At 33.4% G+C, this 51,945-nt stretch overlaps 5 protein-coding genes across 5 annotated transcripts; all 5 read right to left on the reverse strand.

Annotated features, from left to right (window-relative positions):
• Positions 1–6,098: 6,098 nt before the first annotated feature.
• On the reverse strand, positions 6,099–9,655 carry LOC142643857 (receptor-like protein 7). Its single transcript, XM_075818584.1, has one exon. It carries the CDS (start codon positions 9,640–9,642, stop codon positions 6,322–6,324), a length of 3,321 nt encoding a protein of 1,106 aa, XP_075674699.1. The 5' UTR covers positions 9,643–9,655; the 3' UTR covers positions 6,099–6,321.
• A 16,595-nt stretch (positions 9,656–26,250) lies between these two features.
• LOC142622443 (L-type lectin-domain containing receptor kinase S.4-like) lies at positions 26,251–28,467 on the reverse strand. Its single transcript, XM_075795907.1, has one exon. The coding sequence runs from the start codon at positions 28,465–28,467 to the stop codon at positions 26,470–26,472; it is 1,998 nt and encodes a 665-aa protein (XP_075652022.1). The 3' UTR covers positions 26,251–26,469.
• A 5,293-nt stretch (positions 28,468–33,760) lies between these two features.
• LOC142637050 (uncharacterized) lies at positions 33,761–35,094 on the reverse strand. The gene is made up of 3 exons (XM_075811342.1): positions 34,793–35,094; positions 34,320–34,567; positions 33,761–34,170 (listed from the first exon to the last, which is right to left on the reverse strand). Exons 1-3 carry the CDS (start codon positions 35,092–35,094, stop codon positions 33,761–33,763), a joined length of 960 nt encoding a protein of 319 aa, XP_075667457.1.
• Positions 35,095–37,626: 2,532 nt separating this feature from the next.
• Positions 37,627–46,139, reverse strand: LOC142622284 (NADPH-dependent pterin aldehyde reductase). Its single transcript, XM_075795730.1, has 5 exons — positions 45,821–46,139; positions 45,161–45,230; positions 43,050–43,243; positions 40,575–40,747; positions 37,627–38,086 (listed from the first exon to the last, which is right to left on the reverse strand). The coding sequence occupies exons 1-5, from the start codon at positions 46,055–46,057 to the stop codon at positions 38,017–38,019; spliced, it is 744 nt and encodes a 247-aa protein (XP_075651845.1). The 5' UTR covers positions 46,058–46,139; the 3' UTR covers positions 37,627–38,016.
• Positions 46,140–47,452: 1,313 nt separating this feature from the next.
• On the reverse strand, positions 47,453–50,194 carry LOC142622637 (putative pentatricopeptide repeat-containing protein At1g69350, mitochondrial). The gene is made up of 2 exons (XM_075796155.1): positions 47,843–50,194; positions 47,453–47,698 (listed from the first exon to the last, which is right to left on the reverse strand). The coding sequence occupies exons 1-2, from the start codon at positions 49,152–49,154 to the stop codon at positions 47,694–47,696; spliced, it is 1,317 nt and encodes a 438-aa protein (XP_075652270.1). The 5' UTR covers positions 49,155–50,194; the 3' UTR covers positions 47,453–47,693.
• Positions 50,195–51,945: the final 1,751 nt, after the last annotated feature.

Raw genomic sequence — 51,945 nt, forward strand, 5'->3', positions numbered from 1 at the left:
CACTGGGCTGTAAGTCTGTAACCAACAAGTAGTTGCCACGACTTTCATTACCAATGTTCTATACACCAAATAATGACACTGGGATTTAATAAATGAGGGATACCCACCAATGTAACAAAACTATAGTTACAAGGAAGGATAAATTATACAGGCAAGAAGGACCGAGGGGGAGGGCAGAGGAAGCTTTTGAGTTGCAGCATTAGGAATGTGGTCTTCATCTGCCTTGTATAGGTGTCTTTTTTTTAGTGGTTATAAACTCATAATAATGTACTTTGGGCTTGCATGTTGTCTATAATACAATGCTCTTACTGTCAGAAGTTAATAATTTGCAATTATTATAATTTAGAAATATATATATATATATTTTTTTTAAACAAATAAAAGGTTAAACTTTATAGATAAGTCGTAACTGTAAATTTTTTTTTAATTTTTTTTTTTTATACAAGATAGAATTCTACTCTAGCCTAATTTAAGTATATATGTGCGTGAAACTCTCTCTTGGAGACTCGAACCCCGGCCCTTGTCCCCTACACCGCACAAGCATTTATACTTGTGGAGTGACCATCGTACCAAGGGCGTGCGGTGGTGTAAATTTTATTTTTTTGAACGTGTGTTTGAAGTGATGTAGTAATATACGCTCTGTTTGTTTTGCTGGAAAACTATCTTTTCAGAAAGTTTTTCACATTTTCTAGTGTATGGTAACACAAAAAAAACTGGTCAACGGAAAACTATCTTTAATCAATGGAAAATCCTAATAAAAATAAGGCTTGTTTTTTATAGGTTATTTTCCAAAAAAATTTTTTGGAAAACAATTTTTCTCTCACGGTACGCTCTCTCACTCTTTCTCTCTTCCATTTTCCTTTTCCTTCCTCACACCCTCACTATCACTAACTCTAGTCTCTCCTCTTCCATATATATATATATATATATATATATATATATCTCTCTCTCTCTCCATATTTCTTTTCCCCTTTATAACACAGTTCTTTGAGTAGATTTTTTTCTCTCATTGCTCAGTAATTATTTCTTTCATCTCTACCAACTTGCAAAAGAGAACATATTTGTAACAGTAATTATTTCATTCCTCTCTACCAAAATCCCAATTCTTTACTTTGAATTTCAAACTTTATTTTATTTTTTCTCTAAGAAATTTTTAGTTTGATAGATTCCAGGTAGAAGTTTTTTTTTTTGCACATAAAAGTAGTAAAAAAAAAAAAAGAATGAATGAATAAATGAAGTAAAAGACGAAAATTTTAAACATAGTACCTATATGGCTCTAAATTACTTTTACATAGGATAATCTTTTTTGTTGAGAGATACATTATGCAGATACTATGTAGTGTGATATATTATGTAGATGCATTATATAAATACATAATTTTGAGTAATATTACAGATTTTTGGTTGACCATAGCAGACAATTAGTGTACTAGACAATTAAAAGTTATTGTTATTTGTACTTATTAAAGATGTATTCTCCTGTCAATTTTATGTATATAGACAAATGGTTGATATATGTGTGTATGGGTGTGTGTGTGTGGACGTTCCTGTGCATATATATATATATATATATATATATATATATATATATATATATATATATATATATATAAGCAAAATGAGTGGTAGAGATCATGAAAATTTAACAACTAATTTTGATTATATCCATTGTCAAAATTTTAGCATGAAAACCAAATTCATTCTTGGTTTTTTGTTATTATTTATATTGATTATATTAGTTGGTTTAGATAATACACATGTTTTAAATTACACAAGAAATATAAAAAATAAAAATAAAAATTTGCATACCAAACACCAGAAAACATTCTCAAGCTCATTTTCAAAGTCGTTACTAAACACTAGAAAATGATATAGTTTTCTAGAAAATGCTATTTGGAAAATGAATCATTTTCCAAAAAACGTTGATGCTGAATTAAACAAAGTGATAGAGAAAAGTTTGAGTGTGAGAAATAAAATGAACATGAGGGGAAAAATGCTAAATTTTAGGAGTTTTCTTGATTTTTTTTATTTTTTAAATAGAGGGTGTTTTACTTTTATTCGGATGAAAAAGGAATTTAAAAAAAAGCTAAATTTTAGATAATAAAAAGATGAACGTGAAGGGAAAAAAATTCCTAAATTTTAAGAATTCTCTTTTTGAATTCAAAATGAAATTTGTTATTTAACATTTATGATCATAATTCTAAGAGAGGTTATCCTTCATTCATAAGGGTATTTTTGAACCATATAAAAGTCCAGTTCAAAAAAGGAAATCTTTAAAAAAAAATTATTTTTTAGATACTTTTTGCATGAATATCTGGATATTATATTGTAGTCCATAAGATGTATTTATGTAACTTAAGTATGAGAATGAAATTTGCATAAAAAAAAAAATTAATCACAAGCCCTTTGTAAATTGCTAAACTTTTGCTGTCCATGTATCCTAACTATATTCTTTAGTGGATTATTGACCGCTTGGAGGGTGGCGGAGAGGTTTTACGCTGAGGGCTTCGGTTTTCTTTTCGATAACACATCGTTGTGTTGTCCTTGTGTTTGCATCTCTCTTCCCTTAATCTTTGCCATTTAATTTCTGTTGTGGATGTAATTTTATTTGGTTTAGATTATGTTATTAATTCTGTTATAAGCTTATGTTCATTTTTCGCACATACTTTGTTTGATATTAAGCTTGAATTGGTAATTTGTAATTTGGGGGTCTAAGCGTTCAAAGGTTATTTACACGCTTTTTGAACTTTCACATATTTATATTAATGAAATGACATAATAGAAAGCAAATTAAAAGATATGCAGTGGTGAATTATAGTTGAGCATGTATCTCTTTTCACACTTCCAATACAAATCCAGTACATAATTCTAGCATAATATGGCTTGCTAGAAAATATATCAACTATTTTTCTCAAAGCTAGAGTACAGTAACAATCTCACAGTCGTGTTAATGAAGTCAAACACCCTTCTTCAGTCTACGCTCACCCTTGAGTCTGGGGGTATAATGTACTAAGGACACGGCTTGCAAACTGATATCTTAATTAAGAAATATATTATATTATTGATGTAGCATCAATCACATTAATTCATTGCTATTTTAAACACTTAAAACTATAAAGCTCTTGTAATAAAATTGTTCTGGATACTAAAATGGGGGAAAAATCGTATAGCATGAAGATGAAGAAACCCAAACAAACTTACGGGTTCACATACAACATTTTATGCTCTGTTTGGTGGCTGTGACATCTTAGGGAGGACCAAAAAAAAAAAAATCTTATAGAATCTTCAAATTTTAAGCTTGCTCAACAAGTAAAGGAAGTGTTGAAGGCCTACTAAATCAATCCATCCTTTTCTTCCAAGTGTGACGAGCCCGAGGTTTCTTTTCCACATTGGTACTTCACCAACAACTTATGTTCCAGTTCCTAGTCTCAGAACACGGATATCCATATGTATCATAGCTTTCATAATGAAAGGGGATGTTAATCAAAAGATAATTACCGTATAAACCTTATGGTGGCCTTCATGCAGGCAGAATCATGTGTTTATTTTCTCAGGCAGAATGAAAAAGGTATCTATTTTTAGTGAATCCGAATAATATTATTGATGATCAAAAGCATAATTCAGAGCAAAGAGCCTAAGAAGACTCAAGACACCAGCAGAAAGAGAGTACACTCATGTCTGCAAAGACACATGAAACCCATTACAAAACAGCTCACACCAACTCTAGCTAAATGTGAGCCTAATTATAAAATTCCTCATGATAAAATTTGAGAATTTTTTTTTTAAAATCATATATATATATATTTCTAAAATAGTCCAATGGGAAAAGAGCCATAGAGATGAACCCAATCAGTAATATTTATCATAATAAGTAAAAGTCACTAGGAATTGCATAAAACAAAAATGAAGACATTGGTTTGGACGTTTGGTACTTTGGCATCAAATTAAAATGAAAAGTTTAGGAATTTCATACCGTTTGTGGAGAGATTCCCTCGGAAATCTGTCAACGGAGAGAGAGAAGAAAGCTTTGATTCACTCTGCCCAGGTCTCGCTGGAGCTGCCTTTGCGTTGTGGTGAAGAGAGTTTTCACCGATAGAAAAAGCAATTTCGGGAGGAAGGTAGCATGGGGAAGAGAGATAAATTTGAATCCGTTTGGATAGAACTTATTGCTGAAAATTGAAAACTGAAAACTGAAAATACTGTACAAAAATAATTTTTAATGTGTAAAAATTACTGTTCATCCCAAAAAGTACTGTTCATTGGCCTAAAATCACTGTTCATGGCCAATGAACAGTAACATATGCGCGTGGAAAAAAAAAAAAAAAAAAAACGTGGACGCAGCTGGAAAACGCTGCATCCAAACGTATTCAAAGGGTGCAGAGCTCGGCCACAGAGAGTGAGGGTGAGAAAAGAATAAAAAATTTAACTTTGCCCATAGGGCATAGCTAAAACTTTATAAGATATAGCAATATAGTATATAGTGGTATTATATAATATTATTATATTTAAAGATTGTGTCAAAAACTCATAGCAGTTTTGAAAAAAAAAATCATAGCAATTTTAGAAAAAAATTTATAAAAAATTCTATGTTCTTTGCAGTTAGCGTTACTCCATTTTAAAGGACAAGGGCAAATTACAACTTATCCACTTGTGGTTTGGCTGAAATTTAAATTACCTACTTGTGGTTTAAAATTTGACATTTTACCTACTTAAAGTTAGATCAATTAGATTTCCATAACTCATCTTTATTAAAAACATGACTGAATATGTAATTTTGCTCAACTTTTATATCTTTCTTCTTCAAAAATACAAAAAACATAAAAATAAAAATAAAATATCAAATAAGATAAAAAAGAATCTAACGGAATACTTGTATCATGGGATTTCAAACCACAGGTAGGTAACTTACAGTCAAACTTCAGGTGAATAAAGTGTTAATTTTCAAACCACACATAGACAACTTAAATTTCAACAAAACCACAAAGTGTGTAAGTTGTAGTTTGCAAAGTGGAATGGCCACGTATATATGACACTAAACCAAGTTAAAGAAATTGTTGCTGTGTTATGGAGAGAAAAAAAATTTACAAAGAGTGTTTAACGAAAAATAAAATAAAAGAATGGCCAAGAGTGTATATCATTATCTGTCAATAATCTACATGAGCTTCATGGGAAATCCAGTTCAAGTCTTACGATGAATTTTGCGAGAACTTTAATTTAGTCTTCTTTCTCATCTTTCATGGGGTCCATCTTTCATGATTTCATCCCCAATCATGGTGAGAAATTCTGCTTCCAAAATTCTGTGACACTGCATTATTTTTTACTTGAGCACTGACAAATTCATTGGTTCTATATCATCTTTATGTGCATCTCAATGGAGGATAAGATTTGAGGACAATAACTTCTCTAGTTAAAATCACTAGTTCAATTCCCATGCAAGTTTTACTTTCCAAAATTCTGCTTTCAATTATTATTATTTTTTTTCACTAAGCAAGTTTTGCTTTGCATAATTCTGCTTTAAATTCACCAATTTAATTCACAAGTACATGATTAAATTTTAAGCAAAAGTATCAACTGGTGCCATTTGATGAGTTGAAACATCTTGTTGACAAAAAGGTTTCAAAATGTTTAAAATGAGTTTTATTGTTTGTTTAAAATTATTTTATAACCTATTTGGTTTTTTATTTTTATTTATTTATTTATAAAACTTGATAGTTACAAGGGGGAGTGGCGATTTAAATTCTAGATGTCTATTGAAAATACCAAAAAATGCTTGTTAAACTATAAGATTCTTCACCTTTTTAATAAAAAGTTAGTCTTACATGATAAGCATTTATCATTAACATAAATTAATTTTTTTCTTTTACATATGATTTTCTATTTACAGTAAGTTTTTTCATTTATTTGTAAAATATATTCCATATTTAAAATATTTATTTAACTTATATATAATTCTTGTTTAAGTTGCATAATACCCTAGCATCTAAAAAATAAAAGTAATGTCCTTGTATTGAAAGCTATAAACACGGTCCAATTCCACCTGTTATAATTTCAGACAAACGAAAAGAAGTAAAAAAATTTAAAATATATAAATATAATTGCATATTAAAATATCAAAGCTAGTTGTAAATGAAAACAACATATTTTAATATAATCTTACAATAACATCATTGCGAATATGAAATAGTACAAACATCTTACCTGACAAAGCTCGTGCCCAATTGCAAGGATACACTTTTATTTTGCTCTTATAATATGAAAGCAAAAAAGAAAAACAGAGTTATTTATGGCTGTATGTATTGCTCCTCATAGTGAAAGCCATCCCTACTGCCTCTGCCCCACATTCCTATGTGCTCGGATTCCTCGGTACTGTTTTCCTCCAAGGTACAGCTGTGGGAAGATCCTGAATAAAATGTCATCAACGTGTTTGCAATACTGAATCCTCCACCTCTTACAAAACACAAGAGGCCAAATGATCATCCCCAAGCCAAAAAAAAATCCCAGCTCCAAACTTAAGTAATTCCAGTCAATTAAAGGCCAAGAATTTGAGTCATTATCTTCAGATGTTGGAGGCGATGACCTTGGCTCTGCAAATGCGCATTTTGTCTTCAAAGGACACCCATATAGTCCTTTGTTCCCTTCAAAGGAAGATTCCAAAAATGTAGCAAATTGCTTGATGTATGGAATTGGCCCAACTAATTGATTAAATGAGAGGTTTAGGACTGACAAGAAAATAAGACCATCTGCTAGTTGCACAGGGATTTCCCCTATAAGCTTGTTGCTTGATAAGTCTAGTGACTCAAGTTGACTTAATTTTCCCAGAGATGGTGGGATTCGGCCTGTGAAAGCATTGTGCGACAAGTTGAGAATATGCAAGGATTTGAGTATTCCTATTTCTTCTGGTATGGGCCCTTCAAGACTGTTGCATGAAATGTCAATTGAAGTGAAAATAGTAAGAATCTTCACCAACTCAATCACTTGACCTTTAATGGTAATTGTTATTACATCTTGATAATAATCCTTAACGATAAAGGATGTTATAGGATCGAGGTAATGGATATAGGATTCTTCGAAATGGAGGTCATTGAGCTCTGACTGAGCCTCATTATCAACCATCATTGCCTTTGAGTTAGGCAGGGTATTTATTGATATCTTACCACTAAAGTTGTTAGAGGCTAGATCTACAATTTGAAGCATTGGCCAAGTAACATTTGGCCCTCCACAACCAACATACCCATAAAATTTGTTCGATTGCAATACAAGGACGCGCAAATTAGATATGCCTTTTAAGTAACATGGGAAGACATCATGTATCTGGTTGTTCCCAATGTCCAATACCTCCAAATTTGTGCAATTGGCAAGAGACTTTGGTACCAAACCTTCTAGTAGGTTTTTATTGACATTCAGAGTTTGTAAACTACAATCACTTGGAAATGTATCAGATATTTTGCCAGTGAGGTTGTTTCTCCCTAAATGCAGAACCCTTAAACCATTACTCATTGAAGAGATGCAATGGGGAATTGTTCCATTTATGGAGTTATTAGACAGATCTAGAACTCTAAGAGATGTAGCATTGCATATTGATTCAGGGATTTGCCCATGGAATTTATTGCTTGAAAGAGATAAGAAACCACTGTGAATGTTGTCAGTCCATGACAAGTCCAGCGCTGGTATAACAGAGTTGAAATTATTCCTTGACAAGTCCAGATAAAAAAAAAATGGTAGGGGAGTTGGGAGTTGCCCTTGGAGTTGGTTGGAGTGAAGGTCTAGAAAAACTAATGAATGAAGATTGAGTAAAAGTCCCTCAAGGTAGTTACATGAGAGATTTACATAATTCAGTGCAGGAAGTTTCCAAAACCAGTTGGGTATCTCTCCATGCATCTGATTATTTGAAAGGTCTAGCTTAGATAAAGATGTTTGGTTTCTCAAGAATTCAGGAAATGTTTTCAACTTGTTAGAAGCCAAAACCAATGTCTCAATTTTGGGAAAGGAGGATAATAAGGAATTAGTCCCATTATATTCAATCAACAAGTTGTTTTTGGAAATATCTAGACTGGTAAGATTTCTCAACTGCTGAATCACATTAAGCTGTAAAGAGCCATTAAAGTTGTTTGAAGAAACTGTTAGGCTATAAAGACCTTGGAGTTCAAAGATAGACATGGGAATTGGCCCTTCCAAGTGATTGCTACTCAAATCAAGTTCTTCCAGTAGGAAAGAAGAAACATGTGAAAATTCATGAAGTTGACCAGAAAAATGGTTGTTGCTAAGATGCAATTTTCGCAATGATGGAAGAGAAAAAAGAGACGCCGGAATACTCCCTTCAAGTGAATTGTGATGCAAATAAAGGCCCACTAGCCTCTGAAGCTCTTTCCAGTGAGCAAAAGTAATCTTACCTGTCAAATGATTATAAGAAAGATCTATCATGGTCAGATTCTTTGCCATGCTGAATGATGGAATTGGTCCGGTGAAATAATTTACTGACATGTTCAAATAAACCAATTGAGTAAGGTTTGCCATGGAGCTTGGGATTAATCCATTGAAATTGCACCTTGAAAGATCCATTTCAAATAACCTTTTAAGGCTGCCAATAGAATCAGGAAGTGTCCCTGAAAAGTTTGTACCTGTAAGCAGCAGTGACTGAAGAGAACCATTTGGATAAAATTCTGGCAAAGAACCTTGAAGTAGCTCATTATTTGATAAGTCTACCGTCTGCAGTGTTGGAACCTGGAAGATCTTTTTTGGAAATTGTCCATTCAATCCACAAGAACGGAGATTCAAGGATGTCAAATTTCTGAAATCTGCAAAAAATTCTGGAACTGGAGCAGAAATATTGTTATGGTTGAGATTAATTATTTTGAGAGACTGAAGCTTCTGTAAGGAGGATTCAGGTTGCCCCTGAAGATCACAATATGACATGCTCAACACTCTTAGATTTGGCAGTGAAGATGATAAGGCCTGACACCACTCTTTCCCTTCACATGCTATAATTACACCATCAAGATAAAGTTCCTCAAGGCGCGTGAGATTCTGAACTAGCGTAGCTAAATTTGGGTCTAGAAGTGTCAGCTCTATTTCAAAAGAGATGAAAGACAAATCAAGAGTAACTAACCTTATGAGGCGTGAAATCTCAACGGGAATTTGCCCCGTAAAGCCAGAATGTGACAAATTCAAATATCTCAAATTTGTCAGCTTTCCAAATTCCGGTGGAATATGAGAAGGTTCGACGTTTTCATAAACCAAATTCAGGTGCTCGAGATAATGAAGACGGAAAAGGCTACTTGAACTGTCAAGTCCATCATAAATTGATTCGCCATCGAGGTTGAGACCGACAACATGTCCCTTGCTGCAGGTTACTCCTTCCCACGAACAGCAATCAACACTTTCGTTCCAACGCACCAGTTTCGTGGAAAACTCACTCTCGAACGCGAGGCTGTTCTTGAATTCGAGCAAATAGGATCTTTGATCTCCAAGACATTGACCAGACACGGAAAACATGAGGGTAAGTGAGCATATGAGTATCTGGAGAAGCCCAGAAAAGAGTGGAATTCTCATTGGATGATTTAAAAATAAACACTCAAAACAGTAAAGATTTGAAGGTCTGATGAAATTAATGGTGTGTTGAGGAGTGTAAATCGTCATGAACATGATGGCCCTTTTAACCTGTGTCAAGTAGTGGTGGACCAAAACCAACTCGGTTTTGCATGGGACGACAGTCAAAAGTTGTTGCTATTTCACCGTAATTGATGGAGGTCACTACTTTTGCCATGGAATTAATATTTTAAAACAATGTAGTGGTTCCAATTTCTTTTCTTTGCAATCGAAAGTCCTTGCCTTTTCAGTTAATTGAGGAGGGTAGGTACACTAGCCATGGGATTAAAAATTTAAAACCCATGACTTTCGGTCGGAAGATTATGTGAGTGATTCTTGGCGCAATATCATAATGGCCGAAGATTTGAAAGCTGAGTCCACTCCACACATAACAAAATTCTAGGATGAAAGAAAAAGAAAAAGAAAATTAATAATAAAAGTAATAAAAAAGAGAAAGAAAAGCCAATCTGGTCTGTCACTGCTGCTACCACAACGTGAGAATGCTTGTCTCAGCAATCTTGTTCAAATTTATATGTACTACACAATCTCTTTGATTTTCTTCTTTACTACAGAAGTATAGAGGTTTTTTTTTTTTCCCCCCTTTTCTTTTTTTAGAAAAACCTAAAATGAAAAATGATATCTATAAATGGGAACATTCTTTTGAGTGACATACGGGATATTGTATGCTGCATTAAAATGTAAATTTATGGATATTTTTCATCACATTTCATCGGGCCAGTTCATATAATGTCACCCCATAGTTTATCTAAAAGTTTAAACTTTTAAACCATTAAAAATTGTTAATTTAATTATTTATCCATTATTCTACCAATAAAGAAAAAAAAAATGAAATGTGCAAGATTCTCATTGATCAGTATACTCTTAAAATAGTATAAGGTTGATGAATCTAATTTTTATAAATTTATACACGAAAATCATTCTAATTAACTCAAAAATATAACTTCAACTACAATTTTGTTATTAAATATTATTATATATTTATCAAGGGAATAAAAAATTTTAGCCATGATATTCTCATATATAAAGAAAGAGAAGTGCTACATTTACAACATTTTCATATCAAATCCAAGTTGACAAGTTATTACAGGTTTTTAATTTGAATACACCACTGAAATTACTTTTTTGCCCACTAATAACAACATATAACAACTTGCCAACTAAGATTTTTTGTGAAAATGTTATAGACATAGCATTTCTCATAAAATAGTATAAGGTTGATGAATCTAATTTTTATAAATTTATACACGAAAATCATTCTCATTAACTCAAAAATATAACTTCAACTACAATTTTGTTATTAAATATTATTATATATTTATCAAGGGAATAAAAAATTTTAGTCATGATATTCTCATATATAAAGAAAAAGAAGTGCTACGTTTACAACATTTTCATATCAAACCCAAGTTGGCAAGTTGTTACAGGTTTTTAATTTGAATATACCACTAAAATTACTTTTTTGCCCACTAATAACAACATATAACAACCTGCCAACTAGGATTTTTTGTGAAAATGTTATAGACATAACATTTCTCATAAAGAAATATTAAGTTAATAAAATAGGTTATAAACAAGTTTGAACTTGTTGAACAAAAAATTGAACCAAATTTAAACATGTGATTAGCTTAATATTTAGATTGAACTCAGCTCGTGTTCAAAATAAATTAAATGAACCATTTTTTTTTTAAATCTTTTAATGTTCGATTCAATTCAATTTCTTCATGGTCTTATCAATAGAGAACCAGACGGGAATCAATATAAGAATATATATATATATATATATATATATATATATATATATATATATATATATATGTGTGTGTCTATAAATATATATATATATATATATATATATATATATATATATGTATGTAGATATATATATGTATGTATATATATATATATATTAATATGTATGTACATATATATATATATATATATATATATATATATATATATATATATATATATATAGACTTGTCATGTCATGGCATGGGGTAGAACAAATGACCATAGGAAAAACTTGGTAGGAAGATTTATTAAAGTCATCAATAACGGGTAAAAACCTGTATTCTTGTCCCATGACATGACTCCATGAATTCTACTTTCCTTTAACAAATAATATGTCATCACTCATAAGCATGGTGCATTGACGGGAAAGACTTGTAGCGATGCAAATAACACTACAAATTTTGCTATATAATTTTCATAAATCAATGTATCATCATTTTCAATTAAATGTCTATTTAGGATTTACTTATTTTGTTAAAACTAAAATTTTTTTGCTGAAAGTACTGTAGATATATTACGGCGAGATCGATAAATAGTACTGCGAGACCCATGAATAGTACCAAAAAATGCAGCGGAACTTATGAATAGTAGCAAAAATAAGTTAAATAGTAAAATAAGTTGGCAAATATAATCTTTGCCAAATGGACAATAAGTAGTGTTGAGGAGGGCAAAGACTCACGGAACATGATGAAACGTATAACATATTGTTGGACTTGGACCCAAAAACTACTTGGTTTTGCATGGTGCGCCAATCAGAAAACCTGTTGCCTTTTCACTGAACGGATGAAGTCACTGCTTTTGCAGCCACTAAGAAACGCACAAAATGTGCTTCCCAACCTCACACCTTGTCAATCGACACTACCAAAGAAATTTAGGAGAAAAACTCGGTAGGAAGGGTTACTTACATACTCTAGCTATAAGTAGAAACAAACAATTTTCCACGACGTTTTTCACAACTTTTGAGGTAGCATTTTGCATGGGACGACTGTCAAAAGTAGTTGCTATTTCGCCGTAATTGATAAAGGTCACTGCTTTGGTCATGGAATTATTTTAAAACCATGTACTGGTTCCAATTTCTTTTCTTTGCAATCAAAAGTCTTTGCCTTTCACTTTATAGAGAAGGTAGCGACTCTAGCCATGGCCCATGGGATTAAAAATTTAAAACCAAGAACTGGTTCCACACATAGCAAAATTCTAGGATGAAAAAGAAAGAAAGAAAGAAAAAAATTGAAATGTAAAAAAGAGAGAGAAAAACCAATCTGCTTTTGCTTTGGAATCAAAAGTCACTGTCTTTTCACTTTATAGAGTAAGGTAGCTACTCTAGCCATGGGATTAAAAATTGAAAACCAAGAACTGGTTCCAGTTTTTCTTCTGTGGGCCAAATAACTTTCGGTCGGAAGGTTATGTGAGTGATTCTTGGCGCTATATTATAATGGCCGAAGATTTGAAAGCTGAGTCCACTCCACACATAGCAAAATTATAGGATGAAAGAAAAAGAAAAGATTAATAATAATGGTAATAAAAAAGAGAAAGAAAAGCCAATTTGGTCTGTCACTGCTACCCCAACGTGAGAATGCATCTAGAGGAATGCAGAGTGCGTATAGTATGATAGTAGACGAGAAAGACTTGGAGCGATGCAAATAAAATGAACCAAAGAGATTATATGTATAAATAGGAACATTCTTTTGGGTGACAATAATGTCAAAAGCATTGGTGAGAAATTAAATACGGGTAAAAATCTTTATTCTTGTCCCATGACATGACTCCATGAGTTCTACTTTCTTTAACAAACAATATGCCATCACTCAGTAGCATGGCGCATTGACAAGAAAGACTTGGAGGGATGCAAATAATACTACAAATTTTGCAATATAATTTTCATAAATTAATGTATCATCATTTTCAATTAAGTAGTGTTGAGGAGGGCAAAGACTCACGAACATGATGAACCTTATAACTTGTGTCTCAAGTAGTGTTGGACCCAAAAATTAAACTACTTGGTTTTGCATAAAACGCCAGTCAAAAAAGCTGTTGCTTTTTCACTGTGCAGATAAAGTCACTGCTTTTGCCATGGGACTTAAAATTTAAAACCATGTTCTGGTTCCAATTTCTTTTCTTTGCAGTCAAAAGTTGCTGCCTTTTAACCGTATTGAGGAAGTTAACTACTCCATGGGATTAAAAATGGAAAAAAGTCTATAGAAAGTAGAGATTAAAAATAAAAAATAAAAAATTTCTTACCACAATCTGTGGCATATTGTTAATTATAAGTAAAAATGTGATATTAGTAATAGATCGAGATAAAAACTGTAAAAACTTGCTAACTTAATTATTGTGAAAAATGTAATGAGTTTTTTTTTTTTTTTTTTGGTATATGTAGGGTTGCTCTTAAAAAATTTAAACTATATATGTGATTCATTCTTGGGGGGCGATAATGGCCAAATATTTGAACGCTGAGTGCATATTCCACGCACAGCAGAATTATAGGAGCTCCACATATAGTCGAATTATAGGACCATTTCAGATTTAGTGTCACATGTTGAGTCCACAAAATTGGTCCAAAAATTTGAACGCTGAGTCCACACATAGTCGAATTATAGGACAAAAGAGAAAGAAAATGGATCCATTTCAGATTTAGGATCCATTTGGTTGGAGGGGTAGAAAAATATGAGGATAGAAAATGGTGGGATGATGGAAAAGTAGAATAATAGAAAAGATTTTATTTTCTCTCCTTTTTGTTTGGTTGGGAGTGAAAAAGTGGAGAGATGGAAAAAATAAGTTTGACTAAATTTGCTCATATACCCTTATTAAAGAATGATGTCCAATTAAAAAAAAATGACAAATAATCACAAAAAGAGCAATCATCCAATTTTTTTTTTTTAATCATGTCCCAAAAAAAAAAAAATAACTTATGGATATTTATGGATATTGTATGCTGCATTAAAATATAAATTTATGGATATTTTTCATCATATTTCATCGGGCCAATTCATATAATGTCACCCATAGTTTATCTAAAAGTTTAAACTTTTAAACCATTAAAAATTGTTAATTTAATTATTTATCCATTATTCTACCAATAAAGAAAAAAAAAATGAAATGTGCAAGATTCTCATTGATCAGTATACTCTTAAAATAGTATAAGGTTGATGAATCTAATTTTTATAAATTTATACACGAAAATCATTCTAATTAACTCAAAAATATAACTTCAACTACAATTTTGTTATTAAATATTATTATATATTTATCAAGAGAATAAAAAATTTTATTCATGATATTCTCATATATAAAGAAAGAGAAGTGCTACGTTTACAACATTTTCACATCAAATCCAAGTTGGCAAGTTGTTACAGGTTTTTAATTTGAATACACCACTAAAATTACTTTTTTACCCACTAATAACAACATATAACAACCTGCCAACTATGATTTTTTGTGAAAATGTTATAGAATGAACATTTTAAAGTTTAGAGACAAAAATAAACTTTAAAGTTTAGAGACAAAAATAAACTTTGTGCAATTTTTAAGGATGAAAATAATAAACTATGATTTTTTGTGAAAATGTTATAGAATGAACATTTTTGTCTCTAAACTTTTGGTGTTTTACAACAAATACAAATTCCTTTCAAAGTTAAATTACAAAAATAAATTAAAATATATTTTGAAAATCTGCTTTAAGACGGTAGGGAATAGTTCAACCATTTACTTTTGTGATAAAGCAAAAGAAACAAAACACAGATCTAAGAAAAAGTAATAACACAAATAGATGTACAAGTCAACAATAACAAACAAATACTGAACAAATATATAAAGAGAAATCTGCAAATAATTAAAAACTCATAGACCAAATGCGTGAAGGATGAACAAATCAGATCAAGTCTTGTATTTGACACAATCTCCTTAAAGCAGATTTCGCCCCTCACACGATCACTGTAGTGCTTTGAGACTCACGATCGTCTGTCTCCCAGGATAAAATGATCTACAGCACGAAAATGAAGCACACAAGGTCATGCTCTGCGAACTACTTAGTATCTCTTGCTCTCTCTTTGACATAGAATGAATGCACAAAAATTCTCACTTTAGAATTTTTTCTTAAAAACTGTTTTTATAAATGAGAAACTATGTAAAATTATACGTTACTAACTGACTCAAAAATTAAAATAATATATATTATTATTTGGACAAATAAGCCCAATCCACATATACCAAAAGCCCAACTCAATGTCCAACTCATGAGCATATAAACTCATATATTATCTCTTTATTATCCTATATGGGACTCAAGATTTTTACCACTTTTAATAACATTTTTAAGTGAATATAAAAATATGAATTTCTTATTCACTCTATGCTATTTTTCCAACCATAATAGATTAAAGTAAATATTCTTTTAGATTATATGAGCTTCATGATAGCGTCTTCATCCCATCTATTAAAAGCATAGAAACAAACCAATCGTATTGATCAATTGAAAACACCTCCCAACCTGAAGTCTACATAGAAGCGAAAGTTATTGGATTGGAATGAATTTTACTTGCAAGAAACCACCTCAATGATCTTATTGTGGTTTCCTTTTTTGGGTGTAGGTATCAAGATTGGGCTTTGGATGCGGCGGACTCTCTGGAATACTAAATGCTCCTTTATCACATGAAGGTGGATGCTCTGTTATAAAGGAAGCTTTTCAAAGGGGTATAACCTTCTTTGATACTGCAGATATTTACGGAGATCATCATAATGAGATCATGGTTGGCAAGGTACTGTTATTCTCTAATCATATTGAAAGGAAAAATGTCATTTTAGCTCATGCTTTGTTTGCATGCCAAGTAATTGACTATGTATGTTTGGTTTCAATTTGCATCCTATTGATCTTATGTTACAGGAATCGTTATTAACCTTCAAAAAAAATTTATTTGTGAGTTTCCTGTCATTTTCTTAAAGATTATGGTGCATTCTGATCTAGGTTCAGTTCAGAAACTGAGGCCCCGCTTGGTTGATGCCAAAAAATAATTTATGTGAATAAAACATATAAATTAATATATGTAAATATAAATGAAGTTCAGAAGCCAAAGATGCTACTCTGGTATAACAGGAGACTTTGTTTATATCACTTTTCAAAACTATACTATAATCTCTGACATTTAACTTTTTGAATTCTGAACTAAATTTTGTGGGGTGTGTATTGTTGTGGTTTCATTTTTTATTGCCAATTAATTACGTATGGTACAATCTTGGTATTATAGAAAAAAAAAATGTCTTATCTTAAATATGGTTTCATGATTGAGTAAGATGTGTATTTAAATTATGAAACTTTGTGATCAATTTGTATTCTAATCATACACCACAAATGTGTAATACTAATATCTATATTTCCAAGTCCCAAAAGGATTGATTTTTTACCTTTTGTGGCTACTTTGCTTTAAGTGGATGTGGTTTAAGACTCATTGTGAGAGTTAACACAAATCTATCTTTTGAGAAAGGAATATATTTATCTTCAAAAGGAAGATAAGCAGAGAACTTACTAGATAGGACTGCTTCATTAATAGAAAAAATATTCCCTAAAGCCAAAATTTATTTGCAAAAAATCAGTGAAACTCAAATAAAAAGAAATGCAACTTAGATTTATGGCAGAAGCCGTGTTTCAAAATTGTTTAATATAGTAAAAGTCTTGGAGGTGGTAAATGTTTGTTTGTCAAGGCAAGTGTGTGGTATGGAGTCTAATACGGATCAGCCCTCTCTCTAATGCTAGAATAAGTTTTTGTTACTGCCAATTGGCTTTTCTTTCATATTTCTATTAAAAATTTTTATTGCCTTTCACTCTATTTGCATAATAACCAGGATTAGGTATTTTAAACTTTTTCTTAATGGCGGACAATTGCAGACAATGTGTTTTGTTATTGTACTTTTATGGTTGTTGGTGTGTGAATTGTATTAACAAAACTGACAATGAGTGGTTGCTATTAAGATTGCAGGTTTGCATGTAATTCATTTAGTAGACCATGTTTGGTTGGAGGGCACCTCCTATTCTTTGAGGTTCACAGTATAGAATACATTCAATCATAATTAAAGTTTTCCAATAGTTTACATTAAAAGAAACTGCAAAGATGCTCTATATATGTTTGAAAGAATTTTTTGAATTGAATTGAATTTGAAACTTTCAATTGAATTTTTTTTTTTTAATGTGTACAATTTAATTTGAAACCACCCAAAATTATGGGGTTTTTTTTTTTTTGAAAGAATTATGGGATTTAAAATGTAATATATCTTTTACTTCTTAATAAGTAATAGTGTGATATCACTAACGATTTAAAGGCTTATGGTTATAAAGATATATATTAGTTAAACCACTAAATTTATTAATAATATCACTTGTCACAAAAACCTAAACATATGAAAAGTGATAAACATAATCATTTAACAACACTAACAAGCATAATATTATTGAAAATCAAATAATATGATTGATTATATATATTAGTATAACACCTATAGGTTACAAAAAAATCAACTTAATATATAAAACTTAAAAGAAGAAGCTTCAATATATATTCCATGCACCGGTTTAATCCACGCAATAATCATGAAGGCCTGAGCCAAAGTCATGTTAACAATTGCCAGCCAAATACTACAAAGTGATCAGTATGGTTTTTTTTTTTTTCCTCTCTGAAAGCTAGTAAGCATTTCAATAAGTTCCTAAATATACATGTTTACACTTTACAGTCAAATGGCCTGTATATTTTAGGGTACGAAACTGGTCGGAAGTATCCGATAACGTGTACAGCTCAAGACCTAGGATTAAGATGTATGCCTCATTAGTCATTAGAGTCTCCGGGCGGCCAGGTCATTCAGCGTCAAACCGAGAACGATGTCATTAATTGCTTGTTTATTGGTCTTCTTTGTGACACCAGCTTCAAGTTTTGGGTCCACAAATGCTACAAACACAATGATCTTGATTCTTAATGGCGTTATCAAAAACAAAATCTTAATGGCCTGGAGACCGGCCTATTGGTCCTCTAAGGCGGCATGTGAGGTATCAATCTACCTTAAATTTGATGTTAGTCATTACTTACTACGATCATTTTTCTCAAACTTAAAGACAAAGGGGATCAAAATCAAAATCAAATCCGATCCTTACCTAAACTACCAAGAAGGTACGATTTCCACTTAGCCTTAAAACTATTGGACCAACAATCATATACGTTTGAGTTAATGACCAATAATAGATTCTAGTTAACTCAATTAATAAAGTCACTTATCGTCAAATACGAAATATGAGATTCAAACCTGCTTATTCCCAAAATCTATTGATGTCCTAACATGATAATAAAAAGCAATCATCATGGAGCAGCGTAAGTTGAAATATTATCAAATCTTAAATAAATTGTGCTTCTAAAATCCACACAAAAAATGAATTAAATAAATGATTAGTTTTTTTTTTTTTGAGAAAAAAAAAATTTTAATTAGTCTAACTTCATTGAATAAATTCTTCAATTTATTTTTCAAAAAAAAAAATTCAAAATCATGAGGAAAAAAAATAGTAAAGATCAAAGGTCTAAATTCAATAAGGTATATAAATCAATATGTCACCGCGTGCATAATTAGTAATAAGATAAGTAAGCAATTAAGGGTTTCCATGTCACCTTATAAAAGCTTAAATTACCTTGAGTATTAAAAAACTAAGGTAGATACTAGAGTTACATATTAACTATTTTATAACATTTTTTACAAACAGCTGAAAAGAGATGTTAGTAGTGGGCTCAAATAAAAACTAGTAAAAAATTGTAACATTAACAGTTTATAAAATATTGTAAAATAATTTGTTGCTATAATATTACTCAAAACTAATTTTGAAATATATGTGCATTTTATGGTTGTGAGTCTCAAAAACACTCCTCTCCTTCTCTTATATGGAAAAAGAGATTAACAAAAAATTACACCCACATTTGCAAAAAACCAAGTCAATCAAACAAATTAAGCTCTCATTATTCTCGCGCCCAAAGTCACCATTTATGTAAACTAGTTGATATCCTGCGCGATGCACAGACTTCTTTACAATTTCATTTAAAATTATTTTTATGTATATTAAAATCTACATATAATGCTTAATACTTATTTTGTTGTATAATATTTATGTTTGCTCACAATATTGTTAAATACTTGATTTTTTTTAATTCATAATTTATTTTAAAAAATTTTATAACATTTTAAGATTATAATATATTATAATATTTACCATTAAAAGTATATTTTATTTTTCAAACTGATTAAATGATTTTGAAATTTACAAATAAAAATTTAAAATATAAAATACTTTTATATCCTAAAATTACATAAATTTAAGCAACTTACCAAACACTTTCTCAATCACTCTTTTCTCACAACCAAATATGGAGACCTTGATCATAAACACCCAATTAATTATCTCAATGGAATTAAGGAAATTATTTGTAAGTATCAATATAAAGAGAACATGATTAAACAAAGAGAAATTTGCTAAAAACAGATTCATTTATCAAAATTTAATTGGCTTTAGTTGGAGTTCTGTATCCTTTAAAAAAAAGAGACAATTACTTTTAAGTCACCATCAATTTTTGTTTTTACCACTATGGCTACATACAAAGAAACCTACAAATTATGAATTCTAACCAAAAAAAAAAAAAAGCCAACTTCATAAATAAACAATTAGAATGTTCCTTTTTCTTTTTCATTAGTTCTAAAATAAAATACATTTATAACTTTCCCAAACCAAAATCTCAAACACCCAAAGACTCCAAGCGAATTATAACCTTCACAAAATCCACAATGTCTAAATTCAACATTAAAACCATAAGCCGTCACTACTGAATAAAGAACGCAAGCCCCCTTCCTTGGTCACAGCCTACTCATACGGTTTGCGATCAAATGATACTATAACGTTGGAGTTATGTAAGTGTCATTGAAAGGTTGAAGCTAAATGACATCATTTTTGTCTAAGTGTATTTGAGATAAGATGATATGAAAGTTTATGGACATGTGTATATAAAGGAGTAAAAGTGAAATGGGTGAATGGAAATATAAAGAGTTTTTTGTATATGTGAGAGATGGAAGGTCTTGAAACATTGAAACAAATGAAATAAATAGTAATTTTAAAACATTGAATATAAAATGTTAAAAAAAAATAGTCTTGAAACATTGAACCAAAGAAAATAAAAGGTCTCTACTTTTAAATTTGTTCTTATCTCTAGTATGGTTAAGTGTATCTCAATTCTTTTCATAGAGTGCGCCACATGGCAGAACTTCATGCCCTCTCGCATGAGATCTCTGCTTTTATATATATATTGATGATTATCTATTTGTTCATATGAGAAATGGTTTTGTTGTTAATACTTAAAAGAATGTCATAGTAGAAAATGAGATTGCAGCCATAGGCTTGACATTTGGTTTGGATGATCCTCGACCAAATAGAAGGCTTAAAGATTTTGCCTCCACAATGATAATGGAAAGCCACACCCTATGAAAATGTTCGAAATTAATAATCTGTTCATTTCAGGCATTATCTTGTCTTTGAGAGAATGTTCTAAAAATGGAAAGGAAAAGGCTTTGAGATATAAAGGTTTTGGGCAAATTGAATTCTATGCAATATCTAGATATGAAGAAAGCATACTAGTCATTTGGATCTTTGTTAATATTGCAGATTATGATTGTTTAAACTTGCAAATGACTACCAAAGCCTATATAGTCTAGTTCCTATAAAAGGCCAATGCGTGTGTACAGGTCTAACAAAAATTGTCAAGGGCTTTTGGAGGTGACCCTATTATGACCCTAAATGAATTACTTACAAGAATTGTTCTCTCCATGAGCACTAGTAAGACCTTCTGTTTGAGACCTATTATAAAATTTATTTTTTCTCAAGGTGAATTTATATAGAATCAACTAATTGGTTTAGATGACACATCTAAGGAAATGAGCAGATTTTTAGGGCCTTGCATATGTTGACTGCTCCTAGGGATGTGAGAAGGAAGCAAGGTGTTTTTGTGCCTCCTAAGGGTAGTAGGCTAGTAGCTTTGGTGGGGTGATGGGTATGAGTCTAAAAATCAGTGTTGGACAGAAACAAATTAGTTTGGTTCACCTAGTACTCGTAGAGCTCAGCAAGATTAGAATATGGAATTGGCTTGCTTGTTGCATAAGGAGGAAAACTGGCAAACAAAATAAAATAAAACTATGTGTCAGGTAGCTTCAACAAACAAGTAGGCGGCAAAATAAATAAACTATCAAGAAATTGTTTGATGATGCAACCCAGTGCCAAGTTTTCATTTGTTTTATTTGCCGGTTTTCCTCCTCCTGCAGCAACCAAGCCAATTTCATATCCTCATCTTCTTGACCTCCACAAGTACTGGATGAACTAGACTAATTAGTTTTCTGTTCACCACTGATTTTCATATTACCACCACAGCTACTATCCTCAAGAGGCACTAAATTTCCTGTTTCTTGTTCTCATCCCTGAGAGCTGTCAACATAGGCAAGTCTCTAAAAGTTTGCTCATTTTCTTTAGATGTGCTGTCTAAACCAATTAGTTGGTTGTATATGAATTCACCTTGAGAAACAATAAATTCTCTAATATTCTCAAGTGAGAATGTCTTAGTAGTACTTATGGAGCGGACAACCCTTGCAAGCAATTCATCCAGGGTCAAATTGGGGTCACCACAAGGAGTCCTTGACAGTTTTTGGTAGACCTGCACACATGCATTGGCCTTTTCAAGGAATAGACTATTACAGACTTTTGTAGCCATTTGCCGGCTTAACACAATCATAATCTGCTATGATAGTGGAGACCCAAATCACTAGTGTGCCTTCTTCATATCCTGATATTGCCCAGGATTCGATCCGCCCAAAGCCTTCACATCTCACACCCTTTTCCTTCCCTTTCTTGGAATTTTCTTCCAAAAGCAGGATGGTACCTGAAATGAATAAATCATCAACTTGCACCATTTCTACAAACTCTGGTTTTTCCATTAGAATTGTAGAGGGTAAAATCCGCAAGCCTTCTATTTGTCGGGGATCATTAGGCCCAGATGTCAAGCCACTGCAATCTCATCTTCTACAATATCATTTTTTTTATTTTTAACAATAGAGGATTTCTCATATAGACGAAGAGATTTATCCTTAAAATTGGAACATGCAATAACTTGCTTTGGTATTTTTTTTTTTTTTTTTTGAGGACGACGAACTCTTTCACTACTATCAGACCTATTTCTCATCAGCTATTTTGGTTTGGTGGTCATTGAAGCATTGCAATCTACTTTAGCAACACCAGAAGGTGCAGGTGCAGCCTTTGAATTATTATTATTTTTGGTAATAATAATCTCTTTGTACCAGTGGCAGCTCTATAATTTTTTTCGAGTGGTTATTAAAAAATTTTAATAAAAATAAAACATTTTTTTCAGAATAATAAAAATAAAACTTGAATATATTGACATCACAAAAAAAAACACGCTCAAATATGTATAAAGTTTTAAATTTTGTTTTACAAGTTTTTATATTTTGAAATCATTTTATGATAGGTTTATTATCAATTCTATCAACTACATCTTTTTCAATGTACATGACCAATCAATCATTAAACTATTGATCTTTCATTGCAACAATATAAACAAGTCCAACTTAAACTCAAACTCATCATTTTTTTAAACAAAATTATTTTTGTTTAATCCAAACTCAAACTGTTTTTGATATTATTATTATTATTATTATTATTATTATCTCTCTACTTCACTAACGTGATATTTTATGATAAGGTGCAAACTTATAGCCATGGATTATTCATTTGAATATAACCCAATCTTTTTCTTATATTTTTCTATTTTTTAGTCATATATATTTTGTTTTTTTCAATAATTTCTAAGCTGAGAATCATTTGATTCTTTAATATTTTTTTAGTCTTTCAAAAATTTTAATATTTGAATTTTTAAATTATTTTTTGCAGTATCTGAAATTATCTGACAAATTTTTTGTAAGCCATTGCACATTCAAGCAATGACTTATTTATCAAATTGTAACACAAATTAAACTTATACAAGAGCAAATCATGTAATTCTGTAGTTTCTTAATCAATTTAATATTTTATAAAATTATTTTAGTCTACCTCACAAATAGGGGTGGCAAAATTGGACACGACCCGCGAACCCGACACGACACGATACGAAATTAGCAGGTTATGGGTTAAGACTTAAAGGGTTCGCGTCATATTCGGGTCTCATTTGATAAACGGGTTGGGTTAGGGTTCAACCTATGGAACCCGTTTGACCCGTCTGACTCATGTAATTAAATGAAATTTTACCAATATACCCTTCAAACCTGAGGTATATAAACTTATTAGTTGTTGTAGTTTATTTTATTTGGCATATTGTGATTGATTAATTATGATATTGAGATATGTTTTAATTTTGAATGATTATTTGTAATGCAGTTACTCATTAGTTCCGAATTTTATATTTAAAAATATTTATTTGCTTATTTTTTCATAAATGTTTTTCTTCATTTTGATAAAATCAGATAAATAGGTCGACACAGCTGACCTGTTTAATAAATGTGTTGTGTTAGAGTTGAAGAATCTTGACCCGTTTAATAAACATGTCGGATTAGTATTGACTCATATAGTCAAATATGCATGAATTAACATGACACAATCTGACACGTGAATACAAATTGTCACCCCTACTCACAAATGGGTAGGTTCCCTAGTGACTAGTATTTAAAATAGAGTAAAAAGTATTTTTAAAAAAAAAAAAAAGAAGAATCCTGTGATTGAGTCCATAAGGCCAAAAGGCCCACAAGCAAATGAAACAAGTTGAGAAAATCAAGTGCAAAAGGCCCATATATCCACTTTGTGCTAACAATAAAAACGGCATCGTTTCCAAAACGAATCCTCAGCTAGTATTAAATAATAAAAAAACCCCAATCGAAAATTACATTACAGCTGGTTTCTCAAAAAAGAAAAAAAAAAAAAAGAAAATTACATTACAGCTACACGGCACCACTATCAACAGTCGTAAAGACTTTTACACGCAACAGTCGTAAAGTCAGTCAATACCCTGTGGAGCCAGATGTAGACTCTCTAGCCAATCAAAGGACATTAACAATTTAGCATCCAAAGCATAATACTGCCTGAGTCAAGTCCACACCAACCGCGTGGAGCCAAAGCTAGAAAGACTTTTACACGCAATACCCTTTTGGCAACTCACTTCCCCTGAGCTATCCTGTATTCCACTAACATTTTGTTGCCAGAGTGAGTGAGTGAGTGAGAAAGAGAGACAGAGTGAAAGAGACGGAATGGCGGACATACTTCTATCTGCCCTGGTGAGCTCTATGGTGGGTAACTTGAATACTTTAGCACTTCAAGAATTGGGAATTGCTTGGGGCTGAGAGATGAGCTTGACAACCTTGAGAGCACACTTTCCACCATCCATCGTCAACTACTTATCACAGTCACTTTCATTCCTCCAAATCTCAATTAACATATTCTGCTTGAGTTCAAGTTTTTTTTGTTTTTGTTTGAAGTCAACTTCTTAATTAAATTTGCATGTAAATTGCTCGTATTAATAGACATAAATATGATTAGGTACTGTTAGAAAAATAAAAATCCTATATCATATTCTAAGTATATTCTACTTTATATTTTATCAATTATGTTAATAAATGCAAATATTTTAATAAATAAAAAAGACAGACTCAAAAAGTAATATGAAAAACTTAATTATGGTACTATATGGGTGCGTTTGGCATGGATTATTTTTGCTACTACTCATGGGCCTCGCTGCACTTTTTGGTACTATTCATAAATCATATTGTATTATTTAAACTAACTTTTATCTTTATCTATACTACTTTCAGCAAAAAAATTTCAGTTTCAGTAAAATAAGCGAATTCTAAACAGACACTATTTGTCTGTTTGATAAAGATTATTTTTGCTAACTTATTTTTGCTACAATTCATGGGCCCACTATACTTTTTGGTACTATTCTTGAGTTCCACTATACTATTTCAGTTAATTTTTACCTTTATCTAGAGTACTTTCATCAAAAAGTTTTCAGTTTCAGCAAAATAAGAGAATCTCAAACATAATCTATGTGTCTTAAATTTATGAGAATAAATTCAATAAGAACTTGGTGCAAACTCTGTTGTTTATGCACTCTAATGCTAACATGTCACATGCAATCCTCCTTATTCTACATTACATAAAATCAAAACCCCATTAGTTCTCACGACAGAAGCCTCCAACAGCTAGAAACACTGCCAAGAAGAGTAGCCACCACCAAAGACAATGTCAGAATCTGGAAAGAAATACCAGAGCTACCATTTGTGTGGTGGTCGTGACCTACAAGTTTGATTTTTTTCTTGATTTGTATTTTCTGAAGCATGGTGTATTGGGAGAGAATAGGAACCCCGAAGAAGCTTGCCCTAATTTTCCTATCAATTTTTATGAGTTTTGGTTCCTTTTATTAATATCAATATTAGTTGCTCATGCCGTTTTGTTAAAAATGCTTTTTTTTTATCTATTTAGACTTTGTTGTGATTGGAAAATATATGTACGTACCTTGATCTACATCTCAAATGTCCATTTGTTTAAGGGACAACTCATTGAATATGACTTTAAAGGCTATGTATGTGCCACATCTGTAAATAATAAGCCTTCTTTGCATAAAACTGGAATGACACATAGAACAACAGTCTCCTAAAAATTTAACATCGGAGTTGATTTATCAAATTGTGAGGAAATTTTCAGGGATTTGATGAAAGCAACCAGTTCAACAAACAAAGAGAACTATTGAGAAAACATTATACTATTCTCGAAATACCTAATAATTATCAATACCTTCGAACAAGAGATCTTGAAGCATGGAGTTGCATGGCATTAATTTCTCATCTAAAATATTATATCATACTTTTCAACTAAACTATTATACACTTCCAACATAAACAAAACAAAACGAAAGAAAAAGCTGGGCGGACAAGATGAAGATTAATTTATTGACGTCCATACATACATAACCATGCAGTAGTAACTGAAATTGAAAGTCCCAAACCATAGAAATAAGACTACCCACCATCATGTCCATTGAAAATTGAAAAAACATCAGCAATATCCCCATCATCACCAACTGAGGCCGAAGTAGTCGGATAAGGTTGCTCAAAATCCTCAAAATCATATTTACCACCATCTTCATTGCTATTTGCCATGACTATCTCCTCCTCCTCTAAAACTAGCTTCGTTTCCAAGCACCTAACCACATGCCTCATAGTGGGTCTTGACTCTGGTGCATCATTGGAACACATTAAGCCCAATTTAAGCACCAAAGTAGCCTCAACTTCATCAAACTCAACCCCTAACCTTGAATCCACAACCTCAAGGATTGCTCCTAATCTCAACTTCTCCCTAACCCTGTCCACAAGCATGAGCTCCTCAGGCAATGCTTTAGGGTCAATAGGCCTTCTACCACATACCACCTCTAGCAACAAAGCACCAAAGGCAAACACATCAGAACTTGTTGTTGGCTTGCCTATGCGTGTGAGCTCAGGTGCTAAATAACCCAACGTCCCCACCACCTTGGTTGTGCTTGGGTTGGAGCCAAGCTCATATAGCTTAGCAAAACCAAAATCACTCAACCTTCCATTAAACTCAGAATCCAATAACACATTTCCTGCCTTGATGTCTCTGTGAACCACAATTTGTTCCCATTCCTCATGTAAATATAAAAGCCCTGAAGCAACCCCTTTGATGATCTTGAACCTTTGCTCCCAGCTTAAGATTGCTTTAGGCTCATCAAAGAGGTACTTGTCTAAGCTTCCATTAGGCATGAATTCATACACAAGTAATAGATCAGCTTGCCTACGACACCAACCCAATAATTGAACTATATTTCGATGACGAAGATGACCAATACTGCCAACCTCAGACATGAATTCTCGCAAACCTTGCTTCGAATTTTGGGAAACACGCTTTACTGCAACTTGGGTATTTGAATTTGGCAAAGTTCCTTTGTAAACTCTACCAAATCCACCAAACCCAAGAAGCTCTTTGTCTCCAAAAACCTTTGTTGCTTTCTTTAGCTCCTCATAAGAAAATCTATGTGGTCCAATATCAAGCTCCCAGGCTTCAACCACACCAACCTTCTTGAGTTTCCTGACATTGTAAAAAATCAAAACAATCCAGAAAATCACAACCAAAGCACCGACTGAGACACCAACAATTAGGCTTGTGTGGTTCTTTTTAGACCAATTCACTGTTGGGAGCTTAGGGAGTTTATCTAAATTGAGATTTTTAGCAACCCCATTTATGTTAAAGCTCCAACCTAAGACGTAGTGCGAACTTGAGGATGGAAGGCCGGTTGAACCAGAGAACCCCACAAACATGGATTCTTTAAATATTGGTGAGAGGTCCTCATAATAAGAAAAAATTTCAGACCTGGGTCTAGGAAATTGTGGCACGACCTTAACATTTACTTGATTTATTCGTGCATCATATTCGACCCAAGCCTGAATTACCTGATCACTCTTTAGATTTATGAAATCTTTACGCTTAGATTGATCGACTGGAACAGATTTGTTAGATAGTATGCTTTTGGGGCGGACACGAACGTGGTTATCATCAATGTCACCGAACTTGGTGTGATTGACAATGTCAAATTCCACCTTGAATATGTGGCCCGAGATGTTCCCATCCTTTTTGGTGTTGAATAAATCAAGAGAAGGAGAGATTGTGAAAGCAAAGTCATGGCCGCCTAGTTTTCCATGTTCATTGATCAAAGCAAAAGCAAACGTAGTGGAGAAGGACATAACTTTGCCATTGGAGGAGTTCTTGAATTGGATTGGATATTTATAAAATGCATGGCTAACAACTTGAACCGACTCGTTTGTCAGCTGAAGTATGCCATTGTTATCAATCACTGCATCGCCTTCTAAGCTCATATTTTTACGTTCGGCATTGAAACCATCAGTGAGTTGGGTTAACAAGGGTCCAACATTGTCTAGGTCAGGCTTTACTCGGTATTGGAAAAGAAGGAAAACCAAGAAGAGAAAGATGAGTTTTGCTGCCATAGGAGAGGATAAGAATGACCTTTTTGACGCAAAGGAAGCTTACTAGCTTAGGGTGTTTATATGGAAAGCCTTAAATATTCTTTCACATACACTTTTCCATGTTCACACAAGGTTCCTAATTCCACCCATGATATACACATGGTTCCTATATCACGCTGCATCTTTTTTCTATCTGTCCTTGTTTATAATGAATAAGAAAGGATAGGACAAAAAAAAAAGGGAAGGATAGGAAATTACCGTGCAGTGTAGTGTTATACTCCGACAATAAGCATGATTTGACTTGACATAAGAATTCAAGAATATAGATTCTCCATCCACTCCATTTGAGAATATATTTTATGATTAAAATTTTATTATTTGAATCTAACAATATACTAAAAAGGCACGTCATATACATTCTCAAAATTGTAATATTAATTATAAATTATGAAATAGATTCATTTGAAATTTTTAAAAAATATTAATAGCATATTATGAACGTTGCACTTTATACTCAACTAATAATGTTATATTATGTTTTTTTTCCTCCCTTATAATAGCTAATATATATTAAAATAAAACACTAAAATTTTCGGTAGACTTTCATTGGTATTCACTTTGGGGTTAAAGCCATCCTATCACTGCCGTCCATTTCATAGAAATTAAGGCCAGCAATGGATTCACACTTATAATCATCCTAATCAAGAGTTTTTTCCTTTCTTTTTTGTTTTTTTTTTTTTCCTCTTTTTTGTTTTCTTTTACGAAGTATGACCCTCAAATTTTCAAATTTTTAACGGTGGGTAGGTACTAGGTAGGGTCTTTTATAGTTATTTTATTTTATTTTATCTTTAAAAAGACCTTTTATAGTAATTGAATTTTATTTATAGTAATTGAACTTGAACTATGAGAAGGTGGGAAACAGACATTTTTGGCTTGCGAAGAACGCACCATGCATTTGTTCATCTCTATACACGTGATCCCCTTGATTATTAAGCGCTAAGCGCAGTAGAAAATAGATGTGTATGTATGCATGTGTTCAAGGTTCTTCCCTTGTTTCATTGGTTTTATAAATGGTACATAGGAAACATGTTTCTTGACAGCTGGTACGTACTGCTGTTTCTTTTCCTGAAGTATTTATTGATTAGTTGCTTTATCTTATGGATGGGGTTGTTTTAAGTTTAGTTAGCACAAAGTGTCTATCACACAACTAATTACACGTATTTGTACACACAAATGCCACATAACAAAATAAGTAACAAGAAATGAACATAAGTAAAATTGGTAGGGAATAAGTGGCACACCACATTGGCATATGTGTACTTTGTATGCACTAGTCCTTATCCTAAGTTTTATACCCGAAGGGTGGTTCCCTTGTGAGAGAGAAGGTGATATATTCCTGAGATAAATATAATACATTCTCAAGGCCTATAATTAATACCACATCCCAAATAATTAAGAAGTGTGTTTTTTTTCCTAACTATGATTGTCACTTTTCAGTTTTCTTATTTCACTGTATCCTAATTTAACATTTGAAAGGCTTATGACCAACATTAGAGCAAGCAAGATTAGAAGAAGTTTGAAAGTAAAATTAATTTAGATGATATTAATCAATATTAATAACAAAATGGATAAACATTCATATAGTAATGTAAATCAAATTTAAAATGTAAATTTTAATTTATTTTTTCATATTTACTTTAGTTTACCTCGATATATACCTCGATATGAATTGATTTAGAATTTGAATTCGAATCATCATTATGATTAGGTATTTCCATAATTTCAATTGATCTATAGATATATATGGGTTTGACTTACTTCCAATACTTTTTTTAAAAGGAATTTCCTTTTGTTTTAATGAGAGACTATCACATCATTCACTAACTAAATAAAATATGGAGATTAAAACACATTGTCATTTGTCATTATATATTTAAAACAAAAGGACATGTCTAGTTAAAAAATTACTAGAGGTAAGCCAAATCCGGTATATATTTCATATCATTAAAATAAATAAAACAAAATAATCAATTAATAGTTAATAACGATCAAATTAAGAGATTAATATAAATATATGGAATTTAATTATGTAGTTTGATCCTTTAAAATAAATTAATATAAAAATATAACAATATACCAAAGTTGTACCCGACATGAATGCTCTTAAGAAATTATGCATAATTTAAAATTTCTTCCTAGCTCTACTTTTTTAAAAGTTAAAATTTGGATTTATAATAAAAATAGAGTTTGAAACTTTGAAAAAGTTCTGAGATAAGAGTAAAAAAATTAGTGGAGGCTAGGGTTTTAACGTGACATCATGACATAGAAGGACAAAAGGAGGTTTATTATTAGGATCATGTGGGACTCTTAATTCAAAGCTGAAATTGCCGTGAAAAAAAAAAAAAAAAAACTGGTGGGTTTTAAGTGGAATCCACTACTTTGTTTTTGTATTTTTTGGCTGAATAATTAATCCACTATGTTTTGTTTAGAAAAAGAAGAAACAGTGTTATTTTTTTGATGAATGAAAAATCTTTATTAACAAAGAAGAACAACAAAAATACAACTAGCTGTCAGCTTCATCCCACACAACAGAGGCAAAATTAGGGGGACGGCATCCAATATCAAAAGAACCAAAAAAATTACAAGACAAGGACCACTTTGCTAGAGAATCGGCTGCCATATTGGCTATTCTAGGAACCCAAGAAACAAAAACATTAGACAGAACATATAGCAGGATCTGCATCTCCATAACTTTGGACCTAATCCTCCAAGGGGAAGCTTGACTTGGATTAATAAGAGCATCACAACATATCTTGGAGTCAGTCTCGATATAAATACCCTCAACTTCCAACTTGGCTGCCAACAACAAAGCCAATTTAACTGCTTCAGCTTCAGCTTCAGCTTGGAGAGGGAAGGTAGTATTCACCTTTTGTGAGCAAGCAAAGACCAACCTCCCTCTCCAATCTCTTGCCACTACAGCAACAGTAGAAAAATTTATTCCAATTGCAGCATCCACATTAATTTTAATTGAGAAACGCCTAGGAGGTGGCCATGCTTGAAGCAACTCCGTTGGTCTCATAGAAACTATCTCAGCAGATTTGGAATTTTGAATTCAGCAAGGAGACTCCCAATTCTAGAAGATAAGTCATCAATGCTTAGGGGGAGATTTTCAAAATGAACTTGATTCCTCAACTTCCAAATTCCATCATAAAGAATAGCTCCAAACAACAAAAATTCATTTCTCTGATCAAGATTCAAACTACCAAAGAAAGGGGGGCAGAAAAGAAATTGAATGAGCTCTAAGGTTGAAGACAACCCAATAGCATCTGACCTCACTCCCCACTGACTATTGAACCAAAGAGCCTTTGCCACCAGGCACAAAGCAAAAAGATGGATTGAGGACTCGACTTCTGCCTTACAAAGGGGACATAGCTCATCTCCAATAACAAAAAATATGGCTAAATTGGCCTTAGTAGGCAAACAATCAGCTGCAATTCTCCAAATTAGCATTTTAAGATTTTCATGAATATTGGATTTCCAAATTTGATTCTAGAGTGGCTCATATGACTAACTAGATGAGAAACCCCGACAAATCCAATAAGCAGATTTAACAGTTAAAACTCCAGAGTTTGTTGGGGTCCATGTCCACCCATCCTCAACAACACAAGAAGATAGTGGAATTTTTAAAAGTAATTCAATTTCTGAATCCTCAAACCATTGCTTCAGCTTGTGAATATCCCAGGCATTATGATCAGAATTTAGAAGCTGAGAAACCAACAGTATCTCATCCAGGTTAACCCCAGCTTTGGGCTTAGGAATAAATCCCTGAAGATCTGGAATCCAAGGGTCATCCCAAATTATTATGGTATTGCCATCACCCACAATCATACAAGCAACCTTAGAGAAGATGTGCTTTACTCCTTCCAAGCTTTTCCAGATTGGAGAAGAGTTACCTTGAGAGATATGGGACAGCCAATTGTGTCTGATTTTGTATTTAGCTCTAAGAACATTAACACAAAGACAATTCTTTCCAGACAAAATCCACCAGGCAAGTTTTGATGGAAGAGCTTGGCTGAACTCTCATGACTTCCTGAAGCCCAAACCACCTTCCTTCAAAGGTCAACAAAGAGAAGACCAAGAAACAGGAGTCCAATAATGACTAGACTCCATTTTAGGATTCCACCAAAACCTTCGGACCACCGAATCCAGTTGGTCACACAAATTCTTGGGGAATTGTAAGGTAGCCATGGTGTATGTTGGAATGGATTGAGCTACTAATTTGATTAGAGTTGCTCTTCCTGCCCAAGATAAATTTTTACTTTTCCAGCTACTAAGTTTGCTCTCTAACCTGTCTTTCACCATCCTGAGGTCTTGGGATCTGCACTTAGATGAAAACAAGGGGACACCAAGATAGGTGGTGCTTTGAGAGAGAGAATTTAGACCCCAACATTTTATTTGATTGAGAAACTGAGAGCTAACACCTTTAGAAGGGAAGATACCAGACTTCTCCACACTAATTAATTAACCAGACCAAGAACAGTATTTTTCAAGGCACATTTTGAGTGAGGCAAGCTCAGAAATCTTAGCTTTGCACAAAAGGATAACATCGTCCGCATAACATAGTTTTGAAATAACAAGAGCAGTGCAGGCCACTTTCACTGGAGTTATGTTTTTCCGATCCACCTCTCTATTGATCAATCTCATAAGAACCTCACTGCCTAGAATAGATAGGTATGGAGAGAAGGGATCCCCCTGTTTGAGGCCACGACTAGTAACAAAGCTTGGACAAATTCCCCCATCAAACAGCAAGGAATATTGAACAGTGGAGATGCATTGAAATATTAAATTAGAGAACTTATCACTAAAACCAAAAGCTTTAAGCACCCTCATTAGGAAGCTCTATTCCATTCTGTCATAAACCTTCTGAAAATCTAGTTTTATCCCCAAGAAACCCTTCTTCTTCTTCTTCATTTGCTTGAAACTATGGACTATCTCTTGAGCAAGGACCACGTTTTCTTTGATCCATCTATTAGGGACAAATGCAACTTGAGCAAGATCCATTAATCTGTTCAATAGAGGCCTAAGCCTACTTACTAGGATTTTTGTTATAATTTTGTAGCACACATTGTAGAGACCAATGGGTCGGAATTAGTTGAAATTGCAAGCCCCATTTCTCTTTGGAATGAGAGATATGTATGTTTGATTGAAGCTTTTTAGCATCCAACCATTTCTGGAAAAAAAAAATTGCATAACAAGCACCACTTAATCCCCCACAACTCCCCAGTAATGCTTGTAAAAAAGAGCAAGGAATCCATCAAGGCATGGGGCCTTTTAAGGATTTCATCCCAAAAACCATCTTTTTAATTTCATCTCTAGAAGGTATTCTGCAAAGCTCAACATTTTCTTCATCAGAAATACAGGGATTAATTAAGTTCTCCAACTCTCCAGGGATTTGAGGATTACTAGACTGGTACAGAGAACTGAAACTTCCTACAAAGTAATCTTGGATGTCAGCTCCAATATTGATCCAAGAGCCATCATCCAATTTAATTTCTGAGATACGATTTCTTCTCCTACGAATGAGGGTAGATAAATGAAAGAATCTCGAATTCCTATCACCCTCTTTTAACCAAAGTTCCCTAGATATCTGCTTCCATCTCAACTCTTCCTTGGTCAACCAATCATCAAGCTCAAGATTTAGAGATGCCTCTAGCTCTAGATTCTCTTTAGTGGGAGGTTTATGTTGAATTTACGCAATATTAGCTTATATGGTTTTAATTCTTTCTCTTACAAAGCCAAAAACCTCCTTATTCCACTTCTTTAAATCTATTTTGTCTCTTCCAATTTTCTTGCAAGTTGAAACCCATAAGAACCCTCCACTTTTGCTTGCCAAACATTCTCAACCATAACTCTACTCCTTTCATCCTTAGTCCACATCGCTCCAAATCTAAAAGGGCGGTTGATATTTTTGGGCTCTAGATGGGTGTCAAGCAGAATAGGGTTATGGTCTAAATTTGCATTGGACAAATGCTTAACGCCAGCCTTGGGAAAAAGAATTTTCCATTCTCGATCACAGAGACATTGATCAAGGTGTTTCTTAATATTTGCCAGACCTTCACCCCTATTTGATCAAGTGAAAGATGGCCCATTAAAACCAAGGTCAATCAATTAATAGAACTTTCAGGAATAAAGCGCCCACCCCTTTTTTTGTCTGCCCTCTTAATACAATTCAAATCCCCTATGACTATCCAAGGTCCCGAAAAGGAGAGCACCATATTCTCAAGCATCTCCCAAAATATGATCCTTTTATTTCTCCTACAAGGCCCATAGATAGCAAAAAAGCAACCATGGCGAATTGGGAGGGTCAGAATACACAAGAGCAGTAATCATATTTTTGTCAAAATACACAACTTTCAGCTCAACCCCCAAACTCCAAAATAAGGCAAGACCACTAGCTCGACCTACTGGCTCCACACAATAATAATTAACAGACTTTAATCTAGCTTTGATTTTATTTATTCTTGGAGATTTGGATTCAGTTTCTAACAGGAAAACTATCTCCAGGTTAGATTCACGGATAAGCTCCCTGAGACTCCTAACTGTCGAAGCTCTGCCTGCACCCCAACAGTTCCAAGCTAGGGTCCTCATGGCAACTTAGGGGGCATGGTAAGGCCCGCCTTCTCAGCCATAGTAAGAGCAGAAGAATTATCACCAACCACAGATTTATTAGAAGACAGAGTAAGGGTTTCGAAGTTATTACCTTTCCCATTTTTGAATCGTACAGCACGAGAAACAGCTTTAGCTCTGGCTTGATTTTTCAAAGAAGTCCTCCTAGATGGGTGTCGATTAGAAGAGGCTACTGGGATGAGTTTAGGGTTAAGTGAGTGTGGAGTACTTACAGAGAGTTGAGGGAGAGTGTTAAGAGAAAATTGCAAGGAAGGAGCTTGTACATAAGTCTTTAGTTTTTTTGACAAGGAAATGGGGAAATCGGGTGGACAAGTTGAGCTTAATTTTCGTTTACACTCTTTGATGTAAGGATGGGGATGGGCTTGAAGTGTGGATTTGGGGTCCAATGGAGGGGATTATGGGTCAAATGGAGAAGATATGACATTAGGCCTGACTAGTGTGGAGGTTGGGTCTTTAGTAATAATATGAGTTGGGCTTTGGGCTGACGTGGATTTCGGGCCAATCCAAGGTGACTGGTTCGGTGGGGTGTTAGAAGAAGGCCTATTTGGTTGAAAAGTGACTGAACTAGCATGAATCTCTAGGTTTCTTGTTGCCTTTGAAAGGTGTGTAGTAGCCTCTTCAGTACTAGTCCCATCAATCAACCCAAAACACGGCTCAAGAACATCAACTGAGAGGTCCCGGATGCCTTGCTTTCCCCTCTCATCCATGGCATTTCAGGACCTTATCAGACCTTTGTTGCTGAAAGCTTCTAACTTTAGACCAGGCTGAAACTCATCATTATCAGCACAAAGCCATCTTCCAAAAAAACCACCATGGACTCTATCATTTTGAAGTAATTGAACTCCCTTGTCTTGGCAATCTCTCTGATCATGCCCCAAAATTCCACAGCCAAAACAAAAATTACCAAGCTTTTCATACTTGAATGGTATCCAGAGATCAGGGAGATGTTCCTAATCAGTAAAAGACTATATGGATCTAAGATTCCTTTTTCTTTTTCCCAAAGAATGGGACGTTTTTTCGATGACAATGGCAATCCTACACATTCATTGTCGGGAGAAAATATATTATGCATCGGATGTATGTTTTCTCTCTTACATGGAGGTAGACTTCACACGTGTAGAGTCCACTTCCATGTGAGAGGAAGGAAACATGCATCGGATGCATGGTATACCACCTCGGTTCTCGGCGTAAATGGTAGATTGGTTTTCTATTTCTTTGCATATCTTGCATCACCAAAAAATGTTCCTCCATTATTCTTTCTCGATTGGATCCCTTATCATTCCTACTTTTACGCTTATAATCAATGCAATAATGACCTTTTGATTAATGTAATATCTTTAATTTTTTATTATTATTATTGTAAATAGAATAATGGAGAATAACAAACATTTTCATGGTATATACAAAATATTCTCCGAAATTATTTTTCTTTATAATTCAATTTTTGTTTTCTTAAATGAGCATGCTTTCATGTGAAAAATTATTTAGACATGCAACATAGGGCCATAGGATCTCTTCAAAAGCTCTACACAGTTCATGAGGTCTCATCTAAGCATTTAACTATTTTTGTTTCTTTTTATTCCAAGTGTGAATTCAAGGTTCTTTTTTTTTTTAGTTTATTTAGCTTTTTACCCTATATATAGTGTTGGGTATACACAAATAAGTAAAATCTCAAATTAAATACTAATAAGAAAAATTAGTGATTAATATAATATAGCTATGCCTAACTTATAACCTTAAATTTTTAGGTTAAGTGATGTTTCTATATATTATATTAACTACTCAATTGAAGTCTTTCAAAGTGCTCTCTCCCTAACATAAAATTTTTCTAAATTTCAATTTTCAAGGTATAAAAATACCTTATCTACTTTCAATAAATAAGCAAATAAGTCATCTAAATGCACACTAGCTAGTTTAGTTTTTTTTTTGTTTTTTAGATGTGCATGCATGCTTTCATGTGAGTAATTCAGGATATGAGTCTCTGAAAGCTCCAAGCCCTAACAAGATGTCAGGCCTCTTTTTCAATGGGAGATGGTTTGCTATTGAGAAGTAATACAAAGTCCAAAGCATTCAAAAAATAATAGTAATAATAATTAGAGGTAGGTCCTTGCTGAAAGAACTATACACACATGCATGCACGCACACACACAAAAGTATAATTTCCCGTAAAGGATCATATCAAATCCTAGCCTCCAGATTAAGGCCAATACTAATAGAGAATTCCAATAATCCATTATGGTACAATAGATTGTTCATAGTTTCACAATGAAGTAAAATGGGAAGGGTCAATAATAAACATAACTTGATACGCAAAGCAAAAGCCTATGTATCTATGAATACCACCAAATAAAAAGGGTAAATAGTGTAATTTAGTCCAAAGAAGAGAAATTTTGGAGTGCAAAGAATAATATTCTAAATAATTTATTGACTAATAATTGTTAAAACCATACCGCAGCTTATGATGACAAATTAAATTGAAACAACAATATCAGATGCCAGAATAATTGTGATGCCCATGAAATTTCATTCATTCTTAATTAATTCATGACTGTTAGTGACTCCAACCTCTCAAGCTGTCAAGAACAGGATGGAATATCTTCCTGACAGCTCTGAGAAATCAGATTTCTAGACCTACCCCTGACAGTCAAACTTCATAATGCTTGTTAATAATCAGATTCTATTGCATAAAACAAATTGCAAATATTTCAATGAGAACAATATTTCCATTGGCCTGTCAAGCACACTGTAAACAGACTAGAGTGTCTTACAATCTAATTTCAAAATTGATGTGTAGGGAAAAAATTTCTGGATTGATTGCTCCAAAGCTCCTAATCAGACAGTAATGGCATAATCTGAGGCTAATGTGTTAAGTGGATACTTTAATCAAACAGTAAGAGATGCACCATTGTCTGCAGCTGTAAGATTGAGTATCATTGTAGCAGCCTTCAAAGCCCTGGTTGTAAATGAGAAACATAAATTTTTGAGTCCAACAATATAAATTTTACTATCCTAACAGAGACTCATTCAGGATCCAGATGGTAATAAATTTACTTGAAACTATGGGGTAAACATTGATGCAATTAGAACTTCATGGTTTAATTAGTAACCAACATCAAACTAACACTAATAAATTTATGCTTAAACTCAATAAAAATTTGTTTTCTATCAAAAAAAGAACACACAAACCAGGTACTGACATTCATAAATCTGATGGACCCAACAAGGCACAATCATCTCAACAAATAGGCTAGTCGGTATTGGGCCCAATAGCCTGAAATTTCTAAATGTTCGGGTGGCAGTTTTGTTTTAGTAAAATCCACTCATTAAACCTGTCCTGGCCTAATATGGTGAGACATGACTATTTCCTATTGTCCAAAGGATTTCTTTATTCCTTATATCTTCTTCTTTCTCTTTTTTTTCTTTTTAAATAAAAAAAATTTATATCTATTTCTTTAAAAAATATATATAAAAAAATATTAAAAAAAAAAAGAAGAGAGATGGTCATGGTTTTTTTTTTTTTGATAGGTAAGAAAAAGTATATTCAAAAAAATGCTAACTGCAAATTAGCACCCGCATAACAAATGTACAAAAAGGATGGAAAAGCAAAAACATAAAAAGACATTAATTACAAAGAAAGAGAGCTAAGGAATAGATGAAGAGAGTCACTAGATGTGAGTCCCCAAACCCTAGCCCAATCAAATAGGGAACCAAAAAAGAGAGCCAACATTTGGTCCTCGGATCTATCCAAATCCTCAAACGTCCACCAATTGCGTTCCTTCCAAATACACCACATCAAACACAACGGAACTAAGTTCCAAATGTAAGATGAATGCTTCCCAAACCAATTCCACCACTAAATAGAAAATCTGACACCGTACATGAGGGAACCCATGAAATCCCAAAAATGCAAAAGACAAAGCACCACAGCCGATAAGCCTTTCTACAATGTAACAACAAATGATCCACTGTCTCACCACAACAACGGCACATAATGCACTAGTCAACAAAATCAAAACCTCTAAGCCGCAAGTTATCGCCCGTGAGGATCCTATCACATGCGGCTGTCCAAACAAAGAAAGAGACACGTCGGGGTGCCTTAACCTTCCAAATGCCTTTCCATGGAAAACAACGAAAGAAGAGCCATGTAACTTATGATAATAGGAGCGGATAGTAAAATCTCCGTTTTTTGTCAACTTCCATCTCAAACGATCACTCTCCCCTCTTCTCCCCTTAATTTTTAAAACATCCAAACAAAGAGGAGGCCTATCTATTCCCTTTCCCATTAATTTTAAAACATCCAAATTAGGGGAAGGGGTAATTATTCCCATCCCCTCCTCTCATTCCCCTCCCTTACCCCCTACTATCCCCTCTCTCCGAACTTCCAAACACACCATTAAGCTTACCAAACTGCATTAGAGAAATTTAACTTCGAAATATGTCCAAAACCTGGTGGTGGTTGATACAATTTGTAACATGGGATTCAAATTTTTCATTGATGTCATTAAAAGGCATTGAACTACCAATCCAGGCATGACTGTCGTTGGTTTGGGGATTTTTTTAATAAAGTTTGTGGCTGTAATTTGAGATGTTTAAGTGTGGTTCTTCAGCCATCAATGGAATTTGGTGGTGATCAATGAGCAAACCCCAGTGGAACCAGTCGGTTCCGTAAAGTTGAAAAGGAAGTGCTGCCAGAGACCTTATCCTTTTCAATTGGCATTATATGCTACCAATCTAGGTTGGCTCAACCCAACCAAACCCAGCACATGAACACCCTAAGGAATTGATAGAGTATTGTTCAAAGTTCAAGGAATGTAGTGGTAATGAAATTCCTTCACCATCTGGTTCACAGTTCTACAAGAAGGTTAAGGGAATTCAAGGTTTTCCACACCTAGCTCATCCTCAAATCTTTGGCAGCTAGTTTTTCAAATTGTATGAGCTTTCAAGCTGTATCCTGCAAAGGCAATTCTAGGGTAGATCACTTGCTTACATGGTTCTTCAGCACAAGATGTTTGCCTTGTCTGTTTGATAGAATAGGGATTTCCTCTAAATTCTGGGCAACACATGCATGAATCAATTTCAAATTTTTTGAACAGTTGGATTTCTTGTAGGATCAATATAAAGGATTACATTTTCTTGATTTGTTCTCAATGAAGATTTCTCAATAATGAACAGAAAAGGAATCTGATTCTATGTTTTTCAGCCTTTTGGGCGGGGCATGGGAGACAAATAGAACCAGCCAAAGCAAAGGTATATATTGCTATAATTGATTAATAAGAATGTAAGCACCACAAAATTGTTCAGATCAGAACATGTTAAGACATCTTCTGGAGAATTCATCAATCCACAACATAAATACCATAGAGAAAAGCAAAAATCCTGATATTGGAACATAAATACCATAAAGAAAGCATTAAATTCTGAAATTAGATAAAAACTCTTACCATGCTTCAGGTTCCTGGTACAGACCAGCTGAATCGCCAAAGCATGACTCGAGCATGTCAGTTTTTATTACACCTGGATTAAGTGCAATAACTGCCATTCCATCAGGCAATTCCTTTGCTACAGATCTGGTCAGACCCTCAATGGCCCATTTTGATGCACAATAAGGTGCAACCTGTCAAAATATGATCAGGTTTTAGTAAGAAGAAACTTGATGTTGATAAAGGAGTCCAAAATGCCAATATCACCATGAGAGACTTACACAGGCCAAGATAAGGCTATTGCAAAACTCTCAAATAGAATAGAATTGGATAACGTAATATCATTATTATAATTTACGAATCTACATATAACAAAAAATGTGAGTATTTCTGATCTTGTACTCATCCTTAAAATCCAGCTTTTCAAGATATTTTACTTGGAACTTTTTGATAAGTGATAAATAACTTATATTAGAAAAAGGATTAGTTAGAACCTTTTTGATAAGTAATGAATAGCTTTTATTTGAAGAAAAACCTGAAGTATACAATATGTATACAAAGATTTACCTAAAAGACATATAAAAATTTTAATTGAGCAACCAAATCTTCTCTCTCTCTTTTTTAATATAAGTAGTTGATCTATGAAATTCTTCTATGTTAGATCTATGAAATTCTTCTATAATAGATCTATGAAATCTAACATAAAAGAAACTAAGTATAGCCAAAAGCAAGCAAAGAGGTGTTAACTTTCCAAATCAACCCATTTCCATGCCTTCAAAACAAACTTTTCCAAATAAAAACACATCGATAACCTTCAACTGCATCACCCAATGAACTCCAAACAAAGAGAGAACAAATGACCACAGCTCCCTGGTGGTAGCCAGAAGCACAATGATGTAATAAATCCCACCCAAACCTCCCTATAAAAATTCCCAATGTAATAGTTCCAATTTATTAGCCACATGAGAAGGTATACTGAACAGGGAGTAAACCTCCATCCCTTGACACATATAACTTTTCCATTCTACCAACTGTCTTCGCAAGATTGAATTTCAAACTTCCACTTCCTTGCATGATGAGCCTAACGGCATGCCCAAATAATTCTTAAGTAAAGAGCAAACCTTACAATGCATAATTGCAACTGGCTCATCGACTCCTTCCACCATCCCTACAAGAACTATTTCACTTTCACTAAGATTAACCCTTAACCCCATACCTAATTTAAAATAAAAGAACTAACTTGATAGCTACAAGATGATCAGTATTAACATCATAGAAAAATATGTTGTTGTTTAAAAAAGAAGATGAGAAATACTCAAAATCCACAACTCCCCTGAGCTTTGAAACCAAATAAGAAGCTTCCTCCCATAACCCTCTTCGGCATTTTGTTGAGAGTTTCATTGAAGAGGATAACGATGCAATTGAATCTCCTTGCCTCTATCCTCTAGAATTTCTATTAAAGCTGGATGGGCAACCATCAACCATAATTGAGAACTTGACAGTGAATATGCAAAAAATAATCTAGGTCTTCCAGTTTCCACCAACCAATCTTCCGGCAAACAATCCAATGTACAAGATCACAAACCATTTCAGTATCAAGCTTGCAGCAGATAACTCCAGGAATTTGACTCCTGATTCTAGACTCCAGACATTCAATCAACACGGGAAGAATGTAAAATTTGACTGCTTTCAACAAAGAGATTCTACGATTCAGAAATAATCTTCCCGAACATTCTTTTAAACCTATTAGGTAAAACCTTTGCCAGAAACTTAGACACACTTCTAACCAAATGAATTGGTTTAGAATCTCTTCTGTTCCAAGCCACAGAAATATTTGGAACAAGGGAAATGAAAGACGCATTCAAACTTCTCAAACTTACATGTCTCCTAAAATTATTGAAAGAAGCTCATAACATCTGCCTCCACCACATTCCAACAATGCTAAAGACTACAAAGGCATAGCCAACTGGCCCAAGAGCTTTGGCACCATTGAAATAATGATCTTTCTCTCTTTAAAGCATCCTCACATTTTATTGAGAATATTTACTAAAACTCATGCTAGTGCTTTCAAAAGAAATGCCTATGTCTAGTAGCAGATTTAAAAATTACATTATTATCGTAATATTTAATAAAAAGTGTTAGAACTATAGTTAAATGATTAAATTCATCATTTCCTATTAGCTTAAGCTTTTTGAACAATTAGTAATTTAACATGGTATAAGAGCAGGAGATCATGAGTTCAATCCCTAGCTTTACCCTACCTCCCATAAAAATGTTAAAAATCACAAATGTTAGGCCCCACTTATTAAGGGAGAGTTTAGGCCCACACTTAGGAGAGTGTTAGAACTATGGTTAAATAATTAAATTCACCATTTCCTATTAACTTAAGATTTTGGGTCAATTAGTAATTTAACAAAAAGAAAAGGCTTACATCCGTCTGAAAAAAGAAGTAAAAATATTTGCAACAGAAGTATTAAGATAATCATGTCATTATACCAGTGCTGCGCCAGATCTTCCCCACCCAGAAGACATATTGACAATAATTCCTTGATTCCTCGTAAGCATCAGAGGGATGAAGTGACGCAACATATTTGCTACTCCTTTTACATTTGTATCAATAACAGTATCAAAATCTTCTTCAGGAACCTCCCATATCTTGTTGTTTTTATTGATGGTACCTGCATTGTTTACTGGAACTACCTTTATATTAGTCCTGCATATACAACAATTCAGAATAAATGACAGGCACCAACCAATACCAAGAGCATAGTAAAACCTCACATCAAAACATGATGACTGCAACGAACCAAAATGCTGCACTAGCCATCAATTAAATTCATTATTTATCAAAAAAAAAATGCTGCACTAGCCAACAAATTTCCACCTAGCATTATATTCGTTCACAATGTAATAAAACCCTCTTTTCTTTTATTGGAATCATAAAACCCTACATTGTGCAAAGCACAAATCTCACTAAAGAAGAAAAATGAGTTAAGAATGGGAAGAAAAACTTGAAATTCTTTGCCTCTACAAAATTAGCAAATTTAACTAGTAAGATTCAAATGATAACGCATTTATAAAAAAATCAAAATAACAATATTCAAATGATTCATGTACCAATGAAGTTTTTTTTTTTTTTTTTTAAAAAAAAACACTTATGCATTGAGCAGGGCTAACGAAAGAGCATAACATAATATCTTGACCATGGACATAAAATGCTCCAAATTCAACGTATGCGTGTGAGTGATACATATATTGAAAGTTGACATGAAAGGTGATGCTGCAATGATGGTCATCTCCAAAACCACATTTTACAAAGTTGAAGCCTCAAGTTCCATCACTTGCAAGTATTAAATCAATTAAAATACCTTGGTATCTCCAAAGACAAACAATACAGCACATGAATTATGAAAACTATGGGATGGGTAAAATATAAAATAAAATTGTGAAAGGCAGTTGAAATCACACACCACACTCTTAGAATGGGGTTGTTCCAACACTTGAAGTCATTTAGATGATGGGTCTAGAGTGAAATTTTGGTAGGATTTGTGATGTGGGGAGAGCTCTCTACAGGTGTGTCTCCCAAAGTTATTCAAAATTAATTGTGATTAGGAGGATTCTGAGGCAGATCTTATTAAGTTCTCCAATGGAATTCTTCAATGGGAATTAACTTTCACATGCTGTACAGGATTGGGAAGTCAAACTCTATGGATATTATTTATGGTGTATCTTTGAGTGGGGGTGGGGATGATAAGATGTGTTGGAAACCACCTAAGAAGAGGGGCTTTGAGGTTAGAGGCTATTACCGGGTCTTGATTCGCAATAGTGATCAACTGTTTCCTTGGAAAAGCAAATGGAAGTCAAAGATCCGTTCTAGAGTTGCTTTCTTTGTTTGGACTGCAGCCTTGGGAAAAATATTGACAATTGGCAACTTGCATAAAAGGAATATATGGATCAGATCATTTGGATAATGAAGCAGCAGATGTTATACGTGCAAATGTAATGGGGAAATAGTGGACCATCTGCTGCTTCATTATCCTATTGCTATGGTGTTCAGATCGTTTGGAGTTCTTTGGGCAATGCCAAGGATGGTTATTGACTTACAAGCCTGTTGGCAAGGCAGGTTTGGTCAACATCAAAATGGTGTCATTTGGATGGCTACTCCCCATTGTTTGATGTGGTGCCTTTGGAGGGAGAGAAATGACCAATGCTTTGAGGATTCTGAGTGGTCTTTATCAAATCTAAAACTATGTTTCTTAAAAAACCTTGTTAGATTGGATGTCTGTTGTGGGGAGTATTTTTAAATGTTCGGTTTGTGATTTGATATATCATTGTAAATTTCGTGCTTGATTGTATTGTCCCCAGTTGTAAACATCCTGTATACCTGTATACTTGTGTGACTCTAATTTTCTTCGGGACTCAATAAAATTCATTATTTATCCAAAAAATAATACAAGAATAAATCTTTTTGCTAGTGACAGGTCAGAATGGCAAAAATATGTATAACTATTTTCTGAGAAACTCTAACTGGAAAATCTACTGATGGGGTGAAGTTTAAGCAGAGTCAAGAAAGAATTTAACCAGCAATAGGAGAAGTAAAAATATACCTATGATGTCTGGAACACCCTTTTTCTCCATCACAATGCGCGCTAGCTCTTCAATGCTACTATTAGATCTCTACAAAGTATAAACACAAAATTTTGTTAGGTGTCATTTTGGCTATTAAGCTATTACATAACATTGGGAATGTCCATCCCATGAAATTCTTTCAAGATCATCGCGCAAGGCGTAAAATCAATTTAGAGTCCTGTTTAGCCATGCCAAGAATCATCATCATAAGAAGCAGTTATAGATATTCACCAAATACCACAATTTCCAAATCATATTCACATTTTCCAAAATGCCAAAATTAAATGTAATTTAATTACCTTATTACCTACAATTAAAATGTAAATATATATATATATATATATATATATATATATATATATATTATTTGGAATAGGGGAAGGAGAAAATTAGACTCAATGCTTAGCGGAATGGAATAATACCAACTCCAAAACTGCATGCGAGAGTTGGTGTCGCGGAGCGAGTTATAAGTGACCTAAGCGATGTGAGACTAGACTCGACTTTTAACCGATTCTTGACTCAATTTGGTTATGAAACAACATCACAAAATGTCAAAATCTAAAGCACTCATTTAACAACATGACAAAATAGAGAGAGAGAGAGAGAGAGAGAGAGAGAGGGGGGGGGGGGGGACTGACCACGTCAGCATTGAGAAGCAAGTGTTTGTCGGAGGGGTCAGGGAGGTCTGATTGGAGAGAATTGAGCCTATCCTGGGTGCGGGCGCAGCCGATTACGGTGTGGCCTCGCTTGGCGAGCTCTAAGGCCAGGGCTCTCCCAAGCCCTCTGCCCACTCCGGTTATCAGTACGGATCGAGAGCTCGCTCCGTTCACCGCGTTCATTCCCTTATACGACGTCGTACTACTCCTCCTACTCATACACACAGACACAGCCTCTCTCTCTCTGTTTCTCTCTATCTATAAGACAAAATGCACACAACGCAGAGTATTTTTGGAAACTGTATAGTTTTGAGTGGAGGCCAATATATACACGTGTCCTCGAAATCGGGGTGTGGTTTGGGCTAAAATGCAAATTGTGAATGTAATTACTAATGAAAAAAAAATTTAATATAAAAAAATCTATAAAATATTTTTATTAATTATATAAATTTTTTTTAATGTAAAAAAAAATTAATGGAAATTTTTTAATGAAATTAGATGGAATAAATGAATTTAATAAATTTTAAATTTCTATAACTCAATTAAACGAAAATAAATTTAGAAGACTAAAATTCAAATATAGATGATGTAATTTAGATTCTAGCCTCTATTTTATTTTGTGTTTTCAAAAATAGGAAAAAGACACAAATTATGTCAAAATTATGTTTTAAAAACTAGTTTCAATTACAATATTTAAAACCTCGTTGATCCCTATCTTTTTGTGTGTGTTTGTTTCTAAAAATTTATATGTAATCTTTAGAAAAATGTTTTCTAATTTTGGAAAACAAAAAATAGAGGTCTATTTGTTATCATTGTTTAAATAACAATTTTTAGTGTTTAAATAACTTTACACATATTTTCACATACTATTTCACATACACGTATTTCCAAAAAATACAAACAACATTATTAAAACAACATTACCAAACAATGGCTATTATATTTGCAAAACAATTTCCACCAAGCCAGTATGAATTGAATTCTTTTTCCTAATATATTAGGCACTCATTTTAAAGGCAGTCATTTAAAGGGAGGTACAATTCTAAACACATTTAAAAAAATATAAGAATTTGTTAAATATATTTAAAGTGCGATGATATGGTGGTATTGCCTTATTTAAAACATAAAGAGTTAAGCATGCTAATTAGTTATTAGACTTTAAAAGGAGAAGTAAACCTCATCCAATAACTCATTGGACAAGTGTCCTAGAAAATTGAGGATAAATCTCTATATGTTACAAGTAACCATTGATCACCATCGAGACCTAAAATATAAATAAAGGCTCGCATCCCAAGTAAAGATAAAGTCCATATTGACTTCTCTTGTTGTTTGACTTCTAAATTCTAATTCACTAGTTTAGGGTTCTATAAAGTCTTGTTATCTAGTTAATGTAAATAAGTAGGATAAGTTGTAGTTTTATTACCAAATCACTGAGGTGGTTATGTTTTCTTAAGCGCATTGTAGTCATAGACTTTGTAGCTGAATTGGCACCTCCATATGCACAAAGTGCTTGAGGGTCTAAAAGGAAAAAGGTTCGAGTTACGAGGTTAGCAATATGTTGTAATTATCTCTAAAAAAAAAATCTCCATCAATTTAGTTATTGCTTAATACTTATCTCTATAATCAATGTAATGTAGTTGACATAGTTACCGTTATGAAATTATTGTTAGCTTGCAAAATGGAAGAATTTATAGCCAACAAAGTCTGCTGCTCAGAATGCAGTAACTTCACCTAGCTAAAAATATAGTAATACAGGGGTGCACTTTATCTCAATACACAGCGGGACATTGTTGTCTTGAAAGTTGAAAGTTGAAACGCTGCCATGATCAGATTCCAATCTGAATTCTACAAAATTTCAATCTGTAAAGGTGCATATAGCAAATGAGAATTATTCACAAAGCCCTAAGATCCAACTTAACAAAAAAATCGTTAGCATTGATGTGCTAAAGAAACACTTGATACTATTAAAAAACTTCTACAGAGTATGACAAAAAAAAGTTCTACCTGTCTGTCTCAGTAGAGTTTCGTCATCGTGGTATCTTCCACACACCTGAGGATTGATCTTGCCAAGTTTGTTTTCCGATTTCTTCTTCTCCTGGAGAATCACCTGCCTAGGCATTACATCTAGCAGAAAGCTTCCATATTGAGCATAAGCAGTGATCATGGATGTGAAAGACACCAGATCTCCAATTGGGCATTCTTCAAAAATTCTTGCAGCATTTTCAACATGACTACATTTTCCGTATGTATCAAGAATGCTGTTTACAACATAAATGTCAGAATGAAAACCTGATTTTACAGGAAGTGCATGAACTTGTTTACAAACATTGATATACTGCAAACTAGCTGTAGATTTTAGGACTGTGGATAAAGTAATCTGGTTGAATCCAATTCCCTCCTTGAACATCTCAGTGAAAAGGGATACAGCCTCCATGTCTTCCCCATTGTGTGAATGTCCAGAGATAACAGCATTCCATGCAGTCAAGTCCTTTTTTGGCATCAAATAAAAAACCATCCTCGCTTCGTCCATCATATCACACTTTGAGTACATATCTATCAGTCCTACACCCACAAACAAATCTGATTCTATATCCATCGTTATCAATCTAGAGTGCAACTGTCTACCCAATGCCTTGAGCCCCAAGTCAGCACAAGCTTTAAGAGCACTAGATAAGGGAAACATATTTGGACATATTTCTGACCTTTTCATTTGTGCAAAAATGTTTAGAGCCCAACCATGGTACTCATGAAGAACACAGCCAGCAATAACAGCATTCCAGGAAACAATATCAGGTCTTGCTATTTCCTCAAAAACAGCAATTGCATCTTCAATGTCTCCTACTTTTGCATACATATCAACAAGTGCATTTGCTGAGAATGGATCAGAATCATACCCAAGCTTTATCAAATACCCATGAGTTTTCTTTCCTTGACTATCATCCCCCAAACTGGAGCACGCATTCAGAATACTGGACAAACTAAACTCATTGGGTCTAATTCCGTTCAAAATCATTTCCTGAAACAAATCCACTGCTTCTCCACAGAAATCACCCTGCACATAACAAGAAAACAAAGCATTCCACGAAACAACATTCTGCTCCGGAATTGTATCAAACAGTCTCCTCGAACTCCCAAACTCCCCACATTTTGCATACATAACAACCAACGTATTCGCAACAAACACATCAGACTCAAACCCTGTTGCCACTGCAATGCCATGAACCTGCCTCCCCAGCTCTAACTCCTTTGTCATCAAGCACGCCTTAAGAACACTCGGAAACGTAAACTGATTGCACTTAACTCCCAACAAATGCATCTCAAAGACCAAGAAACCAAATCTGGTTCAGTACTTTCCTCAACCAGTTTCTGTGCATACCCAAAGCACCAACACTTTGAGTACAAATTAATCAAATGATTCCGAAGATTGGGGTCCTCAGATAATCCAAATCTGATCATGTGAGCATGGACTTCCATGCCTGAAGTCACAGATTTGGAAGCAGTGCATTGTGAGAGGAGCTTAGAGCATGACTCGATCATGTCAGTTTTTATTACAACTGAATTAAGTGCAATAACTTCCATTCCATCAGGAAAATGCTTTGCTACAGATCTGGTCAGACCATCAACAGCGCATTTTGATGCACAATAAGGCTCAACCTGTTAAAATATGATCAGGTTTCAGTAAGAAGACACATGATATTGGTAAACGAGTCCAAAATGCCAATATTATCATGAGAGACATACACAGCTCAAGATAATGCTATTGCAAAACTCTCAGATAGAATCGCATGAAGTAATATCATTATAATAATTTACAAATCTACATTTTACTAAAAATTTAAGTATTTCTGGTCTTGTACACATCCTTAAAATCTCAGCTTTTAAAGATAGTTTACTTAAAAAATTTTGATAAGAGATAAATAACTTCATTAGAAAAAGGATTAGTTGGAACCTTTTTGATAAGTAACGAATAACTTTTATTTGAAGGAAACCTGACAAATGAAAATTTTAATGGAGAAACAAAATCTTTTTTTTTTTTTTAATATAAGTAGTTGGTCCATGAAAAGCTAGCAAAGAGGTGTAGCTTTCCAAATCAACCCATTTCTATGCCTTCCAAACAAACTTTTCCAAAGAAAAAACACATCGATAACCTTCAACTGCATCACCCAATGAACTCCAAACAAAGAGAGAGCAAATGACCACAGCTCCCTGGCAATAGCCAGAAGCACAATGATGTAAATAATCCCACCCAAACCTCCCTATAAAAAATCCCACTGTAGTAGTTCCAATTTATTAGCAACATGAGAATGTATACTGAACATGGAATAAACCTCCCTCCCTTGACACATAGAACTTTACTAGAACTACTTCACTTTCACTAAGATTAGCCCTTAACCCCATATCTAATTTAAAATATAAAAGAACTGACCCGATATCTAAAAGATGATCAGTATTAACATCATAGGGAATGATGGTGTTGTTTAGAAAAAGAAGATGAGAAATACTCAAAATTCACCGCGTTCATTCCCTTATACGGCGTCGTAGTACTACTAGTAATAGTGTAATACACAGTTACACACACAGCCTCTCTCTCTCTCTCTCTCTCTTAAAACCCCATTCCCTCTCTTTTTATTTTATATATGTGTTTGTTTTTAAAATATATATATAATTAATTAATTATATAATATTTAGAAAACAGTTTTCTAAAAACAAAAATCAGATGGCCAAAATATATATGCAAAACAATTTCCACCAAGCTAGTATGAAATGAAATCTTTTTCCTAAAATATTAGGAAATAGTTAAAAGGACAAGTGGTGTGAAAGAGAGGTAATATACTAACACATACCAAAAATATCTAAACTATTTATAAATATATTTAAAGTGAGTTAATAAAGTGGTAGTGTCGTATTCAAAATATCACATGATGAGACAAAGCAAGTTTTTTCTAACAATTTTGAAAGAAAACTTTATTGGAGGATTAATTTCATAAAACAAAAAACAAATAGTCACACATATGAATATTTTTGGTGGGTTTTTTTTAAATGAAAACAAAAATATCAATTCTCTAAAAATAATCTATCTTAAGAAATAATTGCATGTAACCAAGTTTGGAAATATGTTTAGTATAAAATTTTTCTATTTGTGGATTTTTTTTTTTTTTTTTTAACTGGGGAGAAAAACTTGAGTGATTTCATTTTATCAACCAATAGAGAATAGACTATGTCATTAATCCTTTTTTTTAGAAGAACTATGTCATTAATCTTATTGTATATAAAGTAGGAAGTACTTGCATGTATATACATACACAAATATATATATATATATATATATATATATATATATGCAAATTATAGTGGCCAGTAAGGAAAATCCTATCTAAGTGGCACCATATAAGATCTCTCGTTAAGGCATTGTAAGGAGTCATAACTTAACTTTGGATACTTTCTTCTCAACAAAAAAAAAATGGATACTTCAATGTTGATTTTAATAGCATGGGATAGTGCAAAATGTAATTGATTCTTTTGGAAAAATTTAGTCATAACTTGACTTCGGATACATCAAAGTACTAATAGCATTACAAGTGAACACATTGGATGAGCCAAGACTTTGCCTTCAAGAATTTGAAGTCGAGCCATAAAACTTATAGAGAGTGCAAAAACCCAAATTAGTTTTATATTAGGCGAAACTACACTATTGGTCCCTAAAGTTTACCCTATGTGCGCAATTGGTCCCTCAAGTTTGAAGCGAGCACAATTAGTCCCTTAAGTTTTAAAACTGAGTTATATTGGTTTTTTTACTAACTGGTGTTAACGGTGTCACTTATATGGCTAACGGAATAATGACTTGACATTTTTTTAATGACGTGGCATGTTTTTAATTAAAAAATTACAAACTAAATTTAAGAACTAAGAACCCACAACATAGTTTCAAAAAAAAAAAAAAAAAGAGCCCACAACCGCCGCCGCCTGAAATCCCATGCCCTTACCACCGCTGGCAATAGCCCATGCCGTAGCTGCCGCCGACGACAGCCGTACCCATGTTTTTAAAAAAAATTAGTACAGCAAAAATGAAGCCAAACTAAGAAAAAATAAAAAATAAAAAAGGTGAA

Source organism: Castanea sativa, chromosome 1 (assembly GCF_040712315.1).
Source record: "Castanea sativa cultivar Marrone di Chiusa Pesio chromosome 1, ASM4071231v1".
Classification (NCBI taxonomy): Eukaryota; Viridiplantae; Streptophyta; class Magnoliopsida; order Fagales; family Fagaceae; genus Castanea; species Castanea sativa.

What these genes read in the sequence shown, in the direction of transcription:
- LOC142643857 (XM_075818584.1), bottom strand. Translation starts at nt 9,642, where the DNA reads ATGTTCATGACGATTTACACTCCTCAACACACCATTAATTTCATCAGA.
- LOC142622443 (XM_075795907.1), bottom strand. Translation starts at nt 28,467, where the DNA reads ATGGCAGCAAAACTCATCTTTCTCTTCTTGGTTTTCCTTCTTTTCCAA.
- LOC142637050 (XM_075811342.1), bottom strand. Translation starts at nt 35,094, where the DNA reads ATGAGGACCCTAGCTTGGAACTGTTGGGGTGCAGGCAGAGCTTCGACA. An exon ending in GACCCTCCCAATTCGCCATG is followed by an intron (nt 34,568 to 34,792) that starts GTTGCTTTTTTG and finishes TTGATCAAATAG; the next exon opens with GGGTGAAGGTCTGGCAAATA. An exon ending in TTGGCAAGCAAAAGTGGAGG is followed by an intron (nt 34,171 to 34,319) that starts GTTCTTATGGGT and finishes CTCCCACTAAAG; the next exon opens with AGAATCTAGAGCTAGAGGCA.
- LOC142622284 (XM_075795730.1), bottom strand. Translation starts at nt 46,057, where the DNA reads ATGAGTAGGAGGAGTAGTACGACGTCGTATAAGGGAATGAACGCGGTG. An exon ending in GGGTGTTCCAGACATCATAG is followed by an intron (nt 43,244 to 45,160) that starts GTATATTTTTAC and finishes AGGTAGTTCCAG; the next exon opens with TAAACAATGCAGGTACCATC. An exon ending in TACCAGGAACCTGAAGCATG is followed by an intron (nt 38,087 to 40,574) that starts GTAAGAGTTTTT and finishes ATTTACAACCAG; the next exon opens with GGCTTTGAAGGCTGCTACAA.
- LOC142622637 (XM_075796155.1), bottom strand. Translation starts at nt 49,154, where the DNA reads ATGCATTTGTTGGGAGTTAAGTGCAATCAGTTTACGTTTCCGAGTGTT.